This window comes from Olea europaea, chromosome 7 (assembly GCF_002742605.1).
Source record: "Olea europaea var. sylvestris chromosome 7, O_europaea_v1, whole genome shotgun sequence".
NCBI classification, from domain to species: Eukaryota; Viridiplantae; Streptophyta; class Magnoliopsida; order Lamiales; family Oleaceae; genus Olea; species Olea europaea.
In genome coordinates, this window is record NC_036243.1 from 7,339,442 (window position 1) to 7,411,530 (window position 72,089).

The 72,089-nt window shown below is 35.5% G+C and overlaps 4 protein-coding genes and 1 pseudogene across 6 annotated transcripts; 2 read left to right on the forward strand and 3 right to left on the reverse strand.

Annotated features, from left to right (window-relative positions):
- Positions 1-14,690: 14,690 nt before the first annotated feature.
- LOC111397837 lies at positions 14,691-15,322 on the reverse strand. The gene is made up of 2 exons (XM_023024812.1): positions 14,989-15,322; positions 14,691-14,893 (listed from the first exon to the last, which is right to left on the reverse strand). The coding sequence occupies exons 1-2, from the start codon at positions 15,320-15,322 to the stop codon at positions 14,691-14,693; spliced, it is 537 nt and encodes a 178-aa protein (XP_022880580.1).
- A 3,464-nt stretch (positions 15,323-18,786) lies between these two features.
- On the forward strand, positions 18,787-30,242 carry LOC111396842. The gene is made up of 10 exons (XM_023023383.1): positions 18,787-19,020; positions 19,177-19,281; positions 19,779-19,840; positions 19,941-20,076; positions 20,341-21,635; positions 24,403-25,946; positions 26,317-26,444; positions 26,543-27,321; positions 28,881-28,993; positions 29,623-30,242. Exons 3-10 carry the CDS (start codon positions 19,781-19,783, stop codon positions 29,966-29,968), a joined length of 4,401 nt encoding a protein of 1,466 aa, XP_022879151.1. The 5' UTR covers positions 18,787-19,020; positions 19,177-19,281; positions 19,779-19,780; the 3' UTR covers positions 29,969-30,242.
- A 1,070-nt stretch (positions 30,243-31,312) lies between these two features.
- Positions 31,313-42,008, reverse strand: LOC111396844 (annotated as a pseudogene).
- Positions 42,009-56,653: 14,645 nt separating this feature from the next.
- LOC111396845 (protein TIC 20-v, chloroplastic-like) lies at positions 56,654-57,725 on the forward strand. The gene has a single exon (XM_023023384.1). It carries the CDS (start codon positions 56,749-56,751, stop codon positions 57,397-57,399), a length of 651 nt encoding a protein of 216 aa, XP_022879152.1. The 5' UTR covers positions 56,654-56,748; the 3' UTR covers positions 57,400-57,725.
- Positions 57,726-62,494: 4,769 nt separating this feature from the next.
- On the reverse strand, positions 62,495-67,126 carry LOC111396846 (nudix hydrolase 10-like). 3 transcript variants are annotated; one of them, XM_023023385.1, is made up of 10 exons: positions 66,934-67,126; positions 66,785-66,840; positions 66,253-66,415; positions 65,199-65,264; positions 64,608-64,745; positions 64,263-64,340; positions 64,114-64,179; positions 63,993-64,027; positions 62,941-63,049; positions 62,537-62,847 (listed from the first exon to the last, which is right to left on the reverse strand). In XM_023023385.1, the coding sequence occupies exons 3-10, from the start codon at positions 66,409-66,411 to the stop codon at positions 62,662-62,664; spliced, it is 837 nt and encodes a 278-aa protein (XP_022879153.1). In that variant the 5' UTR covers positions 66,412-66,415; positions 66,785-66,840; positions 66,934-67,126; the 3' UTR covers positions 62,537-62,661. The 3 variants fall into 3 exon arrangements, with proteins under 3 accessions (XP_022879156.1, XP_022879153.1, XP_022879155.1); XM_023023388.1 differs by lacking the exon at positions 66,934-67,126 and having other exon boundaries at positions 62,495-62,847; positions 66,785-66,834; XM_023023387.1 differs by having other exon boundaries at positions 64,129-64,179; positions 66,785-67,125.
- Between the last annotated feature and the right edge of the window lie 4,963 nt (positions 67,127-72,089).

Genomic DNA, 72,089 nt, shown 5'->3' on the forward strand with positions numbered 1-72,089 from the left:
GGGCTTCATCTTTTCATCTATTTGGGCCGACTCTTCCGATGTCGCCAGTGAGGTTTCCATGTGTTGCTTTCTAATGACTAACTTAATACGGGGAGTAACACTTGCAATTTTTTTTGAAAGAGGACTTTGATAGACAAGTGCCAATTGATGTCAAATTGAATTTTATTTAGGTTGACAATGAACTTAGCAAGAACGAGATATAGCCCTTGTTTAAGCTATATTATTTTCATAAAAATACATTTTTGAATAGTGTAATGATGAGAAATGTGTTGTTAAAAAATAAGAAAAAGTTTTAAATTTACGTGTAACATTATTTTATTGAAAAATGTGTGGTTGAAATGATGTTTAATCACTGTTTAGGAATGTATTTTTTTTTTTCAAATAATGTGGATCAAACGGGGCCATAATTATTAATCCATTTTAGTAGTCATCTTTGACTAGTTATTTTAAGTCCACCAGTTAACAATTTTTAGTTTCGATTATCGTATATGCTTTGCTTAGTATAAAAGTTACGAGTTCTTCAAAATGGTACCAAGATCCAAAAATATAGACCGAAATAATCCAATTTATCTCATGTAGCCATTTTTTATCTCGCTATTGCAACTTAATTGCTTAGTGGTTTTACAAATTGAAAGATACATTACGAAGTACGCCAAAGGCACTTGAAAATAACACCTTTATTAACGTTCGAAAATTGTAACCAGAAATTGATCCACCAAGTAACTCGATAAAACTTTGTTTTAGGAATCTGCCCACTCCTGAATCCGACATTAATTCTAGTTTAGGTACAAAAGATTTCTTTCATCATTTAAGTTATATTGAAATTGCATTTTTATGAGACCAAGTCTAAGTCAAGAGGTAAGAGCAAAACTTTATCATGTAATTGATTCTCCCTTGAGGGGTAAAAAAAAAATAAAAATAAAAACCTGTAATCTCAGAGGAATGGCTTTAGATTCATTGGCTTCACTTATTATCCAAAATTAGACAAGTGCAAGTTAAATCATATTACTACAAGTATTGCTATCTAGTTCTAGTGCAGCCAGAACCATTGGCAATTTCTATTCAATTTGTACTCAGTGAACTAGTGTCATATAGATCGGTACTTATAACTACTACTATAGCTAAATAGCATTACTCTTTGGAGATTTTGATGGAATGTTGGACAAATTGGGTAAATTGCAGCCATAATTCCTAATCTTTACACCCTTTTGCACTTATTACCCACACCTTTATTTCTTAGCATTGCTATTCCCAACCTTGCATAAATTGGTGATATGGACCCCAATAATGGTTACCGTCCAATATTTCTATTATGTCTTCTTTTCCTTCACATTTAAAATAACCCAAAAGAGTAAAAGCAAAAAAACTGAAAAAATATAAACCAAAAAGAAAAATTTACAATGAAGCATATTAGAACTGAACACACCTGAAATAATAACATGTAGTTAAATAGTTGCAACGGTTAGTTAGTTAAAGATAGCCAGCTAGCATTACTGATTCCTCATACCTGTACTCTATATATACAGACGGGTGTAAATCAGTTTCTGCTTGATTGAATAAAGTTCAGTTCAATTCTATTTTCTTGTTCTTAATATGGTATCAGAGCATACATAATTCTGCACAATCTTCATTTTCTTTACACATTCATCCGTTTCAGAATTTCAAATAAAAAATGGAATCACAACAAAAGGAAGTCTCAAGGTCATCAGTAAGTAAGTCATCCATTGATGATCCTTCAAGCCCATATTTCCTCTATCACTCCGATAGTCCAGGACTAGTTTTAGCATCACAACAGCTCGCTGAAGATAACTATGCCTCTTGGAGTAGAGCTATGACAATCGCATTGTTCGTGAAGAACAAGACTGGATTCATAAATGGATCTATAACTGAGCCTGATGATGGAGATCCCGAGTTACTCAATGCGTGGATCAGAAACAAAAATATTGTCATATCATGGATTTTAAATTCAGTCTCGAAGGAAATTTCTACAAGTGTGATATACGCAACAACGACATATGAGATATGGAATGATCTAAAAGACAGGTTACAGCAAAAGAATGGGCCAAGAATTTTTCAGTTGAGAAGAGAACTAATGATTTTGAGCCAAGATCAAGACACTGTGAATGTTTATTTTACTAAACTCAAAACCATTTGGGAGGAGTTGAGCAATTATCGAGCGGTTTGTAATTGTGAAAAATGTACGTGAGATGGTGTGAAGGAATTGAACAAATATTACCGGATTGAGTACACCATGTCATTTCTAATGGGTCTCAATGACTCATATTCACAAATTAGAGGACAGATTCTGCTCATGGATCCATTGCCTCAAATCAACAAGGTTTTTGCGTTAATTTCACAAGAAGAAAATCAAAGGAAGATTGGTACTCAAGTGACATCTGGCAATGACCCAAATGGAGATGTAGCATTTGCTTTAAAGGCTAACACTGGAAAAGGAATCAGTTCTCAATATACATATAACAGAAATGCAAGATTCAGCAACATTAAACGAAGAGAGAAATCTTATTGCACACATTGTAATTTTTATGGGCACACGGTTGATACATGTCGTAAGTTGCATGGTTATCCATCGGGTTATAAGCCTAAATCAAGGGAAAGGCCTCAACACTTTTCCAAAAACAATCAGATTAATCAAGTCTCTACAAACATACAGGCTCCCAAGCTTGACAATGGTCAAAACGATCAACATACTGGGGTTGGAGACTTCGTGCAAAACCTCAATCCAAATGAATACCAGCAGCTGATGTCTATGTAGTCTTCTCATCTGGCTTCGAGCTCAGTCACCACAACTCTTGACCATAACAGTAATGTCATCTCTTATGCTGCAGGTATATGTTATTCGATTTTAGTAAATCCTAAGTTCTTATCCAAAGACATATGGATAATGGACTCTGGTGCAACAAGGCATGTATGCTCAATTGCTTCTGCCTTCATTTCTGTGAGAATTTTGGATAACTCTACTGTCACCTTGCCAAATAATACTCAAATATCCAGTTGGACTATGTGGTGATATCAGATTGAATTCTGATCTTATTCTTTGTGATGTTATGTTTGTCCCTCAATTCAAGTTTAATCTACTATCTGTCAGTGCCCTAACGTTTGGATCTCATCTCACTGTTAACGTCTTTCATGATCATTTCGTCATCCAGGAGATCAACACCAAGAAAACGATTGGCAGGGGTAGTAGGAAGCAGGACTTATATATCCTAGATGCCAAAAATCTCAGTTCAATTTCTAGTAACGATCATTTTTCTAACAACCTTGTAAGCAATGTATCTGTTCAAATCTAGCACAACAGATTAGGGCATTTATCGTTTAAAAGATTAGAATGCTTGAGGGACAAAATTTCTTGTAATGTCTCGAAAATAAACGTTCTCCTTGTTATGTTTGTCCATTGGCAAGGCAAATAAGATTATCTTTTGATTCCAACACTTATTTTTCATAGAATCTTTTTGATCTTGTACATTATGATATTTGGGGGCCATATCAAATCCCATCTTACACTGGACACAGATTCTTTTTAACAATAGTGGATGATTGCTCAATATTTACTTGGTTATTCTTGTTAAAGCAAAAGTCAGATGCTACTGTTGTAATTCCTCAATTTTTCAGCATGATTGAAACCCAATTTCATGCCAAAATAAAGGTTTTTAGATCAGACAATGCACCTGAATTGGCATTTAAAGATTTTTTTGCTATGAAAGGAGTCTTGCATCAATTTAGTTGTGTTGAATGTCCCCAACAAAATTCAGTAGTTGAACGTAAACACCAACATTTGTTAGATGTCGCAAGAGCTTTATATTTTCAATCAAGGGTCCCTATACATCTCTGGTCCAAAATGTGTGTTGGTTGCCACCTTCTTGATCAATCGAACACCATCTCCAATTCTACATGGCAAGACACCATATGAGATTCTCTATAAAATGGATGTGGATTATTCCATGCTACGAGTTTTTGGATGCTTAGTTTTTGCTTCCACCTTAGCAGCTCACAGGGACAAATTTCATCAAAGGGCCAAAACGTGTGTATTTTTAGGCTATCCTTCTAGGATGAAAGGATACAAATTGTACAATGTTGTTTCTAAGTAGGTTTTCTCTTCACGTGATGTCATTTTTTATGATAATATCTTCCCATTTCACATGTGACAGAGACTAATCAATTGGTGGATCCATTTCCTGATTTGGTTTTACCAGTTGTATCCTTACCCTCTCATCAAGAACATTCTATTATAGCTATTGATGGAAATCATGGTGAGCTATCACCACCAATTGAACCGCCCTCTCAGGATAATGATAATGCAATCAACCAACCTACATCCGAACCGCACAATGTGGATGTTCAAATATCTCAAAGAATTGTCAGACCTCCTGCATACTTAAAGAGATTTTCATTGCAATTTAATTGCACAAAATCCTCAATCCTTCTCTCATTTACCATATCACATTAGTCATTTTTTATCATATCACAGGTTGTCTTCTTCTTACAAAAACTTGGTTCTCAATATTTCATCTCAACATGAACCACAATTTTACCACGAGGCTGTGAAAAATCTAGAGTGGCGTGCAGCCATGAAGCTTGAATTGGATACTATGGAACAAAATAATACATGGTCTGTGGTTACATTGCCGAAAGGGAAACACTCAGTTGGATGTCACTAGGTTTATAAAGTGAATTATAACTCAGATGGATCCATCGAAAGACATAAAGCTCGTTTAGATGCAAAGGGTTATACTCAACAAGAAGGATTGCATTACTTTGATACCTTCTCTCCGGTGGCTAAAATTGTAACTGTTAAACTCTTGCTGGCACTTGCAGCCTACAATAGATGGAACCTAGTGCAATTGGATGTTAATAACGCCTTTTTAAATGGAGACCTATTCGAGGAAGTCTCTATGGATCTGCTAATGGGTTATTAGACATCTAAAATTGCCAGACAGGGGGAGAAGTTAGTGTGTAAACTTCACAAGTCCATTTATAGACTCAAGCAGGCCTCATGCCAATGGAATTCTAAATTCTCTCATGCATTAATCAATTTTGGATTTACTCAATCGAATGCAGATTACTCGCTGTTCATCAAGGGGCAAGGAGATCAGTTTGTTGCTTTATTGGTATATGTAGATGACATTGTCATCATAGGTCGTAATCTACATGTCATTGATGCTTTAAAAACCTTCTTGCATTCTCAATTCAAATTGAAAGACTTAGGGAATCTGAAATATTTTCTAAGCATTGAGATTGCTCATTCCAAGTCTGGCATTGTAGTATCTCAAAGGCATTACACCTTACAGTTGCTTGAGGACACTAGTTATTTAGATTGTAAACCAACTAATACTCCTATAGATCCAAAATCCCATCTGAGTTTACATGAAGCGAACCTCTTGCCTGATACTTCTCAATACAAATGGTTGATTGGCTGGTTACTTTACCTGACCATTTCCCGGCCAGACATCACATAGGTTGTCCACAAGCTGAGCCAATTTCTATCTCAACCTAGGATGCCTCACTTAAGTCAGTGCATCACTTGCTTCGATATTTGAAACACGGTCCAGGTCAGGGCATTCTTTTTTCTGCACATGCAGGATCCAATTCACCTCTAAAATTACAAGCTTTTCAGATGCTGACTAGGGATCTTGCATTGATACAAGGAAATCAACCACTGGATTTTGCATTTTCATTGGCGACTCTATGATTTCTTAGAAATCTAAAAGGCAGGCAACAGTATCAAAATCCTTAGCAGAAGCTGAGTATCGAGCTATTGCTGCCACGACATGCGAAATTGTGTGGATAAATCGGTTGTTGAATGATTTCCAAATGAAGGTCGCATCCCTAGCCACCATATTATGCGATAATCAAGCTGCAATCCAGATTGTGTCCAATCTCATTTTCCATGAACGTACGAAGCACATTGAGATTGACTGCCATTTCATCCGAGAAAAGTTGCCACTGGTGTTATCAAGCTGATGCCAATTCGTACTTAGCACAAGCTTGCTAATTCATTCACCAAGCCACATCCTGCATCTATGCTGCATTCTTTCTTAGCCAAGATGTCTGTCAAGAATCCTTACAGTACATCTTGAGGGGGAGTATTAGAACTGAACACACCTGAAATAACAACATGTAGTTAAATAGTTGCAACAGTTAGATAGTTAAAGATAACCAGCTAGCATAACTGATTTCTCATACCCGTACTCTATATATACAGACGAGTGTAAATCAGTTTCTGCTTGATTGAATAAATTTCAGTTCAATTCTAATTTCTTGTTCTCAATAAAGCAAACATGTAAAAACTGTCATCCTTATCATGGACAACATTATCAAATCCCAGCCCTCAGCCATTACGATGACCTATTTGAAAATCCTTTGACATCATCCCATCCGTCCCAAGCTCCGTCCATAACAGAAGGTCTTAACCACCATAGATCAACAAAAAAGACAATTTGAATAGTAATATCAGGAAAATGTGTGGCTAAAATATAAAAAGAATTTGAGTTTACGCGTAGAATATTTTATCGTGTGAATGTGTGGTTAAAAAAAAATATGATTAGCCTCTTGCATTGTTCCATGATTCCAGCTTATACTAAGATCTCGTTTAATGTAAATTTTTAGAGAAAATATTTGGGGAAAATTGATTATTTTAGAGAGCGTATAGTTAAAAAGTAGAAAAAAGTTACGAGTTCACGTACAAAATTATTTTATTAAGAGAATATGTAATTGAAAATGAATTTTAAAAAATTGAGTTTTAAAAAACTTCTACCAAATATGGACTAAATGGAAGAAGAGTAAAAAGGAAAATGTGAGAACGCTAAGAAAGTATCACAATAATCTTTTCTCGAAACAGTAGGTGTGTGATTATTGGACTTAGTTATTAATGGCAGAAACATTCGTGGGATATTATATTGATATTATTTTAAAGAATTACGTATTTCTTGGAAATTAAAGTATAAATTTTGGGAGAAGAATTCAATTTCTTGGGTATCGGCAGTAATGTATGGTCTTGGATGGGTTCTACAAATAGATCATATAGATGAATGCAGATGTAATGGAGCTACATTTACGATTTTAATTTGGGTATTTCATTTTCAATTGAACACTGATATGTTACCTCACTAGGATTACAACCATAGTTTAGGTGGCACTAGATGATAGATTGAATGAAAGTTGAAATTAAATGACTTATTTAATTTCACATATCATTTAATGTTACATTAACGCCGCCTAGACTGAGATTGTAATTCCAATGGAGCTAAATATCATTACTCTTTTCAATTTCACCCCGAATTCCACACTCCATCTTTCCCCTACTTGCATGATTTTGCTAATATATTCCATTTTTGTGTAGTCAAGTATGCTTCACCCAAGGGCAGGCAGAGGGTGGATTATGGTGGGTACGTAACCCACCAATATTTTGAAACTTTTTTTTAATTTTTGTGAAAATTACATGGAGCCCTACGTTTAAAGATTACATTTCAAAAATCAGAATTATATACAAAAATCAAATCAAAAAACAATATTTTAATAAAAAATAATAATATTATAAAATTCAATTAATTATATACCTAAACCCCAAACCCTAATACTCATTTCCTTAATCCTTTTCAATACATTCTCTCTCTACTCTACTTCCCTACCTCATCGTCTCCACCAATTGCCAAAACAACACTGCACAAAGTTATGCATCATCGTCGATAGGGCTTCTCTACGCAATGCCATGCGCAGAAGCCGCTCGCAACGTCAGCGAAGCTTTTTTACTGCAACATCATCGTTGTTCCGTCAGTGAATGGTGGTGGCGGATTTGACAGTGGAGGTAGGTTTTGTTGGATCGACGATGGATTTGACGGTGGCATTGTTGAATCTAATGGTGGCAATGGCTTTGTTAGATCTAGTGGCGGCGATTGTGGCTGCGATTTTGTTAGACATGACGGTGTTTTTTGTTTGTGACTAATTATTTGGTTGATTGTAACTATAACTAATTTGTGATAGTAATATGGTTGATTGTGACCAATACATTGGTTATTTTGTAACTAATAAATAATATGTGACCTAAAAAATGTGATTGTGAGTTGTGTCTCACAATTTACTAAGTTGTGATCGATTCATTTGATAACTTGTGACCATTAAATAAATTGTAACTTATAAAATTTGTGATTGATGAATAAATAGCGGCCTATACAAATTTTTATCTGTTATTGAGAACAATTTGTGACTTATAAATTTTTTGATTTATGATAGAAAAATATTTGTGACTGATAAATTTTTTTATTCGTGACCCAGAAAATAATAATTTGTAGCAAGTAATTCAATAATTAGTGACCTTAATATATTTTGTTGACTCTAGAAAATATTGCCAACAGATGTCGAACTCACCCGCACACATGTAAGTGAAAGTCCAACACGCAAAGACACGTGAACGGTCTAAAACAGACATATCAAGGGCGTGGGAGTAGCTCAACGGCGCGGGATGAGAAAGTTCAAAATTCGATGAGTTCGTTGACCGATTGTACAATAATTACCAATCGATTTTGCAAATGTGTATGTGAAAATGTGTAAACTCATATTGTGTTGCAAGATAATAAGAGAGAGAATTGAGTAAGGTATTGTTTCTTGTATTGATTCTTGCATTACCCTTGTGAGAGATACATGGAGAGTATTTATAGTATTACAACTTAGATCGTAGCCCTTGATTGGGAGAACACGTGGCCTCATCTCGTAAGTTTACCTATCCAATTATAGGTGTCACATTTGACTTCTTAGCCTGCTGCACATTAATTAATTGACGGCTCTGCCATTATGTTGACAAGACAAGGCACTTATGCTCTATGATGGGTGTCCCATCAATCACTCAGGGAGGATCTTTGTGTAAGATCAGATCTTTGGGAAGTAGTGCTGCTGACAGCTTCAGGACTTCGGATAGGATGGTGTCGGGTAAGAAAGGCCTCGGCTACAAAATCTCCTCGGCGTATTAGTTTCGGTGGCAGCACTTGAACCGCGCCTGATGCTGTTGTAATATGCTGGTGTTCTTATTGGGGTGGGAGCCTTGGCTGGGATGCCACGTAGTTTGGCAGAAGTGGGACATGGGCCCCAATGGGTAGACCAAGTGTGTCCACATGTAATAATAGTCCCGCAAGTCCAAGTATGGTCATTTTATGTAATACATGGACTTTTATTATGGCGAAGGGTGTGGGGCAAAAATTGAATTTTTTTTTGTACCTTAGCTAATAGTCCCCCAAGTCCAAATCTAGATATTTATATCATGGTTAGATTTGAAAGTGGTAGTGTTCCTGTGGTTGGAAAAGGTGACTGAACTGCGAGGTAGCAAAAGAAGAAGCAGAGGCGATGCGTTGATTGAAGTAGCAGAGGCTTGTGAAGTGGCTGAATTTGCGTAGAAGCAGAAGAAGAAGCCGAGGCGGTGTGTTGATCGAAGTAGCCGAGGCTTGTGAAGTGGTTGAATCTGCGTAGAAGTAGAAGAAGAAGTCGATGCGGTGAAGTGGCTGAATCTGCATAGAAGCAGAAGAAGAAGCCAAGGCGGTGAGTTGATTGAAGTAGCCGAGGCTTGTGAAGTGGCTGAATCTGCATAGAAGCAGAAGACGAAGCCGAGGCGGTGAAGTGGCTGAATTTGCGTAGAAGTAGAAGAAGAAGCCGAGGTGGTGCGGTGCGTTGATTGAAGTAGCCAAGGCTTGTGAAGGGCTGAATCTGCGTAGAAGCAGAAGAAGAAGCCGAGGCGGTGCGTTGATTGAAGTGGCCGAGGCTTGTAAAGTGGCTGAATCTGCGTAGAAGCAGAAGAAGAAGCCGAGGATGTGCGTTGATTGAAGTAGCCTAGGCTTGTAAAGTGGTTGAATCTACGTAGAAGCAGAAGAAGAAGCCGAGGCGGTGCGTTGATTGAAGCAGCCGAGGCTTATGAAGATGTGGCTGTTTTCGATGTTTGTGCCAATGATATGATGTTTTGCGCATGTTACCAAGAAAAGGCAACCAAACCGTTTCGACTTCCAAGGCACGTACGGCTGCAGCATTGAATGCACAATGATGGTTACAAGAGGAACTTCTAGAAGGAGATGCGTTTGAAGAGGTGCGTGAGAGGCACGTTCGAATCTGAGGCGTAGATTTCAAAACGATTTGAATTTTACGCTTCGGATTTAAATCGGAATTGGAGGGCTGAGATTCATGGGGCCTTCATCCAAGGGCTGGGGTTTGTCTTGGCTCCCTATAAAAGGTCAAAGATTTTCATTTTGAACCCTTTTTCACGATTTGCTTTGTGTTTTCTGCCTTTCGTTGTTTTCTGTGTCCAAAGTTGTCCTCCGATTTCAAACTCCGGCATTTCATAGTTCATTGTTTGTTAGTCATTCCCGTAGGTATTGTTTTTCTTGTGCAAGAATCATTTCTTTTGTGATTTTCCAAGCTTTTGATATGGAGTCCACTTCGGGTAGAGAATTGGTGACAATAGATAGGTTGGGTAAGGGGCTGTTCTGAATGGGGAATCTGAGGTGGAGTATTATGCCATGGTCGAGGAGCCCATAGATTATGATGAAGAATGGGGGGCTGCTAGGATAGCGTCAAACATGACCTTGAAGAAGTTGAAGGAAATTAAGGAGAAGTATTACGTCCCCCATTACGTGGAGATGTTAGTCCCCGAGGCCCACGAAAGGGCATGTTTTTCGAAGCCCGGATGTGTGACTGTAAGTGAATACCTGTTCAAGGTAGGTATGCGTCTTCTTCTACACCCCTTCTTGTAACATCATGTTTAATGTCAATGAAAATCAATGTTTTGCAAGTCTTTTCAATTCTCAGCGTCGATGAAAATAAATGATAGCGTACAGACCTCGGTAAATGTCCACGCATAAGTCTAAGCTAATAATCTGAACTTGACAGCTTAACTTCCATTACTTGTAATAATCAAGCTTAAGGATGAGTTAATAATCAAGCAATGTAAACGATGAGTTGATTGGTTGTGCTCAGGTTTCGATAATTGAAATAAACTACGACGTCCAAATTGCACTTGGGCTATTTGACTGGATATTTCCATTGAGTTCGAATTAGCGAGGTGTACATGTTAAGGTTTCTTCCTTTGGCGTTCAACCTCGCCAACGGAAGGCATGTGGAGTAAGCCTCGGAGTTCAGGCGAGGTGGCCTCAGAGTTGGGGATGAGGACCTCTTCTCCGAGGCTTCCACGCTTTCCTTCATAATGAATGGTACAGCCATGAAGAGGCTTCTTCATTTGACGTTCAGCCTTGCCAAAGAAGGCATGTGGAGTGAGCCTTGAATTTTAGACGAGGTGACCTCAGATTTGGGGGTCGGGACCTCTCTTCCGAGGCTCCCATGCTTCCCTTCATGGTGGATGGTGCAGCCATGAAGAAGCTTCTTCATTTGATGTTCAGCCTCACCAAAGGAAGGCATGTGGAGTGAGCCTTGGGGTTCAGGCGAGGTGACCCCAGAGTTGGGGATCAGAACCTCTCCTCCGAGGCTCCCACGCTTTGCGAGTAGTTTTTGAATTTAAATGACATTTTATCGAAGTTGGAAATCCATTACATAAGCTGGGAAAGGTCATCCAGCGATGCAGTATAATCATTGGTAGTAAATTTTGAGATGTTCAATGTTCCATGGACGAGGCTGTGCCCTGCCATCCATGTCTTCAATTTTGTAGGTACCGGGTCGGACTTCTTCTTTGATTTTTTAGGGACTTTCCCAGTTTGGACCCAAGGTACCTTCGCCTGGCGCTTTGGAGGAGAGGAAGACTCTCCTAAGGACTAAGTCATTAATTTAGAAGGACCTCTTCTTTACCTTGGAGTTAAAATATTTAATCATGTTCCTTTGGTAAGTAGCGAGCCTCAGTTGGGAGTCGTCTCTTCTTTCATCCATGAAGTCGAGGTTGAACCTCCGTAGTTTGTCATTAGTTATTTCGCTGAAGTGCAAGCGACGCGGTGATGATAAGCCGACCTCGATGGGGCTCATGGCTTCGGTTCCATAAGCTATGAGGAAAGAAGTTTCCCCCGTCGGAGTTTTGGTGGTAGTTCGGATTACCCAAAGCACTTGAGGTAACTAGTCAACCCAGGCTCCTTTTGAGGCATCCAACTTCCTTTTGAGGACGTGTTTGATAGTCTCGTTTAAAGCTTCAACTTAGCCATTGGCTTGAGGGTGATGAGGCATTGAGAAGTATTTCTTGATTCCAAGTTCTTCGCATAGGTTCCTTACCTTCTTATTATCGAACTGCCTTCTATTGTCTGAAACTATGGAGTAGAGAATTCCGAATCTGTATATGATGTTCTTCCAAAAGAATTTGGAGGTGTTTGCCTATGTGATTTTTCCCAACGGTTCGGCCTCAACCCACTTCATGAAGTAATCAATGGCCACAATAGCAAAGCTCGTACCTCCTCTGCCTTTAGGCATAGGACCTATCGATCCATCCCCCCACTTAGAGAAGGGCCATGGGCTAGAGACAGCAGTTAGCTGCTACGAGGGTTGCCTTTAATAGGGGAGAACCATTGGCACTTGTCGTATTTGCGTACAAATTGAAGCGCATCCTTTTTCAAGGTGGGTCAGTAGTACCCTTGCCTCAGTACTTTTTGTGCCAAGGCTAGTCCTCTTGAATGATCACAAATACCTTCGTGGATTTTCCATAGAATGTAAGTGGCCTCGTCTCCCCCCACACAGCGAAGAAGTGGGGAGGAGAAGCCTCTTTTGTAAAGTATGTCAACAATGAAGAGGAAATGAGCTGACCTCCTTCTCAGCTTGTAGGCCTCATCTTTGTTAGTGGGCAGGACCCGGTCCCTTAGGTAGGCTATGATCGGTTGCATCCAGGTGGGGGTGCCTCCGACCCACATTACCTTAGGAACCTCTTGGTACTATTGCCAGTAGTTCGGAGTCCTTGCTGCTCGCGAGTTTAGAAAGTGCATCTGCATGCACGTTCTCGAGGCGAGGGATCTGTATTATTTTGAATTTTTGAAAAGATGGAAGGAGGTTCATCACCATCTTCAAGTAGAAGGCCATAGTTTTATCCCTAGCTGAAAAACTACCGTTTACTTGGCTTACCACTAGCTAGGAATCACTGTTGATACGTAGCCTCCTTATTTGCATTTCTTTGTCTAATCTGAGGCCTGCGAGGAGCTCCTCATATTTAGCAGCGTTGTTGGTGGCTTTAAATCCGAACCTCACAACTGAATTCAGTTTGTGACCTTCTGGGCTAACAAGGACTACTCCAAGTCCCGAACCTGGGTCTCCAGCTGAACCGTCCACGAACAAGTTCCACGTGGGGTGCTCAACAGGTTCCATAACCTTTTCCACCTCGGGTACATTGGTGAACTCTGCTACAAAGTCAGCTAAAGCTTGGCCCTTGATGGCTGCCCTTGTTTTAAAGACCATGTCGAATTCACTTAGCTCCATTGCCCATTTCAGTAGTTTTCCTGAGGCATTTGGCTTCTGTAGCACTTGCCTCAAAGGGAAGTTGGTTAGCACATGAATGGTGTGTGCTTGAAAGTAGGGCCTCAGCTTCCTAGAGGCTGTGATCAAGGCTAAGGCTAGCTTCTCCATATCAGGATAGCGAGTTTCTGGAGATAGGAGTGCCTTGCTGGTGTAATAAACGGGTAGTTGAGTGGTTCCTTCCTGTCGGGTTATGACCGCACTGATGGCCTTGTTGGAGACGGCCAGGTACAGTAGGAGAATGTCGTCGGGCTTAGGCTTGGAGAGGAGGGCGGGCTGCCCTAGGTGCCTTTTCAGGCCCTGGAAGGCCTCTTCGTACTCCTCATTTCATTCGAACTTCTTCCCGACTTTCAATACCTTAAAGAACGGAAGGCATTTATCGGTGCCCTTAGAGACAAAGCAGCTGAGGGCTGCCACTCGTCCTGTTAGCCTTTGGACTTCCTTCAGTTTCTGGGGTGATCTCATTTCGAGCAATGCATTGATCTTTTCAGGGTTGGCTTTGATTCCTCTTTGGTTGATCATGTACCCCAGGAACTTGCCAGAGGCAATGCCAAAGGCACAACTGAGGGGGTTGAGCTTCATCCTATACCTCTTGAGGATTCAAAAAGTGTTATCCAAGTGCGTCACATGGTCATCTGCCTTCAAGCTTTTCACAAGTCTATCGTCAACGTAGACTTTCATTGTCTTGCTGATGAGGTCTACCAATATTCTGTTGACAAGTCTTTGGTAGGTGGCCCCGGCATTTTTCAACCCGCAGTGCATTATCTTGTAGCAGTAAAGGCCTCTGTCAGTGATAAAGGAGGCGTTCTCCTCATCGGACGGGTACATGGGTATTTGGTTGTAATTAGAGTAGGCATCCATGAAGCTCAGGAGCTCATGCTCGGCGGTTGAGTCTACCAATTGATACATTCTCGAAAGTGAGAAGCTGTCTTTGGGGCATACCTTGTTGAGATTGGTAAAGTCAATGCATACTCTCCACTTACCGTTGTGCTTCTTGACTAGCACTGGGTTGGAGACCCACTTCGAGTAGATGGCCTCTCTGATGAAGTCATTCTTGATTAGCTTCTACACTTCTTCCTTCAGAGCCTCATATCTTTTGGGGTTGAGGGCTCTTCTCTTCTATTGGTGCGGGGCAACTTTAGGATCTATCTTTAGGTGGTGGCAGCTGACCTTGGGGTCTATGCCCACCATGTCCTTATGCCTTCAGGCAAAGACATCAAGGTTCTTGCGAAGAAAGCTTTTAAATCTTTCTTTCATGTCATCGCTCAGCCTATGCCTACTTTCAACACCTTCGTGGGATCGCAGGGGTCGACTGAGAAGCTTTTTAGCTCCTCAACGGGAGTGGTTTGGGGTTCGCGCTCAATCACGCGGGGATCGATCTCATCGATCATGGAGAGTTCTTTCTGCTCGGGGGGCGCGTCAATCATGTCAACATCTTCTTGTTCGGGAGGGGCCTCATTTGGGACGTCTGCCATAGCCACATCAATCATGATGACATGTACGTCTCGAGGCTCGACCTTTCTGATAGAGCTCAAGTAGCTTCTTTGAATCCCCTTTGATTACCTTTCACTGTTATCACCCCGTTCTCCGTTGGGAGTTTCATGGACAAGTGGTGGATGAAAGTGACGGCTCCCAACTCCTTCAAGGCTGGTCTACCCAGGACCTCGTGGTAGGCTGACTGACTGTCTACAATAAGGAACTCCATGAAGTTCATGGTGGTTTGGGGGGACTCTCCCATCTCTACCGCCAGTGTTATCTTTCTTCTCGGAGTGATACTATCTCCGGTAAATCCATATAGAGGAGTGGTGGTGGTGGGCGTTAGCTCATGGTCCAGGATCATCTTGTCAAAGGTAGATCCGAACAAGATGTTAACGGAGCTGCCATTGTCTACTAACATTCGCTTGAGTCCATTTCGGGCCACAACGGCCCTTACCACTAGTGCATCACAATGAGGGTAGTGAACTCCTTCAGAGTCTTCATGGGTGATGACGATGGGTGGTACTTGATTTCTTCGGGAGCTGCTGTTTACGATATAACTGGTCAGTGGGAGGCATTTGGCCTCTCGGGCGTAATTTTGTTTTGCATTCCAAGTTTTCCCTTCCACGTAGGGGCATCCAAATATGGTGTCTATTTCGTGAATAAGGGCCTCCTCTCGTACATGGCTGTTCTCCTGATGCCCATGTCCCTCCTTAGTTCTATCCGCGACATGTTTCCTTCGGCGGGGAAAGACATCTCGCTAGCGGGGGGCGGCTTCCTCATGCCTTGGTCGCTGGTCGTTCCTAGGTAGGGGTCTATTCGCATACGGCGAATCATTCCTCCTGTCTTAGGGATTTTCCCATCGATTGCGATATGCGTACTCCCGACACTTAGACGTGTCATGACCATAGGAGCGGTGGTACGTACAGTAATCGGGGGGGTTCTGATTAGGCCTATTCCTAGGTCCTGAACTACGCCCTAGCCTCTTCCTCTATGGGGGGCCTGTTGCGAAGTCCCTGCTTGCGGGTCGATTGTTGTTGGATTGACATCTTCATATGCCAACGTTGGTACTGCGTTCAAAGTGGTAGTGGCAAGTGCTTGCCCTGAATTTTCACCACCAGGTGGGTTCATCTGGTAGTCCATTAGGTGGAAGGTCGGTCCCCTGGCGCGCTGTCTTTGTTGAGGTGGGAGGCCTCTGCTGGTCCGATTCCGGTGCTCAATTAACTCTTCATTAATAATCTTCCGCCTCATCATTTCCAACAGGGTGTCGTAAGTGAAGGGATCTTGGTTTTGCACGTCCCTCCAGAACAGGGTGTTCATATTCAGACCTCCTCTTAAAGCTGACAAAGCTTCACGATCGGTAACTTGCACGCAATACGTCATTTCGTCGGTAAAGCGTGATAAAAACTTTTTAGGGATTCCCCACGTGCCTGCCTCATGTCTTGAAGACGCTGGATGGGGGCCTCTCTCTCCTTGCTCACTGCAAACCTCTTTAGGAAAGTGGTCTTGAATTCCGGCCAACTCTTTATGCTCCCAGTCGGCAGTCAACTATACCAGATTTCAGCTGCTCTACTAAGTGTTAAATGAAAAGCTCTACACTTCACGGCTGGGATGGCACTTCTGAGGCTCATATGAGTTTTATAAGTGCTTAGGTGTTTCTCTGGGTCGCCTCTCCCGTCGTACTTCGGTATCTTGGGCATCACATAGTGGCCAGGGACCTGGGCATTTCTTAGTTTCCTTGAGAATGACAAATTTTCATCGTCATCGTCCAAATCTCAGGACCTCTGCTACTCAACTGAGTCATTATTCTCCTTGGCTTCATACCTAGGTATTTGGTGAGAGGGTCCAGCCTGGGTCTTAGCCTCCTCTTTCCTCCTTTGGTGCCTATTTTTAGGCGGAGAAGCTCTACACTTCACGGCTGAGGTGGCGCCTCTAAGGCTCATATGGGTTTTATAAGCGCTTAGGTGTTTCTCCGGGTCACCTCTCTCGTCGTACTTCGGTATCTTGGGCATCACATAGTTGCCCGGGACCTGGGCATTTCTTAGTTCCCTTGAGAATAGCAGATTTTCATCGTCATCGTCCAAGTCACAGGACCTCTGCTGCTCATCTGAGTCATTATTTTCCTCGACTTCATACCTAGGTATTTGGTGAGAGGATTCAGCCTGGTCCTAACCTCCTCTTCCCTCCTTTGGCGCCTATTTCTAGGCGGAGCAGCACGGGGGGCATTCTCGTGCCTTTCCTCTGGCTGGTGAGACATTGGAGGTGGGGGCTGTGATCTACTCCGAGGCTCACGTTGCTGTTGTTGTTGCCCGTGCCTCGGTACTGAGGGGCTAATTCTGTCAAAGACACCGTTAGACCTCCTAGGTCTTTGTTCTGGCTCATATGTTGGTGGAAAGTTGTCTTGGTTATGACGGGCCTCGGTGGGTCGGCCAGCAGCATAATTGGAAGAAACATCAACTTCTACTTCCCTCTCCACGGGGCTCCTATCTCGACTGTATTCTACCGGTATAGCCCTTTAGCTTTGAACTTCCTCGTCTTGGTCGTAATGTTCGTAGGGGGCATAGGGAGGAATGAGAAAGCTTCCCTGGCTCTGCATTTGGGCCATGAGTTCTCTTATGGCCATATTTTGACTAGCAATGTCTCTCATGTTTGCGGTCATGGTGGCCATTTCCCTTGACAATTGAGTGGCCATCCGCATCCCACATCTTCTGTGGTGGTGGTGAGGGCGATGCCGAGTTGCAGGGGCAGCTGCCGATGGGGACATTCCTACATTTTCTCTTACCCTCCTAGGGGGTACATTCTCGTCTGAACTCATTCTCCTCTGTTCTGATCTCAACGGTGCGAGATGAGAACGTTCGAAATCCGACGAGATGTTCGTTGACCGATTGTACAATAATTACCAATCGATGTTTGCAAATGTGTATGTGAATATGTGTAAACTCGTATTGCATTGCAAGATAATAAGAGAGAGAATTGAGTAAAGTGTTGTTTCTTGTATTGATTCTTGCATTACCCTTATGAAAGATACATGGAGAGTATTTATAGTATTACAACTTAGATCGTGGCCCTTGATTGGAAGAACACGTGGCCTCATCTCGTAAGTTTACTTATCCAATTATAGGTGTCATATTTGACTTCCTAGCCTGCTACACATTAATTAATTGACGGTTCTACCACTATGTTGACAAGATAGGACACCTGTGCTCTATGATGGGTGTCCCATCAATCACTTAGGGAGGATCCTTGTGTAAGATCAAATCTCTGGGGAGTAGTACTGCTGACAGCCTCAGGACTTCGGATAGGATGGCCTCGGGCAAGAAGGGCCTCGACTACGAGATCTCCTTATCGTATTAGCTTCGGTGGCAGCCCTTGAACTGCGCCTGATGCTATTATAATATGTTGGTGTTCTTGTTGGGATGAGGGCTTTGGCTTGGATGCCACGTAGTTCGGCAGAAGTGGGCCATGGGCCCCAGTGGGTCGGCCAAGTGTGTCAACACGTAACATATTTAATTAATAAAATAATTTTTTAATTAGTAATGTCGTAAATAAAATTTAATAATATATGATTTTGAAGTTTTAAACTTTATTTCTTAGGGTTTGTTCGGTAGCGATTTTAAATCAATTTTTTGAGCGTTAAAGAGAAAAGTAGATCTTATATATGAGTGAAAAAGTAAAAAATGACAGTTAACATAGAGAAATAACGATTAAAAAATTAATTTTTTGGGTAAAAAATTAGAACCAAACGGAGGCTTAATTTTGAAGAGGTTTGTAGTTAAATTCTTAGCTATGAATTTTTTTCATTTCTTCTTCTTCTTTTTCATTTTTTTTTTAATAAATAAAAGCCCAAATTCAATTATTTTACACAAATGGGCAAACAAGTCCCCACCACTTCCTAATTCTACACAAACGCCCAAATAGCTGCAATCCCTCGTAATCTCTCGCGACAAACGAACATAGTTCATCCCCAATCCCCATTCGCGATTGGAGAGAAATAAATCCAAACTTGCCAGTCACCGTGAGCCTGCCGGTCTCTTTGATTCATCGGCGCCACCGGAAGTTTTTTACTTCGGTTTTATTTCTTTTCCACCATTGCTAGGATATCTCCAGTCTTCACTTTCTGTAAGTTTCAAGAACCCCTCTGCTGTTTCGCATAATCACATTGTTTGGCAAATTGAATTTGTTATTACTTTCTGGGAATCATTTCATTGTGATACATACTGTATGTATCCGTTTACGTATCTTCTGAAATTCGAGTCCTAATTGCTCCTGTTATAGTTTAAATTTCCCTCACCACCACGGCCCACGGCGCCACCGGAACCAGCTCCAGTACGTCCCTGATTCCCCGTTCACACGGCGGTCTGTTGTTTCTAACTTTCAAAGGTAAACCCCTAACCTTCTAATTCCGGCTTCTGACTGTTTGATATCATAAGGGGATGATGACATATAAAATTGTTGCTCAGTGATGGTTGATAGGAGTGAACTAGACTCGGGTAATGGTTGAGAGAGTTACCGCTCATAATTTCCACCGAGCATAAATGCTTAAAATCATTGTGGCGAGAAACTAACTCTGGTAGAAATTTAAATATGAATGTTTTAAGTAATTAGTCATATAATAGATTAATAACGACCACTAGTAAAAATGACCAGAAGGGCGGAAAATCAGAGCAGGGTAAGAAACTAACGACAGGGTAAAGGCAACTTTCAGTCCCTTTAGTCTCCACAGATGCATTAAAATGGACTTTATGTAGCACTGCATCTAGTCACACTCCATTGTGTGTCTCTCATGTTTTCTATTCGACCCCTTTACTTGAATATTGATTTCAATTTTGAGCTATTATAAGAATCTAACGTTAGAGATTCAAATTTTGTTCATGCAGAAATGGCGGAAAATGTGGTGATGGTAAAAAATGAACCTTCCACCAACCCCTGCTGCACTGAGGTAACTTTTTTGTTTTTCTCACTTCTGCATTTGTTTACTAGATATCCAAGCAATGCAATTATTGGCATTCTTTTTATAATTGTGTTGTGTGTGATTGCAGTGGAAAAAGCAGTACTTAAAGCTGCAGGAGAAGTACTCAAAGCTTGAACTGCGTCGAAATGCTCTTCGAGAAGGCATCTCCATGGTCAATGAGAAATTTGATTTGATTGAAAAAGAAAATAAAGTTCTTAAACAAGGTAAAAATCAATGTTTATCTTTGCTGATCATTTGCATTTCTTGTTAATTTTTAAATGTGCAATGACGAATAATAATTCAGTTCTTGAAATTTTTGAATTGTCTAGGAGTTAAAAAATGGTAGTAGAAATATAAGATGCCAGTCTGATCGAGATTGTGTAAAGAACAAAATAACTTAAATTTGGTATAGGAAAAATGAGTGTAATTTTTTGAAACGTCTCTGCAACAATGTTTTCTGGTTGTAATATCACTTCTCTTTTCTCCAGCATTAGAGGGTCTGAAACTGCAGGCAAGCAAGGATAAAGATGAGAAAGAAAAAGAATCTACAATGCGTGTTTCTCTGGAGAATGAGGTCTATGCTCTGAAGGCTGAGTTACTCTCATTGCGGCAGAATGGTAATGCAGCAACTCAGGAGGCAGATGGGGCAGCATTGAAATTTCAAGAAAGTCTTGCTGCTGCAGAGACAGAGATAAACCGACTTAAGGAACTTCTGGACAAAGAGATAGTAAGAGCTAATTTGGAGAAAAAGAATGCTGAGATGGGGAAGAAGAAAGCTGATGAAGCTTTGAAGAAACTAAATGCGGAAAAAACGAAGGTTATTAAAGCAAAGAAGCTGGCTGATATTGAAAGGAAAAAAGCTGAGGAAAGTAGACTTCAGCGGGAGAAATTAAAAACTGAAATGAATGAAGCAAAATCAAAGTTGGCTTCGGAGATGTCTAAAACTGAAGAAGCAAATAAGAAAGTTGAGTCAGAGAGACAAAGCACAATTCAAGAAAGAAAACGTGCAGATTTGGCAATGGCTGAAGCTGAAGAGCTAAGGAAACTTGCGGAAATGAATTTGAAGAAGGCCATGGATGAAAAGGGTAGAGTGCAGCAGTTGTCTCAAATATTGGTAAAGGAAAGGAAAGAGGCTGAAAAACTAGAGAAGGACATAGATGAACGTATGTCCTCCAGGACATTGGGTACGGCTCCCTTTAACCCCTCTGAGAGGCATATAACGGCTAGAAATGTAGAAGGAAAAGGTGAGCATTGTTCGGAAACAATGAAGTCAAGATGCTTAATGTATGAAGAATTGGAGAAAAAACTTGTGGAGAGAGATCATATCATTACCAGGGAAAAAAGGCGAGCAGATTCAGAGATGACGAAAGCAGAAAAGCAGAGGAAAATTGCTGAAGCACATAAAAAGGAGGCCATACATGAAAAGCATAGAGCCAATCAACTATCTCGAGAATTAGAAGACAATAAACAAAGGATGGAGCAATTACAGAAGGAGTTGCAGGAACTAGTTCCTTGTAGAAAATATGCCAATTCTCTGCTTTCTGAATATAATAAAGTGGTTTCTGAAACTGCTACTACAAAATTGTTAAAGAAACAGCTGAAGTTTGAAAAGATGCTTACAAAGCATGCCAAAAAAGCTGCAAGAGCTGAAATAGGTCGCAGTAATATGCTACGCCAGGAATTATTTCAATTAAAGCAGGAGTCTCTTCAATTCCAACAGCGCTTGGATACATTGAATGATAGTTTCCTACACAGCGATGAAGGTATAGATGAGGTGGAAAAGGTTAGTTTCCTTTTACCTTAATTATAATCCTCATTTCTTTTGGAATTTGGGGTACTTTCTTCTAATAAGTAGGTCAATTGTATTTATTAATTGCTGGTATATTCAAGGGTGAAGCCCGAGGAGGGCTGCCCACTTAAAACCCGTCCCTCTCATAGCCCTTCTACTGCAGGGTAAAATTCACAAAAATGAAATTCATCTCAGTTTTCTGGCTCCACCTGATGTACAAATTCATTTTTTAGTTTATATGAAATTTTTCTTTAGATGCTTCGGTTCGTGAGCGCATGTAAACCTTTAAAGGGGATTTTTATCTAATAAGCTTTAGGAATTGCTGGAAGAAGATTTTCATCTACTGATAAGCTTTAGAATTGATGGTTTTTGCATTTATTCTTGTGAAGGTATGGTAGGATTTTTATATGTGTGTAATACACCAATTTTAGTTGAGAGTGCTTAATTTTTATTATTAGTAGATAATGAATTTCAGTTTATCCAAATTGGATTTGTTTGTGAAGCTAATTACTAAATTCAGTGCTTTCTGTCTTGATTATGTAAAAAATATAGCCCAGGTTTGAGCCCCATTAAATTTATAATACATTTTTCTCTCTTCTTTTTGACTACACATTCTTCAATAAAATAATATGACCAATAAACCAAAAACTTTTACTTCTTTTTCAACTACACGTTCTCCAAAAAAAAAAAAAAACACTATTTTAAAAATTATAACATCAAATAATGGGGCCAAACGTGGGCATAATGAAGAAGAGAAATTAGACCGTGTTTGATGGGCTTTGAATTCCATTTTCTAACTTTTTTTGTGTTTGATAGGACATTTTTTCCGTGGAATTTGAATTCTTTGTTTGTCTTGGAAATTGTGATTTTCTTGATTTTCCTTGAAAGCCAATATGGTGGGAATTGGTATTCCAACCCACTGTTCATTTTTTTTGCTTTTTTTTTTTTTTTTTTTTTTTTTTTTTTTTTTTTAAAAAAAAAAAAAAAAAAAAAAAAAAAAAAAAAAAAAAAAAAAAAAAAAAAAAAAAAAAAAAAAAATTTTTTTTTTTTTTTTTTTTAATTGACAATTTTCATGTAAAACAAAGTTAAACGAACACCAAAAGATAAATGATTTTCTCGGTTTATTTTTTTTGGCAATGGAAATAAATTTCATCCCGAATACTAGTAAATTTTATCCCTTTAATTGATAATTTTCATGTAAAACAAAGTTGAACGAACAAAAAAAAAACTTTTATTTTAACATTTTCTATATGGAAAATTATGCCAATCAAATATAATAATTTACAATTTTCAAGAAAATAATTTCTAGACAATTCAATACCCTGGAATTCGTTTTTAATTCAATTCAATTCCGTCTTTGCAATCAAATGGGCCCTTAGAGAAATTAACATAATAATGCTTTTTCTTTAAAAAATCTGCAATTCATCTGTTACAAAATTCATTGAACAGACTCTCAGCAGATGCACAATAATCCCTTCTATGTGATTTTTTTATTATTTATTTATTTATTTATTTTTATTTTTTTCAAAATCCCCCAGATTGACTAGAAGAAATTCATATCTAGCTTATGCCAATTTTTTTTTATCTCATTATCTTTGTTTTGTTTTGCACCCTGAATTTTCTCTTTGGTAATGTACATTTGCAGACATTATGAAGATATTTCATAGTAATTTAGTTAGAATTGTTAGCCAGGTGGTAATGTGATGCATGAGGAAGTAAAATTTTGAAGCATTATTTGCATTGATTATGGATCGCATCTTCTTAACATTATCTGTTGCACTTAGATTTCATTACAATGACAATTGATCCGTCATATGGATTGGCTGTCAAGAAACAAAGTGCTGCATTATAATTGTGTTGAAAACATTAACAAAATGAAATCAGAAGAGGATAATTGTTATTTCACTTCAACACCGGACACTTTGATTGTTTTGCACTTCAATATTGTTATCCAGTGTAGGACAGTATTAAGTTGACCGTCTTCGTAAGCTATGGTCATTAACATGTTATTGTCGGTTTTTGGCTGTTTTTGCATAATTTATTGTTTTATTTTTTAAGTATTTTATGTGTATTTGAGGAATTTTAAACATATATGTCTAACAAGAATGTTGTCAATTGTCATCTCTGTTCTTTATTATCACGCATCATTCATTTTTTAGATCCAAGGCCACACTTTCGATATCAGCTCAGTTGCCATGGAATCACTTGCAAATTCAGAGGATTCAAAGAGTTTTATCATTTTTCAAACTATATGCATCCAAGCTTCTGAAAATTACTGGTATTAGGTATATTTTGCATAGGAGTTTGTGACTTTTTCTAAATTTCATCCTTCCTGAACTTCAGATTCTAGTTTAGGTATATTTTGCATAGGAGTTTGTAACTTTTTCTAAATTTCATCCTTCCCGAACTTCAGATTCTAGTTCCGCCTCTGACTATAGCAATGGTGTTTGTGGCTCTAGCTACTTTAACTCCTGCTAGTTGATTTTAATAAGAATATGTCAGATTGTGGGTTGGAGTAGAAATAAATCACACATCGACAGTGCAACTTGAACTTCCTCTGTCTATGTTTGGTATGAAGTGAAGTGAAAGCTCCTGAACTTTTTTTCTTGTATGTCATGAGTCTTGAGGTTGTATGCATACTTTAATTTGAAGTACTTAGCGTTTATTCTCACACTTTTTAATAATTTTCAATTACAAATATTTTGGTTTTTAAATGGGAATTAGATCGTTTTGTAACGAAGGAGGTGATTGTGTTTTACAGATTGGCAACTTGAGTGTCACAAGAAAACATATTGGGTGGAACCCCTATCAGATGCAATATGATGGAAAAAATGAGATTGTTACCAAGCCTAGCTCCACGGCCAGCACACCGGTGATGGGTTCTGACCCATTGAAGCAAAACATAGAACGCACTACTTCCTTGCGTCCTCTTTATGTATCAGGTATAGATTCTAAATTGGAGCCTCTGTGTAGAGTTTCCAACAGAAAAATGTTACAGAATTCTGCCCTAAATTCCAGTTTGGCATCTTTTTCTGATAGACCATTCGTGGGCTCACAGGACAGAGGTGATATTACTTTTACCTCATCTAATAAACTATCAGAGTATACATCAAATGATTCAAACCTAGAACCAACTATATCCAGATTGTCTGGTGAGACAAGAAAAAGGTACAATCCAAACTTTGCAGCAATAGCAGAAGACAGTGTTAGGAGTCCTATTAAAGGCAATGATGCTGAAAGGGGAGCTGGACATTGTAAGAAGAGGAAAAGAATTGATGAAGCTGTTGAGTCCATTGAAAATTTGTATTATAAGGGTCAGAAGTTGCACGAGGAGGTATCTGAGAAACTCTCTTTACTTCATGGTATACTCATTGATCAAAAGGATGATCCTATAGAGGAGAACCTGCAAGGAAATTCTTGCGGAAAGCGTGTTAGACGTCACAAGAAGAGAAAATCTTCTTGTGAGGAAGCAATAGCTATCCATCCTGTTCATGATGCTAGTAAGGGAAAAAGCATGATCGATAATTTAGAAATTAGAGAGTTTGATGTCTGTATGCCCGATTCACCGCCGGTCCGTAATCTAGCTCAAGCTGATCGTAAGGATGGAATGGATAATTTCTCATATATACCACTAGATTTTGAAGAACTGGCAAATCATGACCATATGAAGTTGCTTGACTTAGATAATGATATCGATGAAAAATCTTACCGTGCAGCTATTGCAACACCTCTATCCCCCACTTTACCCGATATTGAGTTTCAGGAAAATGGGGCACTTGAAGCACATAATTCCAAGATGCTGGTGGAAGAGAGTTTGTACAAGGGATTACCAAATCTAAAGGATAATCTGGCACCAAGTTGTAGTGTTGATGCCCCTGATGTGGGAATGGATTCAAATAAGTTGAAACACTATGGCATTTGCATTTCCAAATTGCAATCAAATGAATATGATGTTGATTCATCAAAAAGTCTAACTGGCAATGAAAAAGGTGACTTGGATGTTGCTCATGTGAGCAATGCTTGTCACCAGATCAATGTTTTGTGTGGGAAGTTGGGGATATCAGATAAATCTACTTGTGGAAACAAGAAGTTGATGGTATTTAGTGAAAACATGGGTGCGTCCACATGTGACAGTGGTCCAAAATATTGTGTTGTTTTTTCAGATAACAATGACAACGGCAGCATTTGTAGGATATTACAGACTATCAATTGTTATATGTCGCAGTACTCGCTTTTCTTTTCAGCAGATGCTTTCCTTCTGAGTATTTTGCTTGCTCTTTTGGAGGCTGAAAGTCTTTCTTCTAAGTAAGTGACTTGTCTTAGTTGGTAGACAACATATTTTAATTTCTTTGATGTTTCCAATTGCTTTGTTGAGTTAATTGTGATCCGTGGATCAAAATCATTGAGGCCCACCTTTTATGACTGTTTTACATAGAAGTTTCATATTCATGAATTCTTTGTTCATTATGCATGTTCGTTGAGTCCATAAATGTATTAACAAATCCTGCAAAACATCCTCATCTTGTGTATGATGCTTCAGTGATATGCTCTTAAAAGTTCTCCTTGGTTTTCACTTCTCATGTTTTTGTCAACCTCACTGGCACATTGTTTGATGTGTTACAAGGCCACAAATAAGAAGTTAATTAATTTTTCTTCGTTTCTTATCTCTTTCCAGGGAGAAGGTCTCCGTTTTCTTCTCATTGTTATTGCATAGAATTTCGGAGTGTGAAATGAAAACCATAAACTTGGTTAGCAATGATTCAGTGGCTTCCTTGGATACATTTTCTGGACACCTTCTTGCAGGTGCATGATCTTGTCTTAGCATTCTTAAATTTCTTGAACTCCTGACAGTATTTCATTCTTCTATTTCATGCTAATTAGATTTATGGTTTTCCATGCAGTGCTGTCAGATGTGGACTTGAGAAGGATATTTATGGAATCATGCAACTTATTTGAACTGCTTGATCTCATCGAGGATTTCCTTTTACAGAGAAAAGTTCTGGTCTGTGGTGATTTATCATCTGAGTCAATGCTTGAATGTGTTCCAGAAATGAACCCTGTCATAAATGATAACATCAAAATGTCAGTTAAAGCTGCTTCATCTCATTTATTGGTTGCTGGTGCTATTTTATTAGCATCATTATGTAAGGCAGTTGGCCACTTCGGTTTTGTTTGTGAGACTTCATGCAATATTTTAATGATGGAGAAATTTGACTCCTCAGTGTTGCTGACTATTCTTCATGTTTTTGCCCATCTATGCGGGTCCAAATATTTTAACATAGATCAGTACAGTGTTGCGATGACAGTTGTAAAATCTTTGGTTATGTTTCTTGAGAAGCAGAATCATTCAACTGTTTCCACATTTTCTCAATCCCTAGTTGGCACTCCATCTAAAATCTGGTCATGCAGCAAGTGCCCATTTTCTGAGGGTTCTGTTTCTATGGATGATGTTGCATCGCTGCTGTTGGACAAGCTACAGAAGTATGCTGGAGCTTGTGTTTGGCCAGAGGATTTGTTTGAATTAGTGAATTTGTTAGTTCCTGAATCATTGCCCTGCAAGGAGAAAGCTGACGAAGTTTCACTCCATGGAGAGATTGTTATCCCAAGTTCAATTTCTGATGAATTTTTACACAACTTCATTGACATTCTTTCGTTATTTGAGCTCGTGGCTTTTTCCATGGTAAGAATCCTCCCTCCCTTCTGGAAATGTTTTTTATTTTCTCAAAGTTTTTAAGGTATTTAGGCGTCATCTGAAATTTATGTGGGCTATGATCAAATTTTATCACTGTTGTTTCTCATAAGGATTTTACTTCATGCAATGTACTGTATCTCAGATTTTCCTGCCATTCTTGAACTTGATTTTAGGTCTTGCATTTTTCTGGTGTGTGAAAATTGAACTTTCAGTTGTATCTTCTTCAAATTTTAGTCTTCTCATCGTTTATCAGGAGTGGTGTACATTCACAAAGGAATATACGATTCAGGATTAGGAATTAGGTTCATTTTTGCAAGACTGTACTGTCGGTGTCAAGAGAAATAAACGATTTTGAAAGGATCAATTGACGAGATAAAATAATGTGCTAGTGCTCATAAAAGGGCTTGCAAGATTTCTGTTAGGTTTTGATGTATTCAAGTGTTGATTTCCAAGCTGCCTTTGCCTAGTTTCAGTTGCCAGGGGAATCTTATGCATAAATTTATGGCTTGCTATAGAGAAGTTGATCTTCATTCTTTCTCCCTTTCTTGAACTGATGATGGAATTGTGGTGACAATAACACTGAATTGAATGAAAATGTGGCGGTGCACAGTAATCATTCTGATGTCTTATTTATGTTCTTTGGAACACATTTTGAAACTTCATGCATGAAATTTAGAATTAAAAGATTTTTCTTGTGAAGGACGTTTTGTTGTAAGGTGTGGTTGCCTTGTATTCTTTTCTTCTCTTCTCTTTCTTTTTTGTGTGCGCGCTTGCACGTGTTTGTGTGAAGGTTCACGTGGATTTAGGGATTGTATGTTACTTGATTTGCTGATGACTTTGTACAAAATTTGTGATTTGCTAACCTGCCGTGAAAAATATCAGTCCTATTATTTTTCTCTTTTACCATATGGGTGTTTATGATTTAGGGAAATGTTGCTTGGTAGGCTTATATAATTCTTTGAATTTAATTGTACTTCTATTTCCTTTTCCTCCTTTCTTTCTATGGTGGATCCCCTGCTCTTTCGTTCCTTTTTTCCTTTTTAGTTGAAAGGGGTAGCTGGTGGGACCGTGGGATTAAGCATCCATAATTCCGTATAGAGCAAAAAGCTAATATTTTTCATCACAATTCTTTGGTTCTTAAGCCCTTGTTTGTCTACCATTATTTCAACTCTTTTTGTCTCAAACTCATTTTCAACAACACATTCTCACAATAAAATATTTTGCACATATATCTAAAAACTTTTTCTTACTCTGACCACACATTTTCCAGAAATCCACTATTCCAACACTCATTTTTATTGAATAGTGGTAGACAAACAGGGACAAGATTGTAATGAGTACTGAACTTTCTTAGTCATGCATACCGTTGAAAATGATGCATGTCTAAAATGTAAGCCTATTCTCCGTGGATATGGAGGCCCCTTTTTTTTTTTTTTTTTTTTTTTTTTGTTCTTAGGATTATCATTTTTACTTTCCTTTCTTAATTATGCATACCTTTGAAATGATACGCGTCTCACTATGTGCCTATTTTCTCTCTTGATATGCAGGGCTGGGATTGGACGTTTGACAACATTATCTGTCAACTATTGGTATTGTTAGAAGCACATGTCCTGGGATGGTTTTCTATTGCTATCATCACACTTCTTGGTCAGCTTGGGAGGTATTCTGTTACATGCGAATTTTAATATGCTGATATGATTGATTATGTGCTAATGCATGCATCGTAGCATGATTATTTCCATATCTTGGTCAGTGAACCATAAATTCAGATTCTAAAATTTGTGCATCATATAGTGTACAATGCAAATTGTCATCTGTTATAATATCTGGCACCTACATCCTTCCATACCACTAACCAGTAACCACTATCCTGCTCTCCCCTGTCACTCTATCCAAATCCCTCCTCTTTTACCTGATTATTATATATTCCCTCTTACATTATTGAAATCCTCAAACGTAACCGAGCCCTAGTGTAAGCTACTTCCCTTAAATTCACTTGAACGAAATATCCTCAATACGAGTTGTGGATTACCATGTAGGCATGGTTGAAGGTGCTTAAGAAGACCTTTTTTTCTCTTTTTCTTTTCCCCCTTTTCGACAGCGCTTAAGAAAGACATTTTAATTTGTTAGCAGCAAAGCAATTTCTTAATGAACGTTGTGGTAGTATTGAGAATGTCGTCCTGTCCATTGTTAGTCAACCATGCTTCTTTTCATTGTCCTCTATGAAAGTTATCATTTCATGTTATGCATCTTATTGAAATATTTATTTACTTGATTACTACCATGCAGGCTTGGAGTCAATACTCGTGGATACGATGACACTGGAGTTGAGAAATTGAGAAGCTGGCTGTCTTCGTTTTTGTTCAGTGCTTCAGGTAAATTGAGCATTTCCGTTCAATTTGCAACAGTAAATGCTTTATTTGGTGTTATTCCTATCAAGTTTGAAGACCTTGTGGAAAATAAAGATGAAACTACGGCAGTTACAAGTCAATCCAACGCTGCCAATTGTGTTAGGAAGTGGTTTTTCTCTCTGAGTAGTAAGCAACAGTCGTCCTTCAGGCTTCAAGCTGCTACTATGACCAATTGCAAGACTGGGCCTCCCTCAAGGAAAGTATGTTGTGATTCAATTTTGTAATCCAATGCTTTGACTTTCTGTAGTGTCTTTCTGTTACTCAAGATTAGTAGAAAATTTTGTTGATGTACCATTCTTCAGAAGAATGCTGTTTTCACCGAGCAGTACAAAGAAGCCGGTGCCAGGTCTTTTTGTGGACACTGTCACTGATTGTCCGAATCTGGTTTTGGGATATACATATATGTTTTCACTCAGCAGTTAATGAATACCTGAAAATGGTTTGAATTTTTGCTTGATGCTGTCTCGTCCTTTTCTTTCTATCATTACTTCTCTACTACATCTCGTGACACTTTCTTGATGTTTTATCGAGTGATACAAGGCAATTTATTCACCTGAACCTATGCTGGGAATGCATTCTATAATGTTTTTTTAAGCTGCACCAAGCTATTAGTGTCCAAAATCTGAGCAATAGCTGAGTTCCCATTTTCTAGATTTCGAATGTATGTTCGAAATATGTGCAATTGATAAAGTTCTCTTTCAAAAACGAAACTGGATTACATGGTGACCAACGAGAAACCAACTTTGGCACAATTTTAACTTGTGGTAGCTTAATCAATGCAATTTATCTCTATTATTTTATTATTTTATTATTTTTTTAAAATATTCTAAGACGTAGAAAGTGTGACCAAGTGGAAGGCCAAGCTTCGGCCTATATGATAGATTTAGAGTAAAAAAGCTTCTTATTTTAATATTATTTTAAAATTGTAAATTAACCTAAAAATTATTTAATAATTAAAGGATAAAAAAGTGTAAAGAGCACATTTAGGCGCTGCAAGACGGAATGTTTTTGTGCCCTCTTCACGCTTAGGTGCATTTTAGAACATTGCTTTTTCTTGATTGTTCATTTGAACACTTCCCTCCAATGTGTTTCAAAACAAACGGTGCCTGATTGAATCCTGCCCATTCCAGGCTTTTAAACTACTTGATTTTTTTTTTCTTAATAAATTCCATATAAAAGCACACATTCCCTTACTTAGGGAATCGTTGTAATGGTGCACTTCTTTTTTAGGTAAGCGTTTCTATTTGGAAAATCAGACCAGTTATATTCACAAGACAACGATTAATATTTCTGCTATAAGCTAGTATTTTGTATGGAAGCTGCTGTGGCACTGATATTAAAAATGTTGCCAGCAAAAACGTACCTGTTGCAGTTTTACAGTGCTGCATCTTTACCTCTGGTTTCATTGCAAACTATTTTCAGTTGTTGCTGGCTTTTTCAGAAGCTGAACTTGGTTTAGCGATGTGTCGTGTACCCTACTGCAGTATTTTCCCAAAGAAACAAAGTTAAAAAAAATAATAAAAATAAAACTTCACCAATACCATGTAATGCAAGAATTATACAATGACTATCAAACTCTACCACAAAAATAAAAATGGAATTTTCTCCATCAATATTTGCTTCGCAAATCCATTTTGCTTTTTGCAAAACCTTCCGAGTACAAAACAAACAAAGCTATCATTAAATATTAATATACATCCAAGTTCAAACTCTGATTTGAGTTTATGCTTGGAAAACTACGTTCATGCCCACTTTCTAGAAGACAAATTCACATGTAATATGAAGGTGAGCGTAATTCTTCATCCTCATTGTAGTATTTTACTCTTCTTTGCTGCTGTCAATGTAATAATAGTCACATCATCGTCCTCTTCTCTATCACGCAAGAGTCCTCTTATATTCTTAGTTCTTATTTGTTCTTGAATCCGATCTCTGATGGCAGTCCCCTGAAAAAAAATAAAAAATAAATAAATTAAAACTGAATTATATATGCAACCTCTATGCCTCTCTAATAATTCTCTCTTTTATTATTGGATTGAGAGAGGAGGGTAGTCGAAGGGAGAGAGAACCATCTTATGGCAGCCCTCTTCAAACATCTCAAGAAAACCAGCAACCAACCGATCAGCATTTTCCACCAAAATGTTGCGCTGCATACTTGCAGATTTTGCTACTGTTTGTATCTGCAGGATAATAACCAAGAAAAAATCATCACTTGTAGTTCTGAGTATATTCCGTTTATATTTCACTCACAAATTGGTATGACAGATTACGCAACAGTTAAAAGTTTAGCCTCATGCGTGCAACCTGCTATAATTTGGACGAAAAATTACCTGTAAAATCCTTCTTTTGCAACCTGAACCACATTCCAAATCCTTTCAAGACTTTCCAAAAGAACGAAGTCTTAATTTTTCAAAAATATTTCCTAAGAAGCGCTAAAATTTGAATGAAGGATCTTTTGTTCCTCTTTAATTCTTGAACAATGCTAAAATATATCTTGTTTGCAATTTGCCATGCTCCCGTTTTACTCTATTACTTTAATCAAAAGTTTAAAATACATCAATAGCATATAATTATTACGATGATCGGCACCATATAAGCACTAATATGTTCTCTTTTCACTTAATTAAGCAGCGGCCAGTGAGAGTTGTTTTAGTCGAATTATTTTTACAACCTTGTATATTTTCTTTTCTCAAGTGTAAAGTGAAAAACTAAGTTACTAAATACTGTAGGACAAAAGTAGGCTGCAATATGCCATTTCATTCTATTGAGGTTTCTTTGGAGTAATTAAGTGAAGTGTTAATCAGCTTAAAAAATTCAAAGGGATTTCACAGTGCATTGGATTGCAATAGGACCAATTGCTTGATAAAATCACTTCTAGTCATACTTTTTATCCAAACATTTCATAAAACTCACCTCCACCACCCACTTATTCCGTAGGATCCACAGCTTATAATCACTTAAATTTTAATTCAAAGCATGTTTGGGAAGTGTAATAAGCGATTATAAATACATAGAAATGATTGATGGATAAGTTGTTAATACATTTGGGATTCTCAAAATATGTAGACAAAAAGCGCCGAGTGTTTTTAAACATGAGCCAAACATGGACATAATCACTTCCCAAACATGCACTTACGTCCCTCTTGTTCTGTCTTTCTTTGTTGAATTATTGAGCTTGAGAGTAATGAGCTCTTTTCTTTTCCTACATAAACATCTAAAGACCATTAACGATAGTAGATGGTCATCTCTCCCGAGGGTGGCAGCATTTCAACTCATCACAAGGGAACTCTATGGAGCTTCTTTCTCTCGTTTGAGTTAGATGAAGAGAAGTAAGAGCAGTGGGGTTATGGGTTTAATGAGACCTACATTAGGAAAAGGAATAAAACCTCTTCGCTCTAGGAACTGGACCACCTCATTGAAAAGATAGTCTGCCTACTTCCCGATCTCTTTATTCCTCATTTGACATTCTTCACCACAAAAAGTAGCATTTGATAGTTTCATATTTTTCCTGTCTAAGACCCTACAAATTTAACTAAATTACTACCAATGAAAGTAATCCACTTCCCAACAATCACACAGATAGGAAGAACACTGCTCTTTCCTTTTAAGACAGAATGAAGTCATCCCTTAAATTCGACAACTGTCAAAAAGATCATGCTTATCTACTTCATATTGCGATATAACACCAAGTTTTATTATTACCTCATAAAAACACACATACCTTTTCCCCCACTTTCTCTTGTTGTTTCTTTACTTTCTCATGCAACTTTTTCAGCCCCCTGTTAGCTCTCAACCTTTTTTCCTAATACAAGTAAATGGCATGTCAATATTTTTCAAAACAATTATGGTATAGAAATTTGACAAAAAATGAAATTTGGCCTTACCTTCACATAGCTAAGGCCAAGATCCTTTCTAGTGTAACCTCGGTCCAAGTTGCGCATCACATACTCATTATAATCTTTCACGATCCTCATTATTATATCTGACGTAGAGATCCCTTCGGTCCGCTTTGTCTCTTTGAATTTTCCAATGGACTTGACCTAGAAAATGAGTACACATGATTAGCATGCTTACATCAAATGGTTAGGAGTGATGGTAGAGAATTGTAATCTAAGGAGCATAAGTTCGTAATCATTATTTAGCTCTAATAATACACTGAAAATGGAGGATGAAAAGAAATGGAATTTGAAGAAGTACAAAACCATTATGATCCAAAGAAAGGAGTTGGGAGATATCTCATCTTGAATTTTGGCATTTAACTGAAAACACATTCCCTAGTTGGCAAAAGAAACCAAAACATCTTGAAATCAAACAGGATAGGCCAAAGATTTTTTTTAAGTTGCATAAATGTTGGTTGGATATAGAAACAAAAACAATTGAGAAGAATACCAGACTAGAATTGAAGGAAGATAATCTCAGACATAGCTACACTACAATCTGAACTCACATATTCATAAACATCTTTGCCGGCCCCACTTGCATCAGCATAACTGACATGTAGAGAAAGGGGAAGCATTAACATAGCCTAAATTGAACAGTAACAGTAACAATAACAATATGATGTTCACATGGAAATACCATAAAATACTGAAGATCCATGTACATTATGCAAGGAGGAAAGGGCCTTTTATTCCCACAGCTCAGTGAAAAACTTTCTAGCTAAGACTTCTCCTCAAATTTCTTGCTAAACAATCATTAATATAAAGAATGATTTTGTTGAAATCAAAAGTCTTGCCAAAAAAAAAGGACCACAAAAGCATGGTTCCTAAAGAAAATAAATCAATTTTAACTAATAAAACTCACATGTAGGTTGAAGGGTGAGCATATAAAGAAAATTTGGAGCTCAGTATCCTTACGGAAGAGAATCGTGTGCCACATAGTCAATCTGATGCTTGTCAATGAAGTCCTGGGTAATCACCCACGGTGCATCTGGAATAACTTCATCAACCCACCTTCAATAAAAATAAAAAAGAATCCCAATGCTTAGTAAAAAATTATATATTTGGTAAGACTCCAATGATCTTTGTTTACTTGGTCCCGAGGCTAAGTATAGGAAGATGCTAAGTGCCTGCTTGAAAGCATTTCTGTATCCTGCTTTATGTGAAGCAGGATACAAATACATTTTCCCAGTATTTAAACCAATTTAAACTATGTATGCCTCACGCGGGAAAATGGATTTTTGATTGTTTTTCCTTTTCTTTTCTTTTGGGGAGGTGTTTTTCCAGTTGATTGACTGCCACAACAAATGTTATTTATGCACGGCATTGCCCATCAATCAGTACTTTGTTTACACATACAAATTACTTTCTGAATTAGAGTATTCCAAGAGCAGAAATAAACTCCAGATACGATTTTCTCAACACGAACTCAATGCAGAAAAGCTAATTTCAGATCCTAACATATTCATTATGCCAACCTGCAATGACGGAGGGATTCATAGCGCTCCTTGTCAGTCATAACAGTTTTGCCCTTGTATTTGTGGGTGACTTCATCATTGCAGCATCCCACAAGAAGATAAGTGTTGGGGAACCTACAAGCAAAAGTGACGATCGTCTTGCATCACAAAATGTACAAGTTTCACTCAGATATTCAGAAGCATGAAACTAAAGACCACAGAGGTTCCATAACTTCTAGTGCAAATGCGTAATATTCCAAAGAGAACTCCATCATACTAAACAGCCACTAATTTGGCAAAAAACATTTAAAAAAAGGGATTAGTAAGTTACCAATTTCCTGCCATTTATTGAAATTCAGTATTGAACTTCCTAACAGTTTTTGTTAAGGGAAATCCCTCATTGAAAAAATATAAAAAAATATAATCATAAAACGGATTGAGCCCTTTTATAATGGGATCATACTACAAGTCATTTATCCAACATTGTCATACCAAAACATTACTTTTACTCCCATTATAATGTTGAAAAACTAATAGCAATGGAGAAGAAGAATATAAAAGTATGTCAATGAAGGCTTGAACACGAAATTAATCTCGCTGTCCTCAAACGCTATTTGCCTCTTTTCCAATGCTTTTTAAGGATTTCCCGTAAATAATTTGTAGAATTAAACAAGCCTTGATAAGAAGAACACCAAAAAACAAAGGTGTATCTTCACAATGAACAAGTGAAAAATTGGGATGATTATGTGATAATTTCCTCAATATTTGGAAGAATAATTTGGGGATAAATTTCAATGGAATTCAATGTAGCTTTCTTGCACTTGGATCACCTATTTATAGGTCTTGACAATTTTTTCACGAAATGGTGCAAAGCAACAATGAAAAACCACCAATTTCAACTAAAAGCGGTCAAAAAAGTAACCTAACGGTTAGCTTTTGATAACCATGCGACCGCACGATGGTTATAGCTTCGTCAGCCCTCCCATTCTCAGGAGGGCCTCATGCGACCGCATGGGCTTAATCCATGCGGTCGCATGGTTAATTCTTTTTTTTTCTTGATTTTGAACAACAAACAAATAAATTTCCAACAATCCCTCACTTGTTTAAAATCTGCTTTAATCACATAATCAAATATCAATACTTATGCATAAGAATTGGATTTTTTTTATTTGAATCTATTCATAGTGTAAATCTCATAAAGTATTATCAGAATTCTAGGTGGCTAGTGTGCCTTGAACCAATTATTCTTTGTAACAATACCGATGAAATCATACACACAAGTGTTAAGCTTTTCACAAGTTCCTCTAACTCGCTTAGTGCTAATATGACCTTACACTAATCCTATTTCACCGAACTTTTAAAGAGAGAAAACTCCAACTTTCTAATGAGGCGGCACCACCTCGAAGTTCACATAAATGAATTTCTTCCAATATTTTTGTTACTTTTACAGATACTTGTACTCCGTACTGAACTTTATTAAGAGTTTATTTTAACTCATCCCTCTAACAGTAACAACCAACACTATTTTTCAAAGATAATATTTGATATATTTAATAGCGTTGAATCCATCCACTTATCGAATAACTTGTTATTACCTCTTGAACCTCTATATACTAGTTTAGTATATTTTGGTCAGGTTGCAGTTATTGATGGATCTATTTAAGGAGTTTTAATCCCATTTTACTTGATGTTGATTCTCACTAACTCTTTTGTTAGAGGTTTTGTAAATGAATCGGCTATGTTTTCACTAGACTTAACAAATGTAAGAGAAATTACTCCATGCTTGATTAATTTTTCTCTTACATACTCGTGTCTTAGACTCATGTGTCTAGACTTTCCATTGTATACTTCGTTATATGCTCGAACTAGAGTGACTTGACTATCACACAAGATAGGTATGGAAGAAATATCATTTGTATCTAAAGGTATTTCATATAATAAATCTCTTAACCACTCAACTTCTTTCCCGATTTCGGCCAATGCTACAAACTCCAATTTCATAGTTGAATAAGTAATACAAGTTTGTTTTTTAGACTTCCAAGAAACCGCACCACCTCCAAGAGTGAATATCCAACCTGAAGTAGATTTATTTTCTCCCGCACTTGATATCCAACTTGCGTCGGTATATCCTTCCAAGATTTTAGGGAATTTTGTACATTGTAGCCCAAGATTTTTTTTTTTTTTTAGGTAACCAAGAACCCTATTGATGGCTTTCCAATGTTCTGAACTTGGATTGCTAGTAAACCTACTTAGTTTACTTACAGCAAATGCTACATCAGGTCTTGTACATTGTGATGCGTACATAAGACTTCCAATTGCACTTGTGTATTCTATTTGTGCAATTGCTCTACCTTCATTTTTTATCAATTTAATATTTGGATCTATAGGAGTGTTAGCCTCCTTAATATTCAAATGTTTGAATTTGTTTATCACACTCTCAACATAGCGTGATTGGCTTAATGTAAAACCCCCACTATCCTTTTTAACTTTGATATCAAGGATAGTATCAACTTCTCCAAAATCCTTCATTTTGAAAGTAGAGGATAGAAACAATTTTATTTCTTTGATCCCGTCTATATTATTGCTAATGATTAGGCATATCATCAACATATAGACATACTAACGTAAATACATTATCATTCACTTTCGTGTAGAGGCATTTATCTACCGAATTGTGATTAAATCCATTTGACATTATTTTAGAGTCAAATTTCTCATGCCACTTTTTGGGAGCTTGCTTTAGTCCATATAAGAATTTAATTAATTTGCACACTTTATGTTCATTTTCCAGTAGAACGAACCCTTCTGGTTGTTCCATATAGACCTCTTCTTCGAGATCTCCATTTAGGAACGCCGTCTTGACGTTCATTTGATGAACATGTAGATTATAAACGGATGCTAACGCAAATAAGATCTTGATCGAGGTTATCCTAGCTACGGGTGCATATGTGTTAAAGTAATAAATTCCTTCTCTTTGACGATACCCTTTAGCCACTAATCTAGCCTTGTAGGTATTAAGAGATCCATCGGAATTGTATTTCTTCCTAAACACCCATTTGCAACCAATAGCCTTAGATCCTGCTGGCAAATCAACTATTTCCCAAGTGTTATTCGAAATAATAGAATCTATTTCGTTGTTTATAGCTTCTTTCCAGAACATGCAATCTCTGGATTGCACCGCTTTCTTATAAGTCTTAAGATCACTTTCCACTTGAAGAACAAATGGAATTGTTCTTACAACATCCTTTCTATCTCCTTCTACTAAGTAAAAAAAATAAGTTGGGGATCTATTTTATCTGATCCTAAGTTCTGCTCTTTTCTAGTTCTTTTACTTCTTGGAGGTTCAATTTCAACATCTTTTATGGATGTCTCTTCTGGTAAGCTTCTAAAAATTGAATTATCCTTATTATTATTTTCAGATTTCTTAGCTACCATTACATTCTCAAAGAATTCCACATCTCTTGATTCTATTATGACATCCGTTTCTAGATTTAATAATCTATAGGCTTTGCTATTGAGAGCATATCCACAAAAGCACATTTGATACCTTTAAGACCTAACTTGGTTAACTTGGTTCTCTTAGAATCCATATTTTTACAATATGCAAGCACCCCCACACTTTAAAATAACTAATATTTGGTTTTCTATTTTTCCAAATTTCATATGGAGAAATTTTATTCTTTTTCATAGGAATCCTATTTGTTATATGGCAAGCACTAAGTAAGGCTTCACCCCATTGGTTAAAGGGTAATTCAGAATTTAACAACATTGCATTTATCATTTCCAAAAGAGTTCTATTCTTTCTTTCTGTTAATCCATTTTGTTCCGGTGTTCTAGGTGCAGAAGCTTGATGTATTATTCCATTTTGTTCACAAAACATGTTAAATTCATTTGAAAAATATTCCCCACCTTTATCACTTCTTAAAGTCTTTAATTTTCTTCCTAATTGATTTTCAACTTCAATCTTATAAGTCTTAAAGACACTAAAGGCTTCATCCTTATGTTTTAATAAGTACACATAGGTATATTTAGAACAATCATCAATAAAAGTAATAAACTATCTATTACCGTCTCTAGTTAACATTCCATTCAATTCACATATGGCGAAATGAACAAGTTCAAGTAATCTTGTTGTTCTTACTACGCTATGAAATGGCTTCTTAATCATTTTTTATTTAACACACGTTTCACATTTTTCCAAGTTGTCAATATCACATTGTATTAATCCACATTTAATCATTCTTTTCATAGTATTAACTCCTATATATTCTAATCTACCATGTCATAAATTAAATGAAGTAGTAACATACGCAAAAGATTTGATTTTATTCGAGTTATCCTCAATAGTATATAGTTTGATCATTCCTTCGGTGGAATAGCCCTTTCCAACGAAGTGCCCATTATGAGTTAATACAAGCTTTCCAAATTCAAAAATAGATTTAACTCCAGATTTTTTCAAAAGTACACCACTTGCTAAGTTTCTATTTATTTTCGGTACATGCAAGACATTTGTCAAAGTGATTTTCTTTCCCGAAGAGAAAATGAGGTCCACATTTCCTTTACCAATCACTTTTGATCTTCCTTCATTTCCTATTTGTATCTCTTGATTGTCTTCAATGTCATGATAAGTTTTGAAGAGAGACTTATCATAACATACATGGATTGTAGCGCATGTATCGTACCACCAGCCCGAAACTTTGCCTTGGATTGCATTAGTTTCGCTCACCGTGACGATAATCTCATCAACGAAGTTCACTTGTCCTTCATTCTTTTGTTGTTTCCTATTCCTTAGCATAATGTCCCGATTTTCCACAAACATAGCAAGGTCTTTTAACTTTGTTTTTGAACTTTCCTTGATCCTTTCTAGGACCAAGAAATTTTCCTTTCTTTTTAAATTTGTTGGAGTTGTCCACGGCGTTGGCCTTTGAAGAGCCATCATAAGAATTTTCAATCTTATCTCTTGCTCTTGATTCTTCCTCAATACGAAGATGTTTTTGTATATCTTCCAAAGAAAAGTCTTCAGAATTGTGAAAAATCTCCTTCCTATATCCTTTCCAAGAACCGGGAAGTTTTGCAATAATTGCTCCCACTTGAAAAGTTTCGGAAGTTCGATTTTCATCACTTTTAGTTTGTTTACAATTATTTGTAACTCATGTACTTGAGGCAATAACGGTATATTATCTAAAAATTTGAAATCAAAATACTTAGATATTAAGAACTTTTTGGTACTTTCCTCCTCGGTTTTGTATTTGCTCTCTAGAACGTACCAGATTTCTTTTTCCGATGTAGTGTTGGTGTAGAGATCGTAGAGGCGATCGGATAATGCATTTAGGATATGGCCACGACATATCAATTCGTCCTCTTCCCGTTTCTTCCTTTCTACGCGGATTTCTTTGATATTCTTGTTAGTTGCATCGGGAATGAGCTCTAATTTTGGATCAAGCATATAGAAGATTTTCAAGGCCGTTAATAAAAATTTAAGTTTGTCTTGCCATCTTGTGAAATTTGCACCATCGAATCTATCCGAGCGCAACAAGTCTTGATTCATCATTTTGATAGTAGCAAGTGTAGATTCCGTCTCCATCACAGTAATAGTAACAAATAACGTTTGAGAATGTTGAAAAAATAATAGCAATGAAGAAGAAGAATATAAAAGTATATCAATGAAGGTTTGAACACGAAATTAATCTCGTTGTCCTCAAACGTTATTTGCCTAATTTCTAATGCTTTTTAAGGATTTTCGAAAAATAGTTTGTAGGATTAAACAAGCCTTGATAAGAAGAATACCAAAAAGCAAAGATATATCTTCACAATGAACAAGTGAAAAATTAGGATGATTATGTGATAATTTCCTCAATATTTGGAAGAATAATTTGGAAATAAATTTCAATGAAATTCAATATATTTTTCTTGCACTTGGATCACCTATTTAAAGGCCTTGGCAAGTTTTTCACGAAATGGTGCAAAATAAGGATGAAAAGCCACCAATTTCAAATAAAAACGTTCAAAAAACTAACCTAACGGTTAGTTTTTGATAACCATGTGACTGCATGGGCTATAGTCATGCGATTGCATGGTTATAGCTTCGCCAGCCTTCCAATTCTCGGGAGGGCCTCATGCGACCGCATATGGACACGCGGTCGCATGGTTAAGCCATTTCATTCACTCTTTTTTTTCCTTGATTTTGAACAACAAACAAATAAATTTCCAACATATTATCCATTAAAACCCATTTAAAATCTTCCAAACTTTGCACGCGGGGAAAAATTTCAACTAGCAGCAGCAGATTTTTCACATAACTCTATTATTTAACAAAATCTTAGTAACGAAAACATAAATTCACAGAAAGCTCCACAAAACCCAAAGATTAATTATTATGAGACTTGGATTTCTAAATAAAATGGGAGTACATAGGTGCGCTTTCGTTAAAAAACAACATCTATACATACATGTATTTGCGCGTGTGCATGTGTATATAGGGAGAGTCAATATACAGTTTTTTGGCTTGTTCGAGGGAACGAGCATGGCCAAAGTGGAAGAGATCGTAAATTCCATCGGCATATATCCGAACCGGACGATCCACCTGCAACTCATACTCCGACGTTGACTTGCCGTTCTGTTCACTACTCTCCATCCCTCTTAGCTATGCGCGCGCGCGCGTGTTTCGCCGGAATCTGATGTTTACTTGCGAGTAGAGCTTAAGTTTATGATGCTGGAGTGCCACCTACCGTCCTGTGCGATTCACTACAATTTTCTCCAGTTGGCAATTGAGAGACAAGTATTAATAGCGACTTTCGGACGCACGATTGTTCGTTGTAATTCGTAACTGCAGGTCATTGCAGTTAGATTAACGGGAGAGGATCCTGCTGCGCACAGGCCATAAACAAAATTTTGTTCCGTTACGATTGACCATGTTTTGATTGGATTTTCTGGCCTTAGCTTCTTTGGCTTGTCAAAGCTTAAGTAAATTAAAATTTTAATTAAAAAGTACTTTTAAAAAAAAAAAAATTAACACCACCAATCTATCATATAAACTTTTTAAATGCACGCTACATACAAGCAATATAATTACTAAGTTCGATCCTAAAGAAGCATAAACTTGGATAAGTACAAAAACTTGAAACAAGCATTATAGAATTTAGGGCCCGTTAGATATAGGCTCCATTTTTCAACCAAATGGTATGTTTGATGGGTAAAAATTTTCATGGAATTGATTTTCCATCCAACCCTCCACGTGACCCCTTTTTCCAGGTTTTTAAGGAATTGGTTTTCCTATGATTTTGGCGGGAATTGGTTTTCCAATTTATTTTTTTTATTTTTTTGGCAATTGGAACAAATTATATCTCTTTTATAAACAATTTTAATGAAAAACAAAGTCAAACGAACACCAAAAGATAGAAAATTTCAACATTTTTTAGAGGAAAAATTATACCAATCAAACACATTTAACCCATGTTTGAGCCACATTCTAAGAAAAAATGCATTATTTATGTCAAATTAATGGAAAATGTGTGGTTAAAAAATAAGTAAAAATTTTATATTTACGTGTAATATTATTTTATTGAAAAATATGTGATTGAAATGATATCAAATCACTGTTGAAAAATATATTTTTTTAAAAATAACGTGGCTCAAACAAGCCCTTGATTAACAATTACCAGGAAAATAAATTCTAGACAATTCAATTCTTTAAAATTCATTCTTTTCTATCCAAATTCTATTCTCACAATTAAACGGACGCTTAAATAAATTCTTATCGACACCAAAAGTAAGTGAAATATATTTGGAAAATTTTTAGTTAGAGACAAACAATATAATTACTTATTCTAACCATGGGCGTAGTTTCCATGGTGGGCCAAATGATTCAGCATCCAAAAAGGGGCGATGACAAAAAACAGATGAAAGTGGACATTTCTTGTAATTTATAGGCTTGTGCAAAAGTGGTCCCTATTCTTTCATTTGCCTTCCATTATTGGGATTTTAATAATATTAAACTAGTGGGATAGGTTTGTGCTACTTCACATCAATTCAATCTGACCAAGATAAACATTTTAATTTGCAGAACACCCAAAATAATTGACTTGACTGACTATTCCAGCTTTGTTGACCACAATTTTGGACTCTTCAAGATTCAGAGGGACCTAGTAATGTTAAATGATTATGGGCTTTGGCCAATTTTATTTCGAGTTTGGCTGAAATTTAAAAAAAAAATGGTAATACATTAATATAATTCATAAAAGAAAAAATAATAATACAACATTATTTACTGGAGCGTCAAGGTTCACAATTGGCATTGTAAGCCGTTAGTGTAACAACATAAAATCAAAAAAAGAAAAGAAAATAATAGATTGATGGCATGTAGCCCCCAATATGATTGTAATCACAATATAGACGGCACTAAATAATAGGCTAAATGAAATGTAAAATTAAATTAGCTATTTAATTTCACTTATCATTTAATGTTATGTTAGTGTAGAAAGTTGCAATTCTAGTGGAACTAAATAATATTACTCAACGAAAAATCCAAGAAAAGTACATGTTTCGTGTGGCGCACAGTGACTTCAAATTGTGCGTGCAAGTTTGAAATTAGAGCAATGACAACATATATTATTAAATTTAAAAAAAAGTTTATAAACATTAAATTATTAATTACCAAACAATTATTGAAAATAAACAAAATACGTATATAAAAATGCACCTTTGGTAAAGGCATCGTCGCCGTTATGGGTCATAAGTGTTAACTGATGGTAGAATGCTGAAATGAAGAACAAACCCGAGCGAATCATGGATCCAACAAACGAAGATTCAGAAAAATATAAATGTTGATGTAATTTTTTTACGTTGAAAATTTATAAACATTAGCAATAAATTGATTGAAACATATTCAAAAGATGTGTAGACTATACAATTTCGGTCACTTTATTGAATATTTTTTGTCTTTTTTTTTGGAAAGCTATGAAACCAAGAAAGTAAACAATATAGGGCTGACAATTTGAAAACTGAATTTGAATTTGGGGAGATAAATAGGGGCAGGGAATGTGACAGGGACATTAGAAATTGAAACTAGAAATGAAATTTTTGACATTGGGAGACAGGTAGTAGATATAATATATAATTGGGCTGGGTGGACTAATTTAAGAGGAAATTACAAAAAATCAGGTGTTTAAAAATCACAATTCTAAAATCAGGTACAAAGTTTAAAAATACATAAATCAGGTTTCTATCAAAAATTTAAATCCCCCTTTCCATCCCCTCACTCTCCATTTCATTTTGTCTCTTACATCTCTCTACTCTCTCACCATCTACGTCTCTGTCATCGGAGACCACTGTAGGTCTTCTCTCTGCCGGCGTGGGGGAAGCTGAGCGCCACTTTCCTCGCCTCGTTGCGCCGCAACGAGTGTAGGTGCTGCGACGGGCTTTGGTGTCACGACTGCTGCAAAATCTGAGCGCCGCGACGAGCTTTAGTGCGTCGATCTGAGGAGTTTATGGTGGTGGTGGTGTCCGGAGCTTATCACTGGGAAAAACCATGGCTTCGCGCAATTCCAGTGTCAACGCCGCTACGTTAGAATCCATGGTTTCACCGGTACACACAGATCGCGACGATTTGTTGTTTCACCAGACACTTCTGCGTGAATGTGGTGACGGTGATGACGTGCTCCGATATGCATCTTAGTGATGTCGCTGCGTCGCCTTCATGCCCACCTTGTAGATCTAAAGGCAACGTCGATCTGAGATCTAGAGCAACACCATTTGAGAGGCGTCGATGGATTCAGATGGTGCGATCTTGTGGTGGTGATTTTGTCGTTGTTGTGGTTGCGGTTCGGTGTGGTTGGATATGTGGTTGGTTGGTTGGTGGTTGCTGTGGTTTGTGGTGGCGTGTTTTTTGCGTTGTCGTGGTGTGTGATGGTTGCGGTTAGTGTTGTCTGCTGTGGCGTGGTTGGTGTTTGAGGTGTGGTTGGTTGTTTGGTGGTTGCTGTGGTTTGTGGAGTCGTGGTTTTTGTGTTGCTGTGGCGTATAATGGTTGCGATTATAGTTGTGGTTGTTGTGGTATGTGGCGATGGCAGTGGCGGTCGTGGCTGTGATGTGGTGGTTGTGGGTGGGATGGGAAATGGGTGTTTGTGACCATTTACATTTGGTTGATTGTGACGATGGTTGTGGTGGTCTTTTGGCGAGGACAGATCTATAATTGGTGGTGCGGATCAAGCTAGTGGTGGTCCTTTTTGTTATTATTGTTGTTGGTGGTTGTGACCAAGTATTGTGGTGGAATGGGATCTAGATTAGGTGTGGTGGTGTAGTGCAAGCGTCGATTGGGTGGTGGTGGTGGTGGTGCTGGATCGGGACCGGTGTAGTGGGGTGTTTGGAATCTGTGATCAATTATTTGGAATCTGTGACCAACTATTTAGTCGTCTGTGACAAATTATTTCGTTGATTTTATGACAAAAAATGAGGTGTTTGTGACTAAAAAATAATCTTTGACCTATGTGACACATAGATAAAATATGATCTGTAATTTGAATGATCTGTGACTTAAAAATAAATCTGTGACCTACAAAAATTTTGATATGTGACATAAAAATAATATATGACCTATTAATTTGATGATATGTGATCAGTGAATAAATCTGTGACCAATAATTATGAATTTGTGACCATTAATATGACCCATAAATAAAATGTGACCTGTAATTTAAATTATCTGTGACCTCGAAATATTTGATTTGTGACCACAAAATAATCTGTGACTAATTAATTTGACGATATGTGACTAATAAATAAATTTGTGACATATAATTATGAATCTATGACCATTAATCGTGTAACTGTGAATTTAGTATCTTCATTTGATAAATATTTTTAATTAATGAAATACAAACCTGATTTTTGAATTTTCAAACAATTTACTTCATCTTTGAATAAGGGTAAACATAACACATGTGATGTGAATTTTTCCCCTAATTTAAGCCTTGTTTGGTCTCATTTTCTAAAATTTATTTTTTGCAAACTCATTTTTCATCACATATTTCATAAAATTCACAACTTTTGTCAACTTTTAAATCACATGTTTAATCAAATTTATTAAAATTTGCTAAAACTCTAGCTAAAATCTAGCAGCTAAATTAAACATGTGCTAAGTTGGGCTGCATTATAGCTGATTTGATATAGAATAATAGATATTTTTTTAGAGGAAATTACACCCCTTACCTAGTATTTGATATAATTTCAGGAATTATTTCGTTATTAATTTTATTCAAGATATACTATTAAAAATATAGTAAAATAAAAAAAAAATGTAAATCACCTCACTTATACTGAATAATCAATTGTGAGCTATATATAAGCCACCAAATATGCAACTTATCAAAATTTTATAAATAATAATAGATGGCATATGAACACATGTTTCCGCAAATTATGCGTATCTGGATGGATTATTGGATAGTGAATTAGAAAATTATTGAGCCCTAAAACAAAAAATTATGTGTTTCTGCAACAAGGGAACATTCATACTGGATGGATGTTTTTCTTGAATTCTGAATTGGTTTAGAAACAACAATAAATGACGAAGTTAATACTATGATAATTAAGATTAATTTCAGTTACAAAGAATATATTAAGTCTAAATAGGGTATAGTATTTTCCAAAATATTAAACATATCACAAAGTAATATTTGGATTATAAAATTGACATAGTAAATCTTGAATATTTATTTCGTAATGATGTAGATACGAAAATTTCCGGGTTTTTTTTTTTTTTTTTATATGGATTTTGCAATTGGGCTAGGGAGGCTCCTGTTAAATTTCATGTCAAATAAGGTAAAATAAATATACAATATATAAAAATTTGATCTACTCATCGTAATAAAATTTAGGAGTAATTGTAGCCACGACTTTAAACATTAGCAAGTCTTACCTTAACCTTTTATTTGTTGTCCATGACCATTTCTTGACTTATTTCGAGCCATATAAGTACAGAACGTGGGAAGACTTCAATAGACCTCTTATATCGTACAATTCATTCATTATTGCAACAAAGAATAAGTAAAATCATCATTCTTTCGGGAGAATTAAGAGGCAGTTACAAGATTCCAATCCATTGACAATAAAACTTTGGTTTTTGGGCGAAGAAAGGAAGGCGCGACTTGAAATTCATTAAGAAACCATTGAAGAGCTCATTTCTAATCAATAATCCGGATGGTATTCTATAACTTAAACATGATTCTTTTAATTTTGCAATGCTGGGCTAGATTTCTATTTAGTAAGATATAGATGAACCTTTATTATGAAATTTTAATATAATTTCAACATTTTGACGTCTAATATTTATTATTCCTCGGATGATTGTTATTGTGTTTAATGTTTTTCAATTACTTGATTACTAATTGGGTTGGTTTGTGAATTTTATTTTTATGAAAGAGACAATAGGATAGATAGCACCAATAACAATTGTTGTCAGCGTAGATGATAGAAATATATTTTTATACTTTGCATGATTTCAATAAATATTCTTTTTAATACATATTTTTATGTTCGTATTTTTCATACAGATATAAGAATGTCACATGAGATGGTAGATTTAATTCTACTCGAGAGAGACTATTAAATAATTTAAGAACATTGATCAACAAAAATGTGTATATATTCTTATGATATTGATTTGTATCAAAATTGATTAACACGGAGGATTCAAAATCTTAGTAATAATCTCTTATAGTTCTAAAAAAAATTCATAAATTGCTCGGTAAAATAATTAGCTTAATTAAATAAATTAATATAAATTCTTCATACAAAATTGGGTATTTGGTTTGAATTATAATTAATTGATCCTAAACTAGTTTTCGTGAAAACGATACTCTACTTGTAATTATATTACTTGTTCATGATGCAGTGAACTTGCGGAAATTCCTATTATCAGTAGGGCAAATTTAAAGCAGATTACATTGAAAAACAAATTTAATTCTTGAAAATAAATTTTATGTTAAGAGAAGTGATATAACTTACTTTTGACGATAATTTTGCTTGCGAGAGAGTAATCAAAGGAGGAAGCACGCAACTTTAAGAATTGGGATGCCTGTTATTTGCCTTAGATGATGGTCTAGAGGAAGAACATGGAATTGGAATGGTCCAGAAGAAGAATATGGAACTGGAACTGGGAATTGAAGAGGAAATTAAAACCAATGATTTTAGTAGCATTGCAACTCAAAAGTCATAACTCTACGAACCCTTTCTCCAAGGTAAAACTGCACTTGTCGGTAAATTTCATATTCGGTCACAACTTCTATTACAATCTCAATCGAGTCATTAAACTTTCAATATACTCTCAATTGGGTAACTGAACTTTAATTTGTCTCAGTTGGGTCAATGAACTTCAATTAATTTCAAATTTCATCGTTCCGTCACATGTGGTGTCCCAAATTAATAAAAATACTTTATTGAAATCACAATTATTCTTCTATGCAACTGTTGACCTCAAAAAAATGAATATTTTTTAATGCCCACAGTATTGTTGAAATTTTGATAGGATTTATTATTTTTTGGGATTTTTTGGGTGTGTTTTAGAGAGCTTTCTATTTGAAGGAAGGAAGGAAAAAGTTTTCGGTGGAATTTTGGCTGAAAAATGAACGTCAATTGAAGGATGTCAGGCGATTTTTTTAACGTGGAATGTTGAATCAGTTTTAACCCTTCCATTTGAACCATTCTGTTGTTGTCTTAATAACCCTATTTATAGAAGATTTTTAGGGGCATTTTGATCGTTTTTATGCGTTGACACTCTCATCATTATGTTGCAAGTCATGATAAAGTCAAAGTTCCAATACTTTGGTTGAGTTTTGTACTTTCGTGACACTTGTCATCCATTTTGTTATGCATATGCTCGAGTTTGCATTGGAAGATCCGATTTAATTGTGTCATAATGCAGACAAAAATGGTATATATGTTCGAGTCCAAGCTGAGACCTTTGTTTCTTTTGTTTGGACAAGGCTTTCAATAGTTCCTTAATCCAAATATTAGGGTCATCCGCGTTTGCTGCTAGATTATATTTCGACAATCGATGCATCTTATGTTTTATCAGTCAGGCTACAGGTATGTAATGGGGGTCTTTTGTAGCTCATGTGGAGCTTTCGTGGACAATAATAATTTCAGCACTTAACATTAATCCCGCAAATTCGAGTGTCATATTCATGTGGCACGAAGGAGTATGATGATTTTATTGTTGCCAGTACTGAAAATTTGTATTGCCAGTAGATCACTGCATGTTTTCACCTATTTTCTGCATTATAATGTGCGGTTGTTAAAGCAAAATAAATGCTTCCTCTGATACAGCGGCACTTGTACCAGAAAAATCAAAGTAGATAACTAGTATTCTAGCCTCATAAAATATCGAGGCACTATATATCAAAGAAATCCTATAAAAATTCAGTATCTATATAATGGTGACCCTTTTGATCTGACATATTATTGCAATCGCTGATGCTTTGGGAAGAAATCCAACTCCATATATTCTTTCAATTCGAAGTCATATATATGGGGGTTTTAGTCCGAAGAATTTAGATCTCGTGTATGTATATGTATATACATATGTATATACATATGTGTATATATATATGTTACATATGTGTGTATATATATATATACATATGTATATACATATGTGTATATATATATGTTACATATGTGTGTATATATATATATACATATGTATATACATATGTGTATATATATATGTATATGTATATACATATATACTTATACATATACATATATATGTATATACATATGTGTATATATATATATATATATATTTATTTATTTATTTATTATTTTCTGTCTAGTTTTTTAAACCCATAAATGGAGAATGAATAAAAATACATGAAAATTCATTTATATAAATGAAATTTCCAGAAAATAAGAACAGGTTTGAATATGTAACATATCGATCCTAACAATGTTAACTACTTAATTAATTGTCTTCCAAAGCCAAGTGCTCAATTATTTATAATGAAGGTTCAAGAAGATCGTAAATGAAGAAAAATATTACTCAGGTAGGATCTTTATTAATAATTACTCGTACAGAAACAAACCGATGAAACAAATTTATTGTAGACGACTTTGGGAGTGAAACTATTACCACTAGAACTCAATGATATCTAATGTACACAGCACAAACCTTAATCTTAATGTCCCCAAAAATCATCATTAATCCTTGTTCCGGCTGAGTAATAATCTTCAGGTAGATCTTGCGAAAGAATGTTGTCAATATCAAAATCGTCTAAAGTCAACTCCTCCGAAGCAGGGCTTCTGAAAGTTGATACAAATGCATCATCACTAAAAAGATTGGTGTTGTGTGAAAAGAAACCTGCTTGATCTTCTTGAAATTTCTCATCTTCGAGTTTCTCCTGGTAGTTCTGGTGTTGTTCGTGAGTTTTCTGGGTATAGTAATCGTATCCACGTAGGGAAATGGTTGAAGTTTCATTAAAATCATTATGTTGTGTTGGAACTGCAAAGTTCAAGTTGATGGGTCCTTTGTAAGGCCTTGCACTTCGACAGCCAGTGAATTGTTGCACTACGGCACGAAAATTGGTTGTGTTGGCATTGAGGAGAGTCGTGGGTGTCTTCTTTGATGCTTTGGACCGTTTTCGAATAGGTTTATCGTTGTTTCCTAATTTAGGAATTACATCGATCCGAAGGGATGAATATGAATTTTCTGTGCTCACACTGTTATAGGATCGTTCCATTGTCACACTTATAATGGTAGGAATTTTAGGTTAAAATCAGGTCACTCTCTCCCGTTTCCCTTCCGATTACCCCTTTTTTGAGGAATTAAGATCACCATTTGTTCAAGTGTATATATAGTGTCCCGAGTAACATTGAAGGTTGACTATAAATTAGGGCCATATGGTCTGTGTCAAGATCTCTGTGTGTGTGTGTGTGTGTGAGAGAGAGAGAGAGAGAGAGAGAGAGTTAACCTACTTCCCGGAACTTCAATGCTTATCTAATGACAAACTTCTAAATATTTGATTAAATCCTCCTTTGACTTATCTCATATTATTTATTAGGGTTCCTTTCAAGATGGTCTTGGCCTCTCCTGTCACAGACTTTGACTGGGAAAGGGAGTGCTAAATTACAAATGTATGTTCATGAAAAGAATTTGTTAGAAAGGTTTGGTAGAATAAGTTTCCGACCCGTTAAATTAAATTCATTTTTCTCTCTTAGTTTTAATCACACAATCTTTCATAAAATAATATTACACGTAAATCGAAAATTTTTCTTTACTTTACAATCACCATTTTCCAAAAAAAAAAAATATTATTTCAACCATTATAATTTGAAATAATGAGGCCAAACAAGAGCTTGATAAAACTTTATTCCACGGTGTGTGTCAATCGATTTTATTATTACAGAACAAGATTAATTAGTAATTTGTTAAAAAATGCAATTGACATGTAAATACAATGCTACTAGTGTGAAGACCATTTAGCTCCTGTTTGGGCTCCATTTTTCAAAATTTATTTTCAATTACACATTTTTTCATAAAATAACTACACGTAAATTCAAATTTTTTTCTTATTCTTATTTTTTATCCACAGACTTTTCAAAAAATACTATATCTAAATATATTTTCCAAAAGATCTCATTATAGTGGAGCGCAAACAACGGCTTAAATTAATTATGCATTTCTAATCTTTAGACTAGTCTAGAATTACTAATAGGATTATGGCTAAAAGATATGATTAACAATGGGAATCCCAATTAACATTGACCGTTTGAATATTTGACCAAGTAATTCAACATCTTGAATCACAAGTATGCAAAAAGAATCATGCCACTCAGTCCGCATGGATGACACCCTCAATGACGTCGTCCTCACAGAGGATGCGTGGGTCTCGTGAGAATAAAATAATCCCGACCCTCTATGTGTGTGTGCGATCATTTCCGCGGGTCGTGTAGCACGATTGATACAAAAAATAGGTCATTTCAAAGCAGAATGTACTACTTAAAAAATGTCTTCATTTCCTCTAAGCTTGGCTTCACATTAATCTCTTAATTAGTCATGGTTGATGATCTCCTTAATTTCTACATACTGCATCAGAGAAGATGAAGAAAAGAAATAAAAAATGCAGTACGACAAGGATAGCTAACCTGAAAACATTTTTAGTTCTAACTTTGATCAATTATTATGGGAAGTTTGGTGAAATTTAATTCACAAAGGTTGACATCTGGTTCTAGTTATGTGAACACAATTTTATTAATTAATTTTCAGATTTTTACTTAAAAAAAGGTTGAACCCCAATCTTGAGGGTCCCCACCATCCTGCCCCTAGAGTTTTGTGAGGGAGGTAAATCGCGGAATGTATCCCATCAGATCAGAGAACAAAAGTTGTCTGTACACTGCGCAATTTTCAGATGTTTACTTGTTTCGTTGGGGTTTCACCTTAACTACTGAATGTAACAAGTCAAAATTAGTTATAATAAATAACAAAAATGTTTATAATTGTTAATATATGCTGTGAAGTTGACCAGATGACAATTCGAAATATTAACTACATACCACGGTAAATTGGACGCTTCAGTTTCTATCTTCTGTGAGAATTTAGCTTTCGAATTGAGCAAGTTTACTTTGACTGCGCCTCCTATCCAATAATGTCTTATTAGATATATCAAACGAGCAATGACGAAATGAGTGCAGGTTCTGCTAAATGGGTAGTTGTAAAGTGTATAGATGGCAAAAAAATATGTTCAACCCGATACTCATGAGGCCCCACTCCGAATGGGGCCGGTAATACCCGCCTAACCAGGTACATGGGATGGATATGGGGTGAGGGTCATTGCTCCGAAACGGGTATAAGACGGGTACGAAAAACATAGTTCCCGTCCCATTTAATATTAATTTCAAAGTTAAGTTTTTATCAAACAAAAATAATAGATTTATCATTCTTTTTAAAGAAAATATAAGTTGTTTTTAACAAATTGGTAAAAAATAATACTATTTACTAACTAAGGACATCAAAAGTAAAAGCAAAAAATAATAATAATAATAATAATAATAATAATAATAAAAAGAAAAAATAAATGGGGTGATAAATGAGGCAAGAGACTTGCCCCGCCCCAACCCAATCCCGCCCCGAACCCACTTTAACCGGGTATATGGTAAGATAACAAAAATACTCGACGGGATGGAGTGGAAATGGTCAGCCCGTCCCATATCCGTATCGTTGCCATCCCTAAGAAAGTGGTTCAAAATAGGAGGTGTTTGGGAGTGATTTTTCACCTTCCAAAAAATTGATTTTTTTATCGTTATTTCATTATTTCAACCATAATTTTTGACTTTCTCTCTCACAGGTAACTCCCACTTTTCTCCTAACAATTTAAAAATCAATTCTTAAAATCTTTACCGAACGGGGCCATAATGTGTAATTAAAATTAATTATTGACTTTGACTTCAATTTTTTTAACAAGTTTTAAATTTTGCTAGGACAAACACAAAAAGGTTCGTTTGGCAGTATTTTCACTTTTAATTCTACTTCTAGCAGAAGAGTTTATTGACGAAGATGTCTTAAACTATCTTCTTCTATAAACTCTTTTAGTTCGGCAAATCACTTTTAAAAAATTGTCCAAAAATATTCGAAAACTATTTTTAGTCTTAAAATCAATATTAGACTTTTCAAAAACATTGCCAAATGGGCCATAAAGCTATTTTCATTTTCGTTTGGGGCAATTACATAAATACACTGAAAAGTAGGAACATTTTGGAAAACCAATATTGTAAAAGAGGGTTTACGATGTAAATACTGTTAAAATGATTTAAAACCATATTAATTACGATTTTAAGGTCCATAATATACATATTACAGATCCCTAACCTACAACTATCCGTATTCTTTAAAGCTTCCACTAAATTCAAAATTAATTCAATTCGAGAAGTTCTTTTTCAATTTTGACAAAATTCAGAAGTTTCTTATCTAATGTCAGATATTATAATAAAATTTTCCTCTTTATAATTTTTATTTATCATGTGATAAGTTTTCAATTGCAACTTTTCATATTCAAGTTGATTTCAACTCCTACTAGATTGCATTGGTTGACATGCCTCACATTAATGATTTAGGTTTATATTTGTACAAATGTAATTTTCATTCTACAGCATATGTAATTTCATGTGTAGATTAATAATTTTTAGTTAATATATTCAGATATATTTATATTTATTGGCGGGATTATAAATTTAATTTAAATGTTAAGGTCTACCAAAACTTTATTCACCAATGAATTAATATGATATGTTATTGGTGCTTAGCATAAAATGAGCACCGATGCTCAGTAGATCATTCATCTCTCTCTCTCTATACTCACTGCATCAGTTTTTAAATTTTGCTATGATTTTGTTCAAATTTCTTTTGCCTAACGAAATGATGTCTAAAGGTGGGATTTCTTCTTCCATTAGAGGATTCATTCACGATTTTAATCCAAACATCAATCCTAACTTTTCTAATTAAAACATAGCTGAAAGGAAAAAGATTTTTTTTAAAGATGATATTTTATATTATTTTAAGTGGAACTCATTTTCACTATTTGGAAAATTTAAGCTATTTATGCTTTTCTATTTGTTTATTTAAAGGGGATGGTAAATTAGTTATTTTCTATCGCTTTAATGGAGTAAATAAACAATAATAATTTTTTCACTGAAAAAAAGATTGATCTAATGGTCCAAATGCTAAAATTTAAATGATAGGGACGATTTCCGCAATAAAGGCAAACAATAGGGACATTTAACGCCAATAGCCCATATTTGACTAAGAAATGACGAAATGAGACGAAAAAGACCAACTTCATAAGTAAAAGGTTGAAATGAGAGTGTAAATGCTAAATTTGGTATGATATGAACGATTTGCGCAATGAGTACAAACGATAGGGACATTTGTGCTAAGTACCCTTCAAATTATAGTATCTCATAATTTTTTAAAATTATTTTAAAAGAAAGGATATTTCTGTAAGTACCCATAATTTCTTTTAGAGCAGCTGGCCTATTTTGGCCTTCACATTTTGGGAAAATTACATAATTCCAAGTATCTAAAGATCACAATTCAAAAATCAGGGTTAAAGTTTTACTATTCATATATCAGGTATCAATATAATAATTAAATATTAAATATTTCCCTAGATTATTCCAAACCATAATCAATTTTTTCCTTACCCTTTCTCTCTCTACCCTTTCTTCTCTCTCAGTCTTTCCCGCTTCTCCATCACAATCGTTTTCGAAATTCCTTGTTGGTAGGGTTCATGATGTCGCAGTGTAGTGGCGATGCTCTGAAGATCAGCGTCGGTTCAGATGCGAGACCTGCGCCGCTGAAAGAAGATCGGCGTCACTGCAAGAGCGCGATGGAGATGTTATTTTTTGCCCAGGAATGCTGCTACTATGCAACTTCTGCCCAGGAACACCGTCTGCAAGTGGCGCTGTTGTACTTTTGCACGTCACCAAAACCACACAACCGCCTATTGGGAATTATCCCACACACTTCTACTGCGCGACTTCTGACAGGAACATCCTGCTCGGGATCACAGATAATATTATCACCTTTGTGTGGTTTTGGTGATGGTAGTGTGGTGGATCTAGGTAAAAACGGCGATAGTGGTGATGGTAGCGACGATGCTTGCGTTGGCAATGGTGATTGTGGTTGTGGTGTAAAGAAGATGAAGGGCTGGTGGTAGTGGCGGTGGCATGGTTGAATTGTTGGTGGTGCAGGTAGCTACTGTGATGCTAAGTTGGTGCTTGATTTCAACGAAACTTGTAGTGTTTGTGACCAATTATATACGTTGTTCGGTTGGTGGTGTGTGTTGGTTTGTTTTTGCAGGAGGTGGTGGTTTTCCCAGCGGTGGTGTTGGTGGTTGTGATGGTATTGTGGTTGGGGTAGTGTTTGTGACCAAGTATTATGGTGGATCGAGATCGAGATTTTGACGTTTGTGACCAACTATTTGGTCCCCTGTGACTGTATTAATTCGTGACTTTAAGATTCGATCATTTGTGATTAAAAAAAGTAATCCGTGACCATCAAATTTAAAAATATGTGACCAATAATTTTTTGAATTTGTGACCATTTGTAACTTATAATTTTTTGATCCGTGACTTCAAAATAATCTGTGACGTATTAAAATTTTGATTTGTGATCTCAAAAAAATTTGCAACCCATTAATTTGATGATATGTAACCAGTAAATAAATCTGGGACTTATGATTGTGAATCTGTGATCATTAATTGTATAATTGTGACTTTATCATCATTATTTAATAAATATTTTTAATTAATTAGTTAAAACCTGATTTTTCCATTAATAAAACTTGTAATCTGAATTTTGAATTATGCATAGTTAAAACCTGATTTGTGAACTCTTCCCTTACATTTTCCTCTTCCAACTTTGATGCTTGTTACGGAAGTTCCTCAAGATGAATTTGGGCTTGACAACAACCTTATTATACAAAGAAGTCCATCAGCCCAGTATGTCTTTGGGATATTTTGGCATCGTAAAATTCTGTGATTCGACAATCTACAACAATTCCTTCCTTTTTTTCTCAAGATTTTCTTGGCCATCCTCCTCATCACTTTCCTCCCCATCCCACAAGGATGGCCATGAATAATCTTCTATTCACCACTTCACCAATATCTCACAAGCAACTCCTCTGCTCATTCTCTTCATTGCCAATTCACACACTCAGCTACTCACCATCACCTCTGCCTCTTCACATTCCTACTTTGCCCTCGAGAAAACCAAGAAATTCCATCTTCACCCCCCAATCTAAGGGGAGCGATTCAGCTGATGCTCCTGACCGCTTAATCTCAGCCATTACTTACTTTTACCCCTTTTTTGATGGCATACAGTATGGCAAATATGTCATTACACAGTTCAGTCCCTTTCAGACAATCATTCAACCCTTAGTCCCAGCAATTAAGGTTTTCAAAAGCTTCCCTTTTAATGGGTTTTTGGTTTTCTTGACCCTTTATTTTGTTGTTGTGAGGAATCGCAATTTCAGTAGGTATGTGAGGTTCAATACTATGCAGGCTATAGTTCTTGATGTGCTCTTGATTTTCCCTGAATTTTTGGAGAGGACTTTTAATCCAAGAGATGGGGTGGGCTTGGAATTGATGATGAGCTTGGATAGCACTGTGTTCTTGTTCCTCTTGGTGTGCTTGATTTATGGCTCGTCCTCTTGTTTGTTTGGTCAAGTCCCCAGATTGCCCCTTGTTGCCGAGGCTGCTGATAGGCAAGTTCTTTGAATTATGACTCTTGTACTTCATTTGGCGATTTCAGTAATTTTTCTTTGTCATATTGATAAGTTTTAAGTAGTTAGTAGTAATACTTGTATCTTTATCATGCCATGAAAATTTGAGTCCAGTTCTGTATTCTGGACAATGGAAGAAGATTGAAATGGTTTTGGATATCGTCTTGTGGGATTCAGACCTAACAGGTCAATTGATGATAACCTAGATTCCTTGGTTGAATGTCTTGAGAGTATTTAAGGCAGAAATTCAACATGCAATGTATCTGTTATGTTATGAATCAGTATTATTTTTGGTATGTTTATCTTTGGACTCTTCCCTTAGGTTTAGTTTGGATACTTGGATGGTGATCTTTGCATTTTAACGAGTACAAACTCATAACAATGACTTCTTGAATTAACCGTAAATGCCTTTGCAATATCCCAGTGTACTATTCATTATGGTTTTCATGCTTCTAAAGCTTGTTCTCTATAAATATACGTAAGCGTCTCTTCATATGGATGTTTACATGCTCTTGACCATGGCTCTGAAAGAGTGATTTGTATCATTGCATTTTGCTAGGTTTGAGGTCACCGCCTTATTATTTCAACGTTAAGCCATTTAACGTTGGAAATACTATAATGCATGCCAAAGGCAGTCATTCAATTAGGAAAATGTGCATGACTAGACTATGAGCTAGGCAGTTTCTCCTCAGTTTTGGATTGAATTTTCTGGTCAATTTTGTCATTTTATTTTATTTTGAATAATGTGAACCTAGAATTGTTTTTATTGCACCTTAAGATCAAGCCTCCACTCCTAAGTCTATATTTCGATTTATTTCCATTATTAATAAAACATGCCAACTAGAGCAGTTTATTAAAAATGTAAATACCAGGTATTAGTTACTGAACTTCTCTGCCAGTCATTTCGTGTTTCCTTTACAATTGACGTTACATGGTACGACGTTGATAGTTCCCCAATGAAAAAGTGAGGCATGGTCTTGACTACCGGATTACTTTTGAAAGTAGTAGTTTGGAAAAAGGTGTGCCAATCAACTAGTGGTTGAACCCTTTCCGTTCCCTCGAGACTTGAAGAGTGTAATGATCTTTATCCTTGTTTGGGAGGCTTTGAACTTTGGTAGTTATCCCGTTTCATTTGTTTTTCACGAGGATAAATGGTGAATCTACAGCTCAGAGAGTTTGGATTGTCAATCACTATAGAAAGAAGAAGAATAGAGGAGACCATTACTATATTGTTTATGTAGCAAAATTTTAAGCCCCTGTTTGACTCATGAGCCCCCCCACCTTTGTAAGAAAATGAGTTTCATAATAGTGATTTTTGGGGAATGTGTGGTTAAAAAATAGGTTGAAATTTTACGTTTAAGTGCAAAAGTATTATATTGAATGAATGTTTAGTTGAAAATGAGTTTTACAAAATGAATTTTAAGAAACAGGGGTTAATTTCTAATACTCATTTTGAATTATACATTCACAAAATATTCTGCAAATAAATCTAAAATTTTTCCTACCTTTAAACCATCATTCTTCAAAAAATCACTATTTAAAACACCATTTTTCTCCAATTTCTCTTTATAATGGCTATCAAACATGGGTAAAGTTGGGAATGCCTTTCTTGTCATTACATTGACCTACTTAGTGTTAAATAGGTTTAGGGCATGGGTCAGGGGATAATTCCCTCTTGGACTATGCGATGGTGGGCTCATCTTGGGCCTTGAAGCTCGGGTTTTGCTAGAATGGGCCTTGTCACTTCAAAGGGCACCCCTATTGGCTGGCGCTGCCATGACAAGCGACCAGCCAATAGTTCATCCCTGGCCATGTGGCCCTGGACGAATAGCAAAACCCTCGAAGTAGAGATACCAATGTTTCAATTAGGGAAACAATCATGCTATACGTATATTAAGGATCATATTTAGTTTGACATTCTTTCATTTGGCAGCAATCTAAACATTAATTTTAAATACATCCATTCCATCACTTGCCAGATTTCTTCCACATCAAGGAGTGTCATTGTCAAGTTAGAATGTACATTTAGCTTTATTGTTAGGGAAATTTATATAAATGGTACTAATTGGAGTTTGAAAAAAAGAAAAGAAAAGAGTTTATTAGTCTTTCGTAGTTTTTGCTCTCTATGCTTATTTTTAATTCTCTTATTTAGACATTTCATACTAGAGGTTGGTAGCTCTAATATTTAAAAACAAACATTTTGATAAGACACTGTATACTCCTAAATATTATTTAATATTGAAAACCTTTATTTTTGTGTGACCACTATGTTTTTATGTACTAAACGAGTCGTAACCGACATGCGACAACGACGAACCTATTACTTTTATAAGCCAAAGCAGACCTTTTGTCGTTGAAGGCATCTGTTGCCTAAACACCCTTTAAAATTGCCGATTTGTAGCCTCAGAAATATAGTTTATGTCATTTTGACAGAAAGTGATTAACAGAAGAAATGACATAATATCAGTTGGCAAAATATGATTGGATAAAAGAGCTAATTGTGTTTAAAACAATCTAGTGATGTAATGTCATGTGACATTATTTCAATGATTATGTCACTATAACATGATTTCGGTTTTCTTGGGTTGGGCCCCACGCTTATATCCTGATACCTAAAATAGCTCGCACCCATAGTTTTTGTAAAAAGCCCTTAAACTTTTCACGTTATGCCATAATAACACCCCCCGCTCCCACCGGGGGTCTTAAGTACGCGTCTCTTTCTCTATTTTTTTCTATTATTTATGTTACGTCCTTGTTTGAGCCACATTATTATTTTTAGAATGTATTTCTAAATAGTGTATTGATGGGAACATATTATTTATGTTACGTCCTTGTTTGTGCTACATTATTTTGTTTAGAATGTATTTTTGAATAAATGGGAAATGTGTGATTAAAAAATAAAGAAAAATTTTGGATTTGTGTGTAATATTATTTTATTGAAAAATGTGTGGTTGAAATGATATCAAATCACTGTTTAAAAATGTAATTTTTTGAAAAAATGTGTCTCAAACATGGTCGTAAATGTGGAAAAACGAAAATGCTTTCAAAAAGAAAAATGGAAAACTGAAATAAATGTTCGATGGATTGCAGACTAGTGACCAATTCTCTCTCGCTCGCTCGGGTTAAGGCTTGGTTTATTAGAATATTTTCACTATATTTAATAATTTTTAAGCATTGTTATACTTAAATATATGATAAGATTTGTATCCTTCTAGTGTCTATTTGCTCGCAATGTATATATTTGATGTAAAGGACAAAACTAAAGAGATAGTGTGAATGAGACTAGGTTCGATTGTAGTTGAGTGTCATGCTAAACAAGTCTCGAGAGTTGCATTTTATTTACAACTTCAACTTGTTGGTTCACAAAATATAAATTAAGATTGGATACTATAATAATTAAAATTTTATTGTCTTTCTTCCTTATTATTTTATGGTACTGTAAGTTTAACCAATAGGCTTGACCTTAATTCAAGTTCTTTAGTCCATGTTTTTTTGGATATTAAACTATCACATCAAAGGAGAATCATTTTTTGGACGATTTTAACCCTCCACAATTCAATTATTTCAATAATACCTTACTTTACATTTTTCGATATGTAATAAACATTACATAATTATTATCATCTATGAAATTTGTGTTATTAGTTCTCAATTAATTAACATTCATATTAATCTAGATTCATTGAATTTTCACTTAATGAATCTTGAATTACATGTATTAACAACTAAATCTTATGTATTCAATATAATATAAAAAGATGGAAAATTCTACTTGTACATAATTATTGCACATAATGGTGTCCATAATGTGATGTGGTAATCATCCGGTTGTTGATGTGCAAGTGTGAGATTTGAATTAAAGGTTAGATTCAGTGTCACATGTAATTATGGACATCATCATGTAGATAATTATGTACATGTAGCACTTCCTTAAAAGGATTGCTCATCTATAGTATTTCATCATTACAAAAATTTTGAATAATAGAAATTGAATTTTGAGAGTACAATTTTCTTTTTTTTTTAAATTTTTATACTAAATTTTATTTTCTTTAATTCGTCCGAAACTCATCAAATCTCCCAACAAATTAGTGCAAAATATTACTTTTACATAACGTATAAAGTATTTAGAAATAACGTGCAATACAAGTTCAACTTTAACTAGTATATTAAAATGGGAATGTATTACAAGCAAGCCTACCTAATGGTACCAATGGCACAATAAAAGAGTTGTAAATTACTAAAATAAGACGAGGTTGACCGTTAACTAGCCTTGGCACATGCTTTGATTGATTCAGCAATAAATTTTTTCTTGTGAAAGAGTTAAGGATGATAACGGTACGAGTACGAGATAGATCGATCATTCTTATCCCCACCTCTATCAAGTATCTTTTGTCACATTGTTCAACATTCATATCCAGTTAAAGTGGGGCCGGATAGGGTTCAAATCGAGATTGTTGTGGGGCGAGGCAAATCTCATGCCCCCACTTATTTATGTTATTTTATATATTTAATTAGTGAATATTACTATTTTTTTCCAATTTATTAAGAGGAATTCATGTGCTCTTTAAAAATAATAATAATTTTTTTTTATTTGATAAAAACCTTAATTTTTGACATTAATTTTAAAAGGGCGGATAGCAAGACGATGATTATATTTTCCATATATTCGCTTCGAGGCAATGGCCCCCGCCTTGTTTACCCGATTAGGCTTGTAACCTCCATCCCATTCGGGGCCCTAGGTTGAACGAATTTTTTTTTTCCTTCATCCTTGGAGAGAGCAAAACGATGGGTGTAATCGAGGGAGGAGTTGATCGCTAAAAAGGAAAATAGATTCTCTTTATTTTCAAGGGAAATGTAAATTCAATTTACTGAACCAATTACATTATGTTTCAATTTCCTTTACACCTCTATTTCGAAGTGCGCAGATTAACTTAACTATGAGAATACATTTTTCTCCCATATTAATCGCTTACATATCAATTCAACAAAATAAATAAAAGATTAACTGCCTGTTTGTGTCCCTTTAATTTCAAAAAGTGTATTATGAAATAGTGATTGATGTTGAAATGTGTAGTTAAAAATGAAAGAAATTTTTTTGATTTATGTGTAATATTATTTTAATGAAAACTATGTGGTTGAAAATGAGTACTGTAGAAAAAATAATGTGATAGAATGATTGACAAACAAAGGCTAAACAACCTAGCAATCATTTTTCATGTCTTGTTTGAGCCAACTACTTCAATAATAAAATAAAAATCTATGGCTTCAGATCCTCCTCCATGTAAAGGTAGCTTATCTGATCATTGAATAAGGAAGTTATGGGCAATGGAGTCCATCCGGCATTTCCCCTCTCGATCTTTGCTAAACATATATCCTTAATATGCTTGAAAATACAGTGATTTTCGACAACAGGTTGATCCGCATATTCCTCCAAAGGCATCCACTGCGTAGCAACCAGTAACTAAAATTTGTAAGCACTACGTTCTATAATTTGTGAAAGAGAAGGCAGTTCGAGTCAGAAAGCAATTTAAGATACCTGGGCTTCCTCGATTTCCGAGTCTTGCTTATGGATGTCAAAGGATAATGGTTGCAGCATGCACAAAAAGATCAAGTCTGACTTGCCGAAGAAGTACCTGTGCTTCTGCCTATAAATTGAAACAAATGATTGAAATGAATATTGAGATTCGAGTTATGCTATATGTACAAAATTAGTTTGCAAAGTTGGTTGACGAAATAATATCTACACCAATCATTTCAAAAACAGATTTTTAAATATTTGAAATCGATGATCTAGATTTTGCTAGCACTTATCTGTCAACCAAATTTGTAAACATAGTTTGTACAAATAGCGTAATACTAATACTTCAAATATATAAAGCGCTCGTCCTGTCTCTAACCCCCCAAACAAAACAAATTTGTATCATTCCCAATAAATAAAGAGTTAGATACATGCAAAACATATCCTAACCACCTTCAGTGTCATTCCCTTAATTTATTCAAGTCACCACATATTCCTCTATTATTCCCCTCTCAATAGATGCCACCTCCTATTTCCTCCAAATTTAGGATTTATTGTAATTATTTCTAGCATGCTCACACGTCCATCTTAACATTCTCATTTCTGTTACATTTTCTCTCTTTATGACACGTTATTTTCTATAGCTAATCCAGATGGAAGAAAATTCAAAACAATCTACGCCGCAAGAATCTTTTATAACAAAGCTGGCATGTCATACGGATTCTCATCGAGAAGGATCATTTAGTTCAGTAATTACCCCAAAAAATAAAGTAAACTCGGCGCCAAAATTTGTCTCAATTAGCTGCCCATTTTTATTCTTGGGAGAATAACTAGTAAGTTTTTCTCATGCGAGTAGGAAAAGAATTTTTTTTTTCTTTTTCATGATTGTGGGTGTCCGGACCAGTTTACGCGCACCTCGACTAATCTCACAGTAGAGAAGACTTCAACCGGTGACTATTGAGGGACAAACCTAAGGCTTGACTACTGAGCTACTTCTCAAGGTTGCAAGTAGGAAAAAAAACTTCAGATTAGAAGAAAATCTTGAGTAACATTTCATTAAAAACTTTTACCTGAATGCTATCACATCAACAAATTCCGTATTGATCTGCAATAATAGATATCCAGCTCTCTCAAAATACTACACCAAAATGCTTGGAAATGGGAAATTACATAATGTTTGTTTATACCTACACAGTGATTACTTACTCCTGTTTCTTCTTTTACTTCTCTTGTCGCACCTGTGAATATATCCTCTCCCTGTGGATTAAAGAGCTCAAAGACACTGATTAAAGAGATATAAGACCTCGTGTTGGAACTGAAACTTCTGGATACATGCATACCTCTTCAAGAATACCAGTAGGGATCTTCCAAATACCTGTTCCCCAATATCTGCCAATCTTTTCCCGTACAACTAACAACTGTAAAAGAGAAGTTGCAAAATTTGAAATAGAAATTCTATTGTTACCCCTATTCGATAAATTTTATTCAGTAAGCTGAAGCACAACTTTCACATTTATATCAAAATACAATATAGTTCCTAGAGAAAATTAAATCCAAAATAAGAGTTGTGAATTTGCTGATGAAGAAAGATGGAATAAATACGTATGCCCAACACCAACAAAAACGGAATGAGAAAAAGCCACAGCTCGAGGTTCCTTCTCATATACAGAAACTTCACGGAGTACCTCTCTTTTATCATTCATGACAATAGCACCAATTCGGACTTGGTGTGTAGCATTTGCAGGGATAGCGCTCAAAGTATCAGGAATCCAATATGCAAGCATCAAGTACTGAGGCTCTGCATGATGATACCAAAATCCTTCCTGCAAAAATACAGCACTATCTGACTAAATTCAGGAGTCAAAACATAATAATTGATCCAACAATATTAACCTGGTAAAACTACTAAACAAACTGCTGCAATTTTTTAAAATATAATAGTCCCAAAATCTTACAGAACTGGAACAAACTTTAGCAACAGGTGCCAAATCGGAAACCTAACAATCACACCACTTCTATAGTTGTTAGGATTGATTATTTAATGTATTATGAATCAAAACCAGTAAATCACATTTTCATATCGATAATATCTTGTGTTTCAAGGGAAGGAAACATCATGGAATTTGTAGACCTAACATGAGACACATACAAATATCCATGCCTCAAAGTACAACCACTCTGTTTGACATGACATGCTCAATTCTAGGAAAAGCCATGAAATGCTAATATGACAAAGACCTTAAAATATAAAAAATATAAGGAACAGCCCGTTTTACCTTGACTGCAATTTCAACAAGATTAGCAAGTCCAATTGGTAGTTTGATCCAAGCACCCTTCTTTCCCTGCAAGATAATTTTGTCAAACTAGCAAAAAGAAACCCAAAAATCAAGAAATTTTAGCATTGGATCAAATGCATGTTACCACATGTTAATTATATCTAAACAAGAGGGAGTCATTGATTGAAGATTGTTAAACAGTCGCTGTAAGCAATCTTCTGAAATGAATTGGTTACTATGATGCTCATTCTGCACAAGCACCTTGACCAGTACAAGTATTTAGGAAAATGATTTCAAAATAATCGATCAGAGAAACATAAAAAATCTTTTTTAGCATATAAGTGGTCGAAGGAAGGGAAACCCATAAACATTCTGAGTAATTACTGAACCACAAAAACCTTTCATTCTACAACTCTTTCCCAAGTCATACTAAACATGTGAATCAAAAGAAAGAATTTAAAGATTCTTTGTGTAAGGTCAGGATGAACAAGACATTAAAAATTTTGGAAGTTCTTGAGTCTAGCAACACAACAAGGTGGAAATGTTAGTTTCCTTGATCATTCTCTTTACATTAATGCTTGTTTGGTAGTACTTTCAATTGCTTATTATCCTACGTGATGTGTAGATAATGAGTGGGTAGTAAAGGATTCCTAATTAACACATGAATAAAAAGTTAAGTTTGACCTCCTTAAATTATAATCTAAGCTTTGCCAAACATGTTAGGCTTACAGTGTGAAAGGTTCTCAGTTCGTATCACTCAAGAATTAAAATACCTTTAGGTAACACCATTCACGCATGAGTAGCGTCATAAAAGATAAATTCCTCTATGATTATATATTTTCATTAGTTAATAATACAGGACTTTGCACAGCTGCAGACATGTCTACAAGTGGTACGGTGCACAAGAGTGACAATTTATCAAGTGTCCGATAGTAACTGAGAATAGAATTGTTGTCAAGCAAATTTTCTAGTCGATTGCATCTCAAAAACGATAAAAGGATTAACAAGTTGAAAATCTAACAGAAACTTGCACCAGCGTCATAGGAACATGTACCTCTAGCTTCCACTGGGAAAGAGAAGCTTTAAGCATTGCCTGAAAAACATTGGGGTCCATAGGCTCCTTCATATCCACTATGACTCCCTCATGGTCATCCTCACAAGCAGGAAGCAATTGAAACTTTGGAACTCCGACTTCAACAACATTTTGCCCCATTAAACTGCATAATATCAGAAATGAGACATAACGATACTGTTCGTGAACTTAACTGGTGCATACCACTGAAAATCAGTTCCATCGATCAAAAAAAAATAAAATAATAAATTAAATTAAATTAATTAAAAACTGGTTCTGATTATACTGTTAAAAACAGACTAAAGTGTCTTTGAATTATTAAAAATAAACTTCAAGTTTTCGCAAGCAGTTAGCAATTCTTTGGCAAGAAAATTGATTTTACCAGAACAGTCTAAACTATAATCCGTCAAACAAAAATCAAAACTAAAGCAATTATAATTAATTCTATATCAGATAAGGCACACGCTATGATAAATGAATAACAATATATTTAAACTAAAAAATAAACGTGTACCTTTGCACCTTTGCAGAAGCAGCACCAAAACTACGAAGTACTGCTGTTGCAAGTTACTAATGTACCAATAATTGATAAGATTCGCAATTAAATAGAGGTAAGGATGAGCGGCGAAACTAGCATGCGCCGAGTGCGTACGAATAGCGTACCTGGAAGTTTATTACGTTATTGTGGTGGCCCAGCACACGTAGCCGCCTGCCGGCCGACGATTTTGTTAGGTGTTAGCATGAGAGGCGGATGGCCATACCCTACACTGAAAAGGACACGCTGAGTCCGACCAATGCACAGCCAAATTCATCGACTTGCGACCACAAAATCAACCGCACAAGAATTGCACGAAAGGTCCCGCCCTTATAACTGAATATACAGTGGACAATTTTTTATTTCTTGCACCATATTTTAATTATGCTCAACTCTTTATAATGTTTATATGCCTAACGATTTTTTATCACATTCTTATCCTTAACTATCGATTAGTTAACACATTTTGTATTTGATAACAATCTTATATTCAAAACGTCCATTGAAATAGTGTATAACATCCTATTTTCTTATCATATTTTAAAAAATAATAATAAATAAAAAGTACGATATTTTCCCCATTTCAACAAATAGAAACAAATTTTTTTTGGCATAAATCATCATCAAGGACCAGATGTACTAATTAAAAGAATATTGAATCTAATAATTCGACCAAAAAAATTATGAAAATAATTGAAAAGTTTAATTGCAATTAAAATATGATGTAACAAATAAATATTTTGAAGCCAATATATTATAAACCATAATTTCAAGACACGCCCACACTTAAAGGGATTATAACATTACAAAATTTGGATCTTGAGTCTTTCTTTGAATATTTTGTTATTATTTAAAAAATCAACAATTAATTTTAATTCCTCTTTGGATTTTAATATAAATTAATTATTAACAATTAAATTTAATTACATATTTAATGGGATTCACAATTTTTTAATCACGCATATCATCAATTCTTGTCAAAATCTACAAAAAAAAAAAAAAAAAATCCTATTTTAGTGCCCATCAAACGGGGCTAAAAAAGTTTGTTAGATTCAAACATGAAGAATTGAAAAATGTTTTTTATTTTTAAAAAAAAAAAAAATACTATGCTGATATATTGAAATAAAAAATAAAAAAATCCATTAATTTTTATTTATTTATTTATTTATTAGCTTACAAAACTAGTTGGGCCAGGAGGCAGGGCTGCTAGGCTAAAGCCGAAAATCATGCACTTGAAGAATCAATGATTGCAAGATTAAAAAATTTAAGATTTATATGTTAAAAAATAAATGTTAAGATCTAAAACACTACTATGGCCCCGTTTGGTAGCTATTTTCTTCAAAATGTATTTTTCTCTTTCTTCTTTTTAACTACACATTCTTTATTAAAATAATATTACACGTAAATTAAAAAAAATTCTTATTTTTTAACCACGTATTTCACATTAATTTACTATTTTAAAATGTATTTTTACATAAAAATGCCTATCAAACACATATCCATAAGTTGATGGACCCAAAATAACTTTTCCAACTTTTGAATTTCACCCGACAATCGACATGCCCATTTGACTTTGAAAAGGTTTGTTGTCCATTTATGTTTGGACTTTAGTATTAATGTTTGGATTGTTATGTCCAATAATATATATTATGGAGTCGTGACGGTGGTATGGGGCATATTATTACCCTACAAATAACGTGTTACTTGACAAGTAACGATTTTTATTATTTTAAAATGAGTTGAGTAGGATGTGGCGTCAATGGCGGCGTACGATAAGAGATAGCGATACGGTTGATTTTGGGAAAGAGTAATGCTATTTATTCTCACTGATGTTGCAACTTCAATCTAAAAATGTGAAATTATTTAATTTTTCTATCAATTAATGGCACATTAACACCACCTAAATTGAGGTTGCAACCCCAGTGAGAGTAAATAATATTACTTTTTTGAAAAATGGTATTAAGTTAATAAGGTTTAAGATTAGAGTAATGAGGTAACACCTGTATTAACTATCAAATAACTATTTTTTTTGTAAATTTAGTTGAGAATTGGTAGGTATAGCGTTTAATAAGGTGGAGTTGTTGAAGGTATTGATTTTGGATGGTAGTGCTTTGTAGATTGTGTCCGTTGAACGAAAGGTAAGGATAATACATGTTATCGACATAAAACATGATATTTTTTAATATGAAATAATACATGATAACACAACATGTTATCCATATGAAATAGTGATTTTTCAATAAATAAATAAAAACTATGGTAAATGCCCTAAAATATTACTTTTAACAAAAATATAAATATTTCGATGTTATTGTACAAGTAATACAATTACATATAATGCTATCCAAACATGTAATTCGTTTTAAAAAAAAAGAGTTAATTTTTAAGGTAAATTTAAAATATTAATTTCTAATGAAAAGTGGATGTACTAAAAAATAAAAAGAAGGAGATAGATGTAAAACACTAATTTTTAGAGAAGAAATGGAATTTTTTTAAAATGATGTATTTTTAAATTTTTGGACGAAAGTAAGATATGTGCAAAGTTCTTTTTAAGGGTGTTATAAAGGTAGTAATAAAATACAATTTCAAAATTAAGAAACTTGTTTTAAAGTTTCAAAAATCAGATCATAATTCACATTTTAAGAATTAAATATATAATTGAAAATATTTTTACTAGATAAATAGATAATTAAATATATTAAGATCACAATATTATACAGTTTATGATCATAATTACTACTAGTTATATCGCAGGACATCATAACCACAAATCATAAATTTTATAGATCACAACTTATTTTATTAGTCATAAATTATCAAATTAATTGGTTATACGTTATTTATCGATCACAAATTACAAGATCATAACTTATTTATCGATCATGAATTATCAAATTAATAGGTCGTACATTATTTTACGATCACAAATTTTATAGATCATAACTTATTTTGCGGTCACAAATATCAAATTAGTTGATCACAACTTAATAAATTATGAGTCACAATTACAAATTCAGTCGTAATCTCACATACTTCTGAGTTAAATCAATTCCGGATGAATGAGAAATTGCGAACTAAAGTTGGAAGAAATGAAGTGTTGCAACTTTTCGAAAGGATACAGGTTTTAGCCAAGTGTTGCAACTTATTGAAAGGATGCATGTTTTGGCCCACATTATTTCATTTGTACCCTTTCTACATCTATAAATCTTATTTTTTAACCACGTATTTCACATTAATTTACTATTTTAAAATGTATTTTTACATAAAAATGCCTATCAAACACATATCCATAAGTTGATGGACCCAAAATAATTTTTCCAACTTTTGAATTTCACCCGACAATCGACATGCCCATTTGACTTTGAAAAGGTTTGTTGTCCATTTATGTTTGGACTTTAGTATTAATGTTTGGATTGTTATGTCCAATAATATATATTATGGAGTCATGACGGTGGTATGGGGCATATTATTACCCTACAAATAACGTGTTACTTGACAAGTAACGATTTTTATTATTTTAAAATGAGTTGAGTAGGATGTGGCGTCAATGGCGGCGTACGATAAGAGATAGCGATAGGGTTGATTTTGGGAAAGAGTAATGCTATTTATTCATACTGATGTTGCAACTTCAATCTAAAAATGTGAAATTATTTAATTTTTCGTATCAATTAATGATACATTAACACTATCTAAAGTAAAGTTGCAATTCCAGTGAAAGTAAATAACATTACTCTTTTAATAAATGGTATTAAGCTAATAAGGTTTAAGATTAGAGTAATTAGGTAACACCTGTATTAACTATCAAATAACTATTTTTTTTAAATTTAGTTAGGTTAGCGTTTAATCAGGTGTAGTTGTTGAAGGTATTGATTTCGGATGGTAGTGCTTTGTAGATCGTGTCCGTTGAACGAAAGGTAAGGATAATACAACATGATATCGACATAAAACATGATATTTTTTAATATGAAATAATACATGACGACACAACATGTTATCCATACAAAATAGTGATTTTTCAATTAAAAAAAAAACTCTGGTAACATGCCCTAAAATATTATTTTTAACAAAAATATAAATATTTTGATGTTATTGTACAAGTAATACAATAACATATAATGCTATCCAAACATGTAATTCGTTAAAAAAAGGAAAAAAAAAATGAAGGAAAGATAGAGAAGTTATTTTTTAAGGTAAATTTAAAATATTAATTTTAAATGAAAAGTGGATGTACTAAAAAATAAATAGAAGGGGATAGATGTAAAACACTAATTTTTAGAGAAGAAATGGAATTTTTTTTAAAATTTTTGGACGAAAGTAAGATGTGTGCATAGTTATTTTTAAGGGTGTTATAAAGGTAGTAATAAAATACAATTTCAAAATTAAGAAACTTGTTTTAAAGTTCCAAAAATCTGATCATAATTCACATTTTAAGAATTAAATATTTAATTGAAAATATTTTTACTAGATAAATAGATAATTAAATATATTAAGATCACAATATTATACAGTTTATTATCATAATTACTACTAGCTATATCACAGGACGTCATAAACACAAATCATAAATTTTATAGGTCACAATTTATTTTATTGGTCATAAATTATTAAATTAATTGGTTACACGTTATTTATCGACCACAAATTACAAGATCATAACTTATTTATTGATCATGAATTATCAAATTAAAAGGTCGTACATTATTTTTTGATCACAAATCACAAATTTTTTAAGTCATAACTTTTTTTGCGCTCACAAATATCAAATATGTTGATCACAACTTAATAAATTATGAGTCACAATTACAAATTCAGTTGTAATCTCACATTCTTCTAAGTTAAATATTATTTATTGACCACAATTTATCTATTTTATCAATTACATACTATTTATTTGTCAAAAATTGATCATTTTATTGGTCACAACCATCCAAATAATTGGCTAAATCCACCCCACCCCAACATACACCAACCGAATGCCTCGCCACTTCATAACCACGACCAACACAACTATGACCTGCACGACTACCATTTGTAATCACCTCCAGCACTACCACTACTTATACAACAACCATCGACAGAACCTCGCCATCACCATCTATACCACCACAAACAAACCCCTCAAACTTTGGCTAAACAAATCGGACCAGATTAGAAGAGAAAAAAATCACTATAAGATGGAGGTGATCGCCATTGCGCACAACGTCGTACGTATAGTGAGAGGCATTGCACACGACGCCCAAAATCATCGCGGCTGCACATGATGCACTTCAGTTCCGCCTACTTC

Bases quoted from the DNA above. Each gene is read 5' to 3' on its own strand.
- LOC111397837 (XM_023024812.1), bottom strand. From the start codon at position 15,322: ATGTTAGTAGACAATGGCAGCTCCGTTAACATCTTGTTCGGATCTACC. The intron at 14,894-14,988 runs GTAATCAAAGGG...TGGCTATGGCAG, and splicing joins CGGGGTGATAACAGTGAAAG to ACGTCCCAAATGAGGCCCCT.
- LOC111396842 (XM_023023383.1), top strand. From the start codon at position 19,781: ATGGCGGAAAATGTGGTGATGGTAAAAAATGAACCTTCCACCAACCCC. The intron at 26,445-26,542 runs GTGCATGATCTT...TTTTCCATGCAG, and splicing joins TTCTGGACACCTTCTTGCAG to TGCTGTCAGATGTGGACTTG. The intron at 27,322-28,880 runs GTAAGAATCCTC...CTTGATATGCAG, and splicing joins AGCTCGTGGCTTTTTCCATG to GGCTGGGATTGGACGTTTGA.
- LOC111396845 (XM_023023384.1), top strand. From the start codon at position 56,749: ATGGCCATGAATAATCTTCTATTCACCACTTCACCAATATCTCACAAG.
- LOC111396846 (XM_023023388.1), bottom strand. From the start codon at position 66,411: ATGGGGCAAAATGTTGTTGAAGTCGGAGTTCCAAAGTTTCAATTGCTT. The intron at 64,341-64,607 runs GTACTCCGTGAA...TCTCTTTTACAG, and splicing joins TCATGAATGATAAAAGAGAG to TTGTTAGTTGTACGGGAAAA. The intron at 64,028-64,113 runs GTAGGTATAAAC...CTATTATTGCAG, and splicing joins CAGGAGTAAGTAATCACTGT to ATCAATACGGAATTTGTTGA.